Genomic DNA, 71567 nt, shown 5'->3' on the forward strand with positions numbered 1-71567 from the left:
TGCTAAAGCAGACAGGATGTTGTGATTTTCAAAGCAATGATAAGTTCTTATTTTTGTCATTACTCAGAAACACATGCAAAAAGTGGAAGAAAATCTAAGCAGATGACGAGATAGATGTGAAGTGAAGCGTTGGCGACTGGTCATCTGTGGGGGAACCTACTCCCGCCTGCAGTGTAATGGACCCTCACACCACTAGATAGCAGTAGTTTACACCAGTGACAACTTAACCAGTCCACTCAGTTACTGCAGAGTCGTCAGACCCTGTGGTGATCAGCTGATGGAGCCACTGAATATATGAATGAGTGAATAAATGAAATGATGAATGAGTGAAGGGATTTTAGAATGGCTATTCTAAGAGGTGTCTTACTTACTCATCTACATCAGCAGCTACCATTAAATAAATGAAAAATTAATGAGGTAGAATTAGTTTAAGGTAATTTGATGTATTACTACTTTTGTAACTATGAAAAAGCACAAACTTTAATTGTCTCTAATGATATGAGAAGCTTAATGAAGATCATAGAATATAGATTATTCAATTTAAGTTGTTTTGATTAACACATAACTTTCAAGTTTCCTTCTTACTGTTAATGTTAAATAAAATCATAAAAAGTGCACAGGAACCTTCTAATAAGGCACCCATTAAAAAGGGCTAATGAATGATGAACGACAATCAATCATTTTCTAATGTTATATAGATTAGTTAATAGAAACGTATTTTGGGTTGCCATGATGTTGTGAAAAATCTCATTGGGAGGTGTTTATCCTTTTTAATATTATAGGTATTGGTAATTCATTAATACAGATGGATTTCCCACTTTTCAAATAGTCATTAAGTCTGTAGTTAATGTCGTGTTGTGTTAATATAATGAATGGATTTTGCTCCAGATCTTCAGTAGCCTTTTCTAGAATAAAGGTATGCCAAAGCTGGTTTTCACAACCTGGCAACCCAAATGTTGATGCTATTAATGGCTTAAAGTTGATTAACACGCATCAGTAAGTAAGCTAATAATCATAAATAAAGCAATCAGTTACAACAAAAATAACCCTAAACCAAATATTGCAATATGAAAATCATCCTTTGTCATCACAGTCATGTGTGCTAGCAAACAGGCATGAAATCTGTACAGAAGCTAGCTTCTTTTTCACCAACACAACAGTGTAATACAGATCTGTTTACAGGTGTACAGGTTGTTCTCCAGCCTGTGAAGTAATAACAAAGTAAACTGGGGGTTGTAAACAAGTAAATTAATCAACTGAGCCACATTTTGATGTTGTTTTGATGGACTTTTTCTTGTATAATTAAAATTAGTCGGGCAGATGTTAGCAAAACAGGTTCATACGTCTAATTCTGGTATTCCCACAGATTCATTAATGATAGCGCAATTTTTGTTGCCATGTTGTCATGTGTCTGTGTTATCGTGCAGGTTTGGTGAGACGGAGCCCATGATGCAGTCTTTCCATTAGCCATTAGCCCATTAGCCCGTTAGCACTCAGGCTGTTGGAACAGCTTGAATGTGTGATGCTAATGCTTCAGGGATCCAACCCAAACTGGAGCTTTGGCAAAAGGCCAAATAGGAGGAGTGGTGCAACAACTTCCTACTATCTCCCCATCTCTCTCACTCTCATATTATCACCTCACACTCTTCTCTTGTTGTTTTGTCTTGTTTGTCTTCTGTGAATTCCTATAAGATGTGAGTGCTTTAGCATCTTTAAGATACACTTTTCATTGGAGGAGCAGCTCTGTTTCATCCCCATGCCATATGTTAGTAAGCAAGACTAATGAACATGTCTATCCAAATGTGGTGGAGACATTTTTCTCCTTCAATTCACTCGCTGTTGCCCACTGCAGTTTATCCACGGTTTGTTTTCCAAGCATTTCTCATAAAAGTGATTTATCAAAAACACTTAATACCGAACTGCCGATGTTTCATCCTGAATGATTCCAAAGGCTGCTGAAGCTGGTGGTTTTTATGGCGCGGGCTGAAAAGGGTACCTCTTGGGGGCATGTTGTGTTAGCTTCTTGTAAAGTAGTAAGACACACACACACATACACTCTACCCCCATTGGCGTTGACTGGGGATGGGCGGCGGGGAAATGTCAGGAGGGATAGAGGTCATTGCCTTCCAAAGGGATAAACACACATTCCACATGGCTCCCTGCCGTGTTATCATTTACTGCCCTATCGGACACGTTTTGCCGCCTCTGAATGTATTTATATTTATAAACATATTCTTTATTTATTTTCTCCAAGGCCACTGCGCCGAGGAAATGATACTGAAATCTAACATTTGGAGAGCCATCGTGACTGCCAGGATGCAATTTGTGTTCTATCTCCGTGGAAAAAAGGGGGCCGTGATGCCCCGGGGCGGCCATTTCGTTCCCTGCAGTGACATTTTTAACTGGGTGCCTGCAGGACACTGGGACGCAGCCTGAGCCACGCGCTCCTCGTCATGGCAGACAGCCTGCGCACTGCACCGTGGACACACTGACTGTCTTTCTAAGGCTCTTAGTCTGACTCAATATGCTGGACCGAGGTTGGCTTCAAAAGGCTACGAATGCTGCAAAGAATCTTTATGGGTTTAAAGGATTCACAGGTCACTTTCTGTGTGTGTGGGTAGATTCTCCAGGTTTTATAAGTTTAGGGAGCTTGTTAAAAGTATAAAATGAAAGTCAAGTGAGTTCCACGCAGGCTTTAATCACGTAGGTCGCTCAAAAACTCACTGAATCCATGAAAACGAACGCCCCTGATGCCCATTTTGACCATTTTTCTCGGCAGCTCAAGAAGCACCATTCATTTTTTTTGTCACCTCGCCGTGTTTTCTGTCGGTAAACAGACCTCCATCAGCAGCCAGGAGACTGTAATGGCTGCAGTTGCTTCTTTTCATTAACAATGATATATACCACTTTTGTGTGAGTTCCCTGTTCCTGCCTGTATTTATCAAAGCAACATTAGGAGTGTATCAGCATCAATTTGCCATCATGAAGCATGGAGGCTGCATTCCACTCATGTGTGACCATTATACTAATGAGGTTAATGGTTCAGCTGTGCTTACCATAAGATGGATGCCCCCCAGTGGAACCTGCCCCTTTGTGTATGTGTGTGTGTTGTTGTGTGCATCTGTGAGCCGGTTAGTGTGTGTCTTTGCTCTTGCGTCGCACAGAACGAAGACGCTAGTGAAAAAAGTTTTGTTTTTTTTTTTTTTTTTTTTTTTTATCGTTTTCCCGACAAACACGTTTCTGCGTCATGACATTTCATGGCCATCAACATTTCCTCACACACACACACACACACACACACACACACACACACACACACGCACATGCTTAGCTGGAGCCTCATTATCAGTCAAAGCTATGTATGGCTCTCCCCATCGTCCAGAATTATCTTTGAACTTTACAAACTAATGTGATGAACTAATGACTTCTTGTAGGCTATTACGAGAGGGCGAATTACTGGTGTCTATTTTTTGCTAATTACAAATGGTAAAACCAGTGAAGCCTTTTATAAGCAAGGATACTGTTTATGCCCTACCACATGCTATTCAGTCTAAAAGTGAAACAACCCTCAGGATTGAGATTGCACCATTTCTTTAACAGATGGGATGCCCTAGCCATCTGTATTGTCTCCAGCGTTTTAAATGTGTTTGGTTTGAAAAATGCTCGATCTGACTCTACCTGCTAACTCCTCTTCAGCTGCTTTAAAATAACACGAGGGACCTTCAGAGATATGAGTCCCCTAATTCAAACAAAGTGAGTGGAAAGTGATTAAAGTAATAAACACCCCAGTTATTGATTTTAACCTTTTGACATAAACAATAATGAGGGCTCAGATTGGTTTGTTTTAGTTTGTTTCTAATTTCAATTTCTACATCCACAATGGTGTTGTGGGCCAATGCTTGTTTGCACACAACCCCAAAACCACAGTATTGCTTCTTAATTAGATTTACAGGATATTAAAAACACAGTAGGTGCTCCTAAACGATGATCATTGGAGACAGTGCTGAAATAGCGGGCTATCATACATCTTTTTTATATTGCTAGTCGAACCGTAACAATATCTGTTTTTGTTTTTATAAATGTATTCAATTACCACCACCAATCTTCCAAAATACAAAAAACGTCAAATTAAGAGCGCAAATTTGGAAATACATGCAGCTGACTATTATCAATTTTATCATCTTCAGAATGGAGCTTTAATGAACAAAACGAAGTTGGCCTCATTTACTGTTAATGCAGTCAAATGCTTTTTCTCAGTGGGTGCTGCCCAATAAGCTGAGGAGAGGAAGGGCATTGGGTCTCTGGAGGGGTACAACTTTAATTGGATGATCTGAAAGTCCTTTTTCCCAATTCCAAATGTAAACAAGGCGTGTCATGGCACATCTAACACCAAATTAAGAAACCTCCCCAAAATGCCTTTCGGAAGTTTAACAGCTTCTTTCTTTTCTCTCTCTCTCTCTCTCTTTGTGTGGCGCCTAACACACATGCATGTATTTCGTCCTTTATTTTTTTTTGTAAAGTGGTAAAACAGAAGCAGAGGAGCTCAGGGCAGGACCTTCCCAACTCCAAAACACACGTACTTTTGTTAATATTCAGGTCTTAAGCGTTTAACTGGGATCATTTCAGTGAGTTGATGTAGTTTTATCTTTGTGGATCCAGTTGTAGGAAAATAGTGCAAGTACTATTATTGCGTTATTGATTGACCTGTAAATTCTATATTCGTTCATCAATTGGTCTTTTGGTTTATAAGAAAAATGATCATCGCAACTGTCCACAGCCCAAGGCGATGTCTTCAAACTGCTTGTTTTGTCCATCCAGCCGTCCAAAACCCAAAGATATTCAGTTCACAGTGATGTAAAATGAAAAGCTGTAAATCCTCCCAAGAAGCTGAGACCAGAAATTTAATTATTTATTTAAAATTTTTGATTAATAATTTACTTTAAAATAAATGTCAAACATAATAAATAAATAAATAAATAACATTTTTTTGTTGATCATCTACTTTACTGTTGATTTAACTAAAAGATGACTAATCTGGAAATACAGTTTTTGTGTATTTTATATTTACGTTCACTTTGGTGGGAATTCAGCTTATCAACTTAATATGGGCATGCCGGGATAAACTAAGACTATAATTCACCGAGTGTTTGGAAGAACATAATAATAATAAAAATAATAATAATAATAATAATAATATTTATGGGTTTGGGTTAAAGTTAAAAATAACTGTCTAAAGTTTACTTTATATTACATTTCTGCTTCAGGTTGTCATTCCACATTTAAAAATGTTAACTTCAAAATTTTTCTTACTTTCATATTCCTGTCCAGTAAGTGCTCCACATAAATGTAGTTAAGTAAATGAATAAATAAACAGATAAATAAATAGGAAAGAAAAATGGTATATTTTGCAGATTCCACGGACCTTTTTTCTTTTTTAAGAAATCAACGAGAGGCTGAGCTGAAGAAAACCCTTGATGCTGTTTACACAAATTGTACAAGACATTTTATTGTTTGCCTTTATGAATCCCACTGACACAAAAAATTGTCTCAATTGTTGACACAAAATGTTCTTACTGTTCTGATATAACTTGCCCACTTATGGCAGAGGAGGCCATAATGGCATGAAACCACAACAGCAGAAAATACAGCAGTTAACTACCAGCTGGGTAATTTTATCCTGGAGCCATTTAACACCAGTGATGTTGATTTTTTTGTTGTTGTTTGAGACTCAGACGTTCATTTGTACTTTGGGAGTTTTACTTTCTATTTTATGCACGACAGCCAAGAATCAAACTCTGGGCCAAAGACTGATGACTGGATTCAATTATACTGTAAATGTAATGTATATAATGCTGGTCTCAGTGTGGAATTGAAAAGTCAACACCCACCCATTTCTTGTGCTGCGGGAATGATTAAACTGCACAGGCTCATCTCTGTCCTCAAGGTGCATTTTAAGCTAGACACAAAAGAGCAATATAAACTTTTTTTTTTTAAAAAGGCTACATGTTCAAAATATGATAAATAAAAAGTGAAATGTCCATGTATTTATTGTGTAGAAAAAGATGTCTCAGTTTGTAGACTAACACTGGTTATGCTGAGGATAAAAACAAATGTCTCCTGTGCTGTTGTGTTGCTCTCCTTGTCTACATATGGGTGATAATATTGGGCCTTTAAGTTTGTTTCCCAGTGCCTCAGCGAATGTGTTGAGGAGCTGAGCTAAAGAGTGCTGAGGCAGTGAGTTAGCTTAGCCGACCCTTGGGCCTTTAAAGCTGCTGAGCACAGCACAGCACTTTGTGCGCACACACACATACACATACACACACACACATACACACATACACATACACGGCCCTGAAAGCACATAAAAAGTTTTCAACCCCTGAAAACACTCGTGTATGCACAGCTCTATCTCAGCTGAGTAATTTAACAAGACTTATATCAACGTCTCAAGGATGTGAAATATGCAATCGACAGGCAACCAATTGTACAGGAAGAAAAGTGTTCCATAAAGTTCATGCTGGTGCCTGGTTTATTGGCTCTTTTAGGATCAGTGAAACTCGTAGCCAATGGGAGGGCTGGAACACAGACGGCATATTAATTCATCGCTATTCGTTAGGACCTCCGCATGTGCTAAAGATGGTAATCTTAAGTAATTTGTTAGTGCTGCATCGGCGCTTTGACTTTTTGGAGAGCTGCTTGACAGCAGCGTTAGCCCCTGGGCTCCCGTCTTGGAAAAAAAAAAAAAAAACGATACTCCAATTTGCAATTCATACACATTGGGGGAAATGTTTAATTCCATGGCCGTTATTCAACTCAGTTCATTAATTAAAGAAAAAACGCTACCATTCTCTTCTCTGCTTTCCCGCCATCTTTTTGATGAGCTTTCTTCAGGAGTAATTGAGTCCGTTAATTAGACAGAATTAGGCTCTAATTATTCCAAAGGCCCAGTGCCGGGGGAGAGAAGAAACCAAATGTGCCATATTTCATCGCCTTGCCACTCCAACAGCTCTCACTGAATCCCCTTTAACTCTCTTTGATGTCCCCTACACTGCCGGTTTCACAGGAAATGGATTAGATATCAGGCCTCTTAATTCTGCCGCTCTGCTCAACAGGAGAGCTCTTTTGACATTTGTGCTCACTTCTCCCTGATTCCAAGCCTGTGCTGCAGTAAATGCATTTCATTACAATGGGGTGTTTTATTTTCTCTAGCTCAGTCTTTATGTTATATTAAAGGGGACGGGCATTCGTCTTGTTTATGTCCTCCCTCAGCCTCTCAGTCAGTGGCAGTCCTTTGCTATATCACATTTTTACGGCCTTACCTTTAAGCGGCTCTTTGTCACGCTGAGCCTTTGGATTTAAAGATACTGAATTCATCCTTTGCAGAAATATTCAGAAGATTCTCTGTGCGCATGACAAAGCACTGATGTAGGAAGAAAACCTGGTAACTCCGCATAATAAACACTCTCAACACCTGTGCGTGGTTGTCAGGCTAAAAAACAAAAATAAGTCAGTGTTTTTTCTTCCGCTTCTTTTTTGGAAGAGTGACATCCTATGTGCAAATAAAAACACACACAGATAGACAGAGTCTTATTTGCATATAACTTCTTCTAAATGTGCAAACCCACCTTGGGAGCATGATTGTCAAGGTTTTTTTTTCTTAATTTGTGAGAATCGGAAATACAAAATCACAGAGAAATCAAATCCCAGCGGTTTCATGTTTACATAACTTGTTCTAAATGTTCACCATCCATCGCAGGATGTGTCTACACTCCTGGAATTAAGTCCAGAAACCTTGAAAGACGTTCACACAAGCCTTGCAATCAGTCAGCCTTTGCTCTTACTATTAATTTCCTACATCATAAATTGAAAGATACTAGAAAAATAAGACATGTCAATCCCCACTAAGTGTCCTCCCTCCTTCCTCTCTTCCTCTTGTGTTAATCTAAGCAGTGCTTTATTAATGGTGTGACATTGTCTCCAGTCTCTACCCATTCAGAGGCCAGACAGTAACAATGCAGGACTTTAGTACCAAAAACAACCAGGACACACACACACACACACAAACACACACACACACACACACACACACACACACACACACACACACACACACACACACACACATACACTCATCCAGGAGTAGCCCCGTACACAGCTGCACTGCCGGAGTCTCTCATGCAGATGTTGAATTGGACAGACCACCCTGAAGCGCTGGGGCTCACAGAACCACAAGTCTCTCCGCTGCCAAACCTGCTGTGATGGATCAGCCCGCTCTCATGCCAACTACGACGAGTGAGAGACGGCTCGCTCCCATTGGTCCATCTCCAACCGTTAATGGTTGTTCCCAGATTGTAGCATGAAAAGGCCCTTTAGCTGCTCTCATAAATATGGTAAAGAGGCAAAAAAAAAAGAAAAACAAAAAATAGGAAGGATCCATCACAGGAGTTATGAAGGTTTGCACACACATGAGCTCAGATTATAACCACCGGTGATGTTGTGAAAAGGAAGAATACAATAATGATGATAGTTGATCAATAAAACAAAGTACATTATCTTATATTAATAACTTAAGTTTCCAGCGTCAAAAGACTTACAGTGGAGCTTGTATATCAGCTTTCTTATAGCACTTTGGTTCTCTGATCCAAGCTTTCCCTTATGTTCAAGGGTAAAACTGTCGCCTTGTATGAAAACAGCCATAAACCAAGCATTGTTCAGAGGTATTTTCCTCTATTTTCAGATGCCAGATGCTGCATGTTATATGAAATGCCCTCGTCGTATTTTTCACGGTGACAGCACCGCAGCTTACTCTAAGGGGACTGGGGTTAGTTTATCCTCAACTGGTGTATTACTCTTTGAATGTCTCTAAGTTAAACTGCTGGTGACAGCTTATCAGTCAATGTAATGCACAATGCCTCTATGTGCACGGAGCAGGGGAGTAATTCAATATCCCTATATGATTCAAGGCAAAAAAGAGGGAAAAAGAGATTTATGCCTCCAACGGTGGCAAGGGACATTAATGTTGGCGGAGTCTGAACTTCCCGCAAGAAAAATCTATCCCTGGCATCAGTCTTCCATTTGTAATTTATTCTAATATTAAATTGTGTTTACCAGCAAAGACAAATGGAGAGCTCAAACACATGCAAATCTGGGTGAGAACGGGGAAAGAAAATAAGGACAGTAAATAATATTAGCGGTTTTACTTTTTTTCTGCTTTGTGCTGGATGCATTTCTTCTCTTTTTTGTCTGCTGCGATTTCTTGCTTTGTTGTATTTGAGGACTTCGCTTCACTGAAAGACGGAACAAACAGTTTCTCTTCTCTCTGTGATGTTGTCCCTAGTTGTTCCTCTCTGTTTGTCCAGTGTGACCATTTGGGATTCCCTTTGTTTTTGCACCTCTCCGAGGCCACGCTCTCTCACAAGTGGCCCGATCTCTGTGTTAGCCATGAAATCCCACCATCGTGACCTCTGACCTGCAACTAAGCTCTTTCCTCAACACCAGCCATGATAATAAACATGAGTATCAGAGCGCACACCGCTGTGGAGTTCATGTGTGTCCATGTGTGAGTGCATGCCTGCACAACTTCACCTTTCTCTCTATGTATTTACTTCGTTCTGCTGCATGTAATCTGAGTCAGAACTTTGCATGTGCATCCAACAAAAACTGGCAGCAGACTGAAATAGCACACAGAGGCCGATCGTACATACTGACACACAGCACGCCAGACTTCTCCATCACTTCCAAACGTGAATATTTGAAATTTTTGTTTTTTATCCGCGGTACCTCAGTGTTTACGAGCGAGGTCATCATTGTTCGTCTCATTGGAACGACCTCGCCCCCTCTCTGGATTTCAGACTCTGAGGAAGAAGAGATCAGAATGGGCTGCTCTCGTTTGAAAACTTGCACCTGTTCCACCACATGTATGAACATAAATGCCTGATTATCTATTTATACATGCAACTTATGCATTATTGTGGGGCGCTCTGGTGGCCTAATGCTTATGGCGTATGCCACATAACGTCCAACAATTTGAATCCAGCCTTTGTTGCATGTCATACACCTTCTCTCTCTGATTGATTATCAATAGCTTGTTTGTTTAATAGGAACAATGGACTTTACTATGAATATGAGCTTTATTAAGCTTTATTAATATTACCAAATAATAATAATTAATTCATTAATTAGAAACTATAAGGTTACTTTATATATGCTTTATATTTAAAGTAGTAAATATTTGATTTTGTGATTTGATAAATCTTCATTTATTTAATCTCTTGAAAAACATGTACACTGCCACCCATCATTCTTATATATATTATATATTGTCTACTCTTCTTTTTTGTATATTGTCTATATTGTCTATTTTCTTTTTCTGCACTACTTCTTAACTTAATGTTCATTTCTATGTTAACTTACTATGTAAGCATCTCAGAGCAACGCTAACCAGAGTCTAATTCCCTGCGTGTACACACATACTTGGCCAATAAAGCTGATTCTGATTCTGATTCTGATTCTGATTCTGATTCTGATTCTGATTCAGATTCTGATTCTGATTAGAGGCTTGCATTCATTTCCTGGAGACTTAACCTAACCATAACCATAACTACTACTTGCCGAACCCTAACCCAACCCTAACCTTAACCACTGACACAAAAATCAGCTTAGGGATACGGCTTTTGTCTCGAACACACACACACACACACACACACACACACACACACACACACACATACACACACGCCACCCACTCGGGTGAGTATGCAGGTGTTTGTAAGTACAGCAACATAAGTTGTGTGGTTCCTCTGAGCAGCTGATGAAACACAGCCAGCTTCCACCATTTAGAGTCTGTAATGAACTGCACATAATCAGATTAGCTAGTTTCCCTTATCTAAACATCTACAAGTGTTACTAGCCTAACCTAATGCCATCTTATAGCCTGAGAAAAATCAACACCAGGCTCATGCTCTTTAAAGTGGCCATTGTCCATTTATAGGCCATTTAAAATAATCGCGGATAATACATATTGTTTCCAAAGGTCTTTTTGGAGAGCATGCCTGGAAGGAAAGCAGATACTCTCTTAATCCAGCTGCCACAGAAGCATCATTAATTCCCTTAATGAACCTGTAACCTGAGAAAAGTTAACCTGTGAACTTGTCATCCTGAACACACATTTTTGGGTGAATCACAAAAAAAGGCTTATCTCTCATTCGTAAGGAACTGGCAGTGGAGCAGATTGGTTTTCCGGGGGGATCTGAGTGTGGTGTGGTCACGGCCGTTAGTGAAGGCATTAGCAGAGTGGCGCAGCCAGGCCGCTTCCTGCCACGCAGGGTTACGGTGTCACGCCTTGAGCTCTGATTGAGTTACAGTCCAGAGAGAGAAGGTCACGGTGCCTCTCCAGCACGGCTGCCACTCACATTTGCCCAGACTCCAGAGGTACAAACACTCTCATATGTGGAAATTACATACACACCTTACAGTCCCTCAAGGAAACCTGAGGTCATAAAAAATTGGTGTGTGTATAAGTTGTTTGTTTGAGGGTGTTTTATAGTTGTGCCATGCTAGATCAGAGGTTAGGTAGTGTTTGGTAGGGCTGGGTATCACACTTCAGTATTGGGTAGCCCCATGACTACAGTGTATCTGTAGCAGTAGCACCAGCCTAAAGCTGGCATCAAATGTTTTGCAGATTTGTAGTCAATTTGATCAGTTACCTTCTGATTCAAAGGAATACTTCTCCCACTACTACAGAAAACCTACGTTTTAAGTATCAAACAATAACCATCTATAGACGTTCGAAGGTGACTCTATGAAGTTTGTAGCTTGCACCTTCCCGGGGCAGCTGTTGCATTCAAAACAACAAACAATTAAAATGGTGAAAAAAAAAAAATAAATAACTTACAGTTTTCACAGAAACTTCTCAAATTGTCAAAGTTTATATCTATAATCAGTTTGTTCAATGCTCACTTCATAACGAATTGTAATTACAAGCCTGGAAGAAACCGTTCACATCTGCCTTAAAGTCTATCTATCTATCTATCTATCTAAAATCTATGATATTTCTCACTTGACAAAAAATAAATTAATAAATAAAAATAAAAACGACCAAAGTGTCAACAAACTTGTAGCAAAATGGCTGCAAATCCACCATCGGTGGCAGTTACATCGGAATAAAATCCAATATTAACACTACTATACTCAGTTTGGCAAATTTGTAATGAGCAATAAACTATTTGTTTGTATCCAGTTTTCCTTGTTAATGAGCAACTGTAGATACAAGATACTCCAAAAGAAGCTAATTTATCTGGTGAGACTACAACATTATAGCACCTAGAGTAACAGTCGTGGAATAATATGTGAACCCAATTTGTTTTAGTGTGTAATGCTTATTGCAATCAGCAGTGTTTGCTAAGGTTGTTGCTGAAATATTTGTTGGAACGTACTGAGCACACATATGGACAGAGAAAAAGTTGATAACGCTGCAATAGTAGTTTGACTAGTTTTTGTGGACATTTAATACTATTGTCACTGCGAAATTAGGTTGTCAAGCTAAATCCTAGCTAACTATTAGCCTATAGCTAGCAAGTATTTGAAACTCAATGTTAGACTATTTTATTTGGGCAAAGCTCTTGTGCAGCTGCTTCTGTTGAGACAATATTCAACATTTAGGAAGTTTGGCTATTTTTTTTTAAATAAAACAAAATATTTTGGTTTCAAAAATCATGTATTGCATTGGTGCTAGTATAAAAAAAAATTCAAAATACATGGTTAGTAAAGTCACCAGTGGCACAGCTCTGTGAGATTATTACTGATGTGTGTCTGGAGCAAAGGCAGAAGAAGTGTGACACAGTTACTTTGTGGGAGATGAGTCGTGACTGAACTTCCCTTAAACCTAAACGAAGCAGTTCCTCTTTTAACTGTGTTTCCCATATTTCAATAAAAGAAGTTTTTGTGCGGAAACCACTAGTGGTGGTTATGGTCATGTATATTGGATGGCAGTGACAAATAATGTGTTGTCCAGTAGTTTGGAGGACTTGTTTGTTTGCCTATACTGGCTTTAAAATACAGCCATCAGCAAACAATGCATTATTCCAGTGACAAACAAATATGGCATAAATCAGCTGCATGTGATCACACAGAAAAGGAGAGTGCGAATTCTCACGTTGGTGTACAGGCACCTGCATCACATGCACACACACACACACACACACACACACACACACACACACACACACACACACACACAGGCACACACACACACGCACACGCACAATCAGATGATTGAGTTCTCTTCCCTTAATAAACCACTGATTCAGCATAAATATAACCATTGATTGGTGACTTAATTCCCAATTCAAATTATCATCCTGGGTCCCTATCCAAGGTTGACATGAGCCTTGAGCTTCGGTGTGACTAAATTATACACCAGTCCATGTTAGCCACCCCCACCCCACCTCTCTCTCTCTCTCTCTCTCTCTCTCTCTCTCTCTCTCTCTCTCTCACACACACACACACACACACACATACACATACACACGCGCCCACACACACACACACACACACACACAGACTCCCAGTTCCCCCATCTTTCTCCCCTGTACACCTCTCTCTCGGTGCAGCCCAGGTGCTGATACAAGCAGAAATCCTCCACGCCCCATCGCTCCCAGAACACATACGCACTTACAGACACACACAAACACACATACAAAGTAAGCACACACACAAATACACCGACACACACACACAAGTCCATTCACTACACCTCTTCAAGAAAAGCCGAGGGGAGGCAGCATTCGTCTCCTCTCTATTTGCTGTGTTAGCATGGACGCAATATGAAACACAGGAACACTGTAGTTCTTCTGTTAAGGGACGATGCGGCTGCATGCCGGCTGGAGTGTGTGTGTGGTGGAGGTGGAACGGAGAAAATAAGAGATTATCACTGTGATGCATTGCCATTGGCGGCTGTAGTCTTAAGTCACCCAAGGTTGTGGCCCTTCTCTCTCAATGAGGATGTAGTGGCCAATAACAACGCTTTGTCAGTCCAAAGACAGAGAGAGTTGAAGGAGACAGAGGAGAAAAGACAAGCGGAGGGAGAGGGAAAAGTAGTAAACAAGAGAAAGGAGGCAAAAGAGGAAGAGGAGGAGTGGATTGAGTCTGCTATTGTCTCTGCTTCATCAATATCCTCTTATATAAATGTCAGCTGTACCATTTCCCTCATCACTGTTTCACCACCCCACTGGCTTTATCCTCTGGTACAAGGGGAGGGACATCACTCTCTCTCATCTCTCTTTATCGTTTTTCTCCCTCCCCACTCCCTAAATCGCTTTACTCTTTCTCCCCTCTTTTCCCCTCATTTCTCTCCGCCGTGTTTCTTTCCCTCCTTTCTCTCTCTCTCTCTCTCACTCTTTCTCCCTCTCCATGCGCCTTTCTCCCTTTATCATTCTTTATCTCTCCTCTTCCCTCCCTCCCTCCTTCCTGTCTCTTTGCCTCTCATGGCAATGCGTCACTAGCCTGCCCCCATGAAACAAGTCAATTTTCTGCCAGCTCGGCGGATGAATAAATCTCCCTGGCTCTGCTCAGAGCAATGGGGATATTTATCTAAGTGGAGTGTGTCCTCCTCGGCTCAACGCCACCGACTTCTCATCTAAGGCCCTCTTTTTTTTTCTCTTTTTTTTCCTTTTTTTTTCTTTAAACAGGAGGAGGAGAAGGAGATCGAGAAAGCAACTGCTAAGGAGGGATGTGAAAGGTAAAAGAGGTGATGAAATGAAAGCACAAGAGAAGCAGAGGAAGAGGTGGAAGTATCTGATGAGAGGACAGAAATGAACCTGAAGAGAGAGGGGGGGAGGAGGGGAGGGGGGGGCAATTAAGAGGTGAAAAATATGAAAAAGATGGATAGAGGGGGGAAATGAAGGCGCTGCCTCGAACAAAGCCTATAAAGCAGCACCGCGGCGGAGAAGTGAGGCAGGGGCATTAGTCGAGCCTGCTCGGGTTTAAACGGCAGGAACAGGCACAGATCTGGATGAATGGCAGCCCTACTCCTTCAGGCCACACTCATCTGTTAGGGAGAAAGGGAGACGCAGGGTTTTTGGGGCTTGCTGTGACAAACACTGCATGCTACTGAGACAAACAAGAAGACACAAAAACAGAGGAAGATAGGCAGGGGGAGGATGGGTATGAGATTGAAAATGATGATGGATGGATGAGGATGTTGTGGCATTTTTGCTTCATAATAATAATAATTTTAAAAAGAGAGAGAGAGAGAGAGAGAGAGAGAGGCAGCAGCAGACACCAGTGGATTCGTCTGAGCTCGACTCATATCTCTTAAAATTTTAATGCACTGTTGTATTTTGCGGTGTAACAAGTCCAAAGATTTAAAAAGCTTTGGGCAGCAGCGGGGGTATTTGCGAGAAGGAGGGGGGTCTTGCTAGCTACTTGCCACAGCATTAAAGAAAAGTAAATAGCTGTTGTGTCTCATTACCATTCATTTTTAAAGGGGACTGTTAGCATAATGAATGCCCGCGCTATCTTCTCTGGGCCCTCCCCCTCTTTCAATATTAAGAAGAGTAATACTATCTTTCACGCTAGATAAAGTGCTGGCAAATATTTCCTTGGCAATTAAAATGGTCAATTTTGCTTATGCACAACAGGCGCCATATAACACCAACTTTTGGACTTAATTACCTACAATAACAGTGTGATGATCTACTGGGTGTATGCTTCTTTGCTGGGAGAGCATGATATGAAACAAGACGCTTTTAATAAACTCATAAAGACAAGCCCAGGCCCTGTGGAGCATATAATGTGTGAGTGTGTGGGGGAGTGTGCAGTCTTTAATTTGTTTGCACACAAAAAACAAGACTCCGAGACAGAGACGAGCACCTGCATCTACATCACACGCACACACGGGGAAAAAAAGTCACAAAAAGCTCATTTTTTAATTGTGAAATAAGCTCTCACTTCTGAATGTGGCGTCACTCTTAAACAAACCATTTTGAATTGCTGTGTAACCAACCAACACTGACATGCTTTTCAATTATATCAGGGTTAAAGGTTGAGAACCTGCCTCTCCCCTCTCGCCCCAGGTTTTCTGCTGTTAATGTTCTTACCAATGGTTATTACCATGAACACTTTTATAGTGGATGTCGTCGAATCCTTTTTAAACTGGCTGTAAAATGAATGCTGATTCGGTTGAATCTGCCATGGAACTTGCTGAATTAAGCTGCCATTTCCCACAAATCTGATTTTTTTTCCACATTGTAAAGAATCTGGGCATATTTTCTATTTTATCGTTTAAAGGGTCAGTTCACACAAATTGCAAAACGACAAACAGATTTTCTCACTTATTCCATTAATTTCTTTAATTATTTATCCGGGTTTTGCAACATGTGTGAAATATTTCTCTTACATCTCTTAGTCCACGCCAAGAAAATGTGTATGGACTTCAAATTACATTTAAAATTTTCAGCAGCAATGTGTCTTTAAAAATCCACAGACCTCAGTGTGAACAGTCTCTGCTTTCAACCAAAGAAATAGTCCTTATGAAAAATGGTGAGAGTTTAGTTGATTATCCGGCGTAACGTTTCTTGGAATGAACAATGCTGTTGAACTTTTCAAATGTAATTTTCAAGTGATGCGATCGTCACAATTACGGCTCCATTCAACCTCTATTTTAATGGACAGAAGCAGAAACCTGTGACAGAAAAAAACCTGGACACATAAAACCAAAACTACATGGTTAGACACGACCATGTCTTTTTGTGATATGGGTGAATTGCCCCTTTAATTTTTACACATTAAAGTGTAATTGTTTGTTACCACGCAGGCTCAACCTGGCAGCACATATGTTTCATGTACATTTTAAATGGTATACATGTTTAGGAAGGCGCTATAGGTTGCCATGTGTAATATTTATGCTGTCACTGCATTAGCATGATAAATGCAGACACTTTTCATTAGAGACAAATGAAAGTTATTTTGACACAATTATGGCAAAAACAATAACAACGCTGTGTGAGCCACTCCATGATTGATAATACTGCAGGGGGGATTCAGTGGTGTTGGGCTTAACCAGGCTTTCCCTGAGGGGGTTTCCCTCGGCATTAGTCAGACAAATCCCTTTGTCAACCTCTCCCCTTGCCATTTTTATTCATAAGCGTTTGGCCCTAAGAAAGACATCAAACCAAGAATACAACAAGAGGTCAACATCGTCTTTGCGCAATGTTAACCTCTGCATTGATGAAGCTAATTCACATTTCCTCAGTCCAGCCTACGGGGGTTCAGGAGAGGAGGGGGAGGAGGAGCAGAGGGAGGCAGCAGTGTGTGTGTGTGTGTGTGTGTGTGTGTGTGTGTGTGTGTATACATGCATGTGTGTGTGTGTATGTGTGTGTGTGTGTGTGTCTGCTTGTGCCTCTCTGTGTGTCAGCGGCCACTTTGTAGTGAGTCTCCCTCTTGACCCGGGCCCCTCCACATGGGGTTTTTATTGATAGTGTTTGCTGAAAGGAGGGGAAAGTGAATGTTGTCTGAGCTCATTGGAATGACAATGGGGGCATATGGTTGAGTGTGTGTTGGTGTATGGTCATGGCAGCCACCATATTCCTCTGTGCAGGGTTGCCAGGTGCTTCATGAACGGACCCACTGAGAGTCGACAAATCATACACAAATGCAACAGACTGGCTCGTGGCTCTTCTGCCCAACAGGGGGCTGCTCTGTAGCTGTCTGTCTCGGTTTCTCCCCTTCTCTGCCTTCTCCTCTCTAGCTATGATCAAAAATATATGTGATATCATAGCAACAAAAGCATTTAAAAAGAAATCACACTAGAGATGATTGTCAGAGTCACCATTCATTATCTGTTTATCCTCCTAATCAGAGCCCCCTTTCTTCACCACTGTAAAAACCCCACAGAGAACAAGAGAATAAAGATAACCTGATGTAGTAGCATCCCCTCCCACACAAAGGCACTTCTTCTGTCATGAATAGTCAGCTCCACCCTAATGACTGTTCAATACAGTCTGCAGGCTGCAGATGAACGGCCAATCCACAGCAGCATCTGCTGCGGGCCTAACTCGCCAGACGCCAGCCTTGTAAGAGGGCCATTGCAGGCTAATTGAAAGACAGAGGCCATCTCTCAAAGACAGTGTGTGTGTGTGTGTGTGTGTGTGTGAGTTGGCTTGACAAAAAGAAGACTGAGAAAAAGAAAAAAGAGAGAAAAATAATTGACAAAGGATGGAGGGAATGAGGAAGAGGGAGTGAAGAGAAGAAAGAGAGACATTCCTCTCCTCACAGAAAGAACAGCTGACCTGTCAGCATTTGTTCCCATGCGGCCATATTGGAAAAGCCCCTATGGGCATTGAATTAACACAACCCAAAGCCACTTCATGTAATTAGAGTGGCCCTGTGGTCTTATCCTATTTTAAATACATGTTTGAATTATATAAGCTGTGATTTGGTGAAAGACGGTCGACACAAGACATACCTCTGCATCATTGATAATCCTTTTTGAAACAGCTAAAGCCTGAACTGATCAGATATGGTGAATGATGCAGGATCACAGGTCAGAAAGCAGGTAATCACAGCCTGCATTTAACAGTAAGTAACAAGTAATACAAATCCAGTTTGCGCCATAATTTTACACAAGGGTAATCAACAGAAATGCAGCTGGTATTTACACTTCTGAATGTGACAAATTAGATTTTCAGTTGTTTTTCACCTCAAGGTTTCTTTATCCTCCTTTGTAAGACTTTGCATCAAATAAAAAAAAAAAAAACAGCCTCCACAAACGAAAACTAAAGGATTGCTGTCATAATTCTCCCCAGTTCTCCTCTGGCAGTTTTTATTACCAAAGGCGGTGAATAATCTTTTCCACCCTGGCCATCCCAAATAACACAATCCCTCAGCATCACTGCTTACTGTGTTTTATGGTGAAGTGTAGATGAGAAAGAAAGAACATTCAAATGAAGCACTATCTGCTGCTGTGCCATGGCATTCGTGGAGGGATTAATCAGCAGCCAGTGAATATAGCGAATCAAAGGGAGAACTCTTCAACGAAAACATGTGGAAACGACTGTTTAACTGATCGCTTTTAAATGAAGAGGACAGATTGTGAAAAGATGAACAAAAAAAAAAAAAAGAAAACGAGGAGAAACATGTTTTCAGAGATGGGGTAGTGGTCAAAATTGCTCTGGCGCCGACTCATTGCAATGGCCACATATGTGCAGTTTCAAAGTGTGCTTTCTGTAAATTAGGAATGCTTATGTTCAGGCTGCGCCAACTACAAGTGTACAGGCCCCAAACCACACCAGTATGATCAGGGGCGTGAAACCAGTCTGTTACTGGCTGGCAGAGGAGTGTGAGAGGAGCAACTGTTCCACCAGGTAAGACACAGTAAACAGGTCTTTTGAGGTTCAGGTTTTATTGCCATCATGAGTAAAGACAAAAAAAAAAAGAAAAAAAAATGTTGTCACCCTCTTCGCATTAAAACACTGGTGTCAAGCTATTTATTGAGACCATGGTAGTGAGTATATTTTGTATTACTACAGCCAGAGACCCATGAAAATGTTTCTTTAAGCAGAGAGTCACTCTGCATTATAAACTCCCTATGGGGTCACTTCTGCGCTTCTTGTATTTCTTGTGAGACTGTGCACCTGTTTTTGCTTTTCCTTGCATGGGGATAAGGTCATGACTTGTAATTTATTGACTGGTGCGTTCGACTCAATTTTTAAGTTTCCTTTTATACATTTTGCAGTTTGTTTGTGGGGTTGGAAGCGATCGACTACTCAACTCTTTTTTTTAATGATCAGGCCATATGAAAGATTTTAGAGACGCACAGTGCGGATTATTCAGCTCACCCAATTCAAAATGTGAATGTATTTCCCATTGGTTAAAAAAAGGAACTAAGCACATTTACTCATGTACTGTACTGACGTGTAATTTTTACCCACTTAAGCATTTCTATTCTCTCCTACTTTATACTTTTACTTTACTACATTTGAGGGGGAAGTTTGACCACATTACATTTATTTGACAGCTGTAGTTACTTGTTACTTTTCAGATTAAAATTTTATAAAGAAAAATATTTATATAACATCTCATATATCAACATATATAACATCTGAAGCATTTTAAAACTCCACAATGAGGTAGTAAAAATATAATGATAAAGAAATGTTATTAATACAATAGCATTATGTTCTTAAAGGGTCCATTCTTCAAAATGCCAGTATTTTGCTTTTAATTTCAGTGTAATTTGCTGATAGTTCTTCAATACTAAAATTTTGATTTAAGGACTTTTAATATTAATAGAGAATCTTTGCATTATAATATTTATACTTTACATTCAGTAAATAGTATGTGCACCGATGCCATGCAGCTAGTTTTGATTTTATCTTTTCAGATTTTAAACGTTCATCACTGGGATTTCTGTCGCCACCTCCAAAATAGGTCAATGGACTTTTCTTATGTTGCTAAAAAATATTGAAAAATTACATTTAAAATTTCCATCATAAATTTGTCTGTCAAAAAACGATGCATCGGACCCTGATATCACTTTTCGCTTTGACTATTCTTTTGTAGAAAGTTGGTCCAGAATAAGAAGGATATATATTTTCCACAGCACATTAGTCATCATAAGTTAGTGGTCATACCAGACCAAGTACGGCTGTAGCAGCAAAACCCCTCAGTGTATTAAAATGAGTAAGAGTATGTGTTTTTTTCAACTTATGAATTCAAGATTTTATATGTAAGAGGCAGAATGTGTAATTTCCTGTATTTTTCCTATTCATTCCCTATTTAAGTATTTTTGTTGCACATTCATTCATCATATTGTCATGATTGTTGTATATGTTGTTTGCACTCCACACAATGTAATTATGGTCTACACTCAATAAAAATCTGAATCTGAAGGTCTTCAAACTTTGACACATAAAACCAAAACTATAATGGCTTGATACCACTAGAGGTAAATGAGAAAATGTTTATTGCGATTTTGGTGAACTGACCCTTTAAAAAGATACTCATGGAAATCATAGCAAAGACCTCCCAACCCTGGAGGAAACTGTTTGCTGAGCAGCACAGTGCAGTCCACGTGTATCACAGTGATAATGGTGCAGCTTATGAACCACTGTTCCAGCAGCACTGGCACTGCACTGCGAGGCAGGGAAAGCCGGGCCGTCAGGGATTTGTCAGAGGCCTGTTATTACATCTCTAGTCACATAAAATATGGCTGCCTCTCCAGAGATCCAACTGCCAGATAAATCCACTCTCCTCCAACCAGACTGGCCCTGGCGATGAAACCATCCAATGGTGTACCTCAGCCAGTGACCTCTGGTAATGACGTGTGATTTATACAGTACATGTTTTAAACAGAGACACATCCGAGCCAGGCCCTCTCTCCCTCTCCGTATCTATATCTGGTGTCATGTGAGATAACAGGCAGGCCTTTGGGAGACGGGAGACATGACACCCATCTTTTGGGTCTCACAAAATGGCTACTATGTGGATAGTTTCCCCTGCAGCTGTCTAATCGCAGTCTAAGCCTGCAGTGAGCGCTGTCCTGCATGAGGTCACTAACACATATTGCAGGATGGCACTTTAAGCTAACAGACCGCAGTGTGGAAGGCCTAAATCAACACCTGGTTGGGAAGAGAAAGAGCTGTTGTACTCTGTAAATGCATGATGAATGTCCAACGAGTGGCAGATCACAGGATACTGTCAATACATTTAACTAACTCCTCTGGATTACGGTCAACCAGAGATGTTTAGGGTTTATTACACACATAAATTGAATACCAATCTATCAAAACTGCAAAAACATCCACCACATCTTCCAAAGAAACCCAATAAACCCAACTACATCCTCCTTCATATATGCGTTCATTAGACAGATTAGATAGCAGAAATCATAAGTATATGAGTAAACGGTGTATCAGAGAGTCATTTTCCAGACAGTCAGTGATGTGGTGTGTACTGTCCCCTGCCAGGGAACGTCCCCTGCACAGTCTAGTAGCTTAAGAGATTAAGTTCTCTGGCTAAAGGAGAGCAGAGAGGCAGGCCGTGTCGTTGACCTTGGCAAGCCAGACACAGAGATGATGACACACCACTACAAATATCTGTCTTTAATAAACAGGCCGGCGCAGCACTGAACACCATGATCCTCCACAACTCGGCAAACAGACTCATTTGATGTAAAGGGAAGAAACGTTGCCTTGAATTTTATAATGCCCCTGTGCACCATTTCACGTATTTTATAGTTTGGTTATTTAAAACTGATAAAGATTAATATAACAACATTTGCAATAATAATTTTCTTTTTTTTTTTTTATTATTGAAATTTTGCGTGAAAGCACTTTCTCAATTACCAACTGTGTTATAAATGTGATAAGTGGTGAATGATGAAACATAATTAATAATCATATTGTTGATAGGCTACAATACTGAGGTCTATTGAATTCTCATTTACGTGTTTTTAAAATATTATAACAAAAGCATTAATGAAACTCTAGTTTAAAATCACCAGCTGACAATATCAGGAAAAGTTAGGGGCCTGTCAAATGTTATTATATAATAATAATTAATTAATAATTATTATCATTAGTTTTTTAATCAGCATCTCTGCTCATTTCTCCAACAGTGGCTCTGCAACTATAGGGTTTTTATTAAAGTAACAGTAGAGACATTTAGTGGGTGTTGGGAAGGTAAACAAAAAAATGTGAGAGAAACATGTAGCAGGTTGCATTTCAGCAATACATCAAATGAACACCTCTACTTCTGAAATCAGATCTTACCCCCCACCAGCAGGAAACACAGACTGTGATAGCTTGAAACTGGCTTTTTGCTTCCATAACATAACCTGATGAAGTTAAACTGGAGACAGAACCTCCCTCTCTCTCCCTCTCTCTCTCTCTCTCTCTCTCTCTCTCTCTCTCTCTCTCTCTCTCTCTCTCCCTCCCTCTCTCTTTCTCATTTTTTTTTAAAAACGAAAAATATACATTTAGTTAAAATGAAGTCATGCTGACTGTTTTTAATATCAAACATGATGGGGGAGAAGTTAATAGTAGACTGTCAAAATAAAATGTCTTTACATCACTTTTTCGTTAGTTTCTGTTCCCTGTTGTTTTCGGTGCTGCCCTCATCACGATAATAAAATGAATCCTTTTTATAACGTATCGCTATATGACCTGATATCAACGTACAGGAACTGACTGGTAAAATACAGTCATGTGATATTTTTAATAAAACATCGGAAACACTGAAATAACTAATCGGCTAAATACAAATATTAAATTGTGGTCATGCATTTCTCTAATCATCATCATCATCATCATCATCATCATCATCATCATCATCATCATGTTTACACTCGCGCGTCCATTGGTGACGTGAAACTACAAACATTGCGATACTGACTTACAGCATCTTGATCCGACATTCATTATTAAGGTAAACAAATATACTGTGATATGTTTAAATAACAACGGCAGCATTAACAACGAACGACACCAAATAACAAATAATAATAATAATAATAATAATAATAATAATAATAATAATAATAACAATAATAATAATAATAATAATAATAGCAATAATAATAATAATAATTATATACCTTTGTAATAGGCTTATAATCATCAAAAGCTCACAATAAAATTACCGACAACTTTCCTAATAAAAAGATAAAATTGAAATTGAAATGGCATAAAATAAAAAACAATAATTTTCTCTCTTTGCATTAAAAAAAGATAATTTTGTTGGGGAAAAACACACACAGACTATGTTTCGTCTTGCTGCATAAATTCGTTTTCTTATGCAAATACCCTGTCGTCGATTTTTCAGAGCAGCACCAAAATAAACCCATCATGTCAAACCTGCTGGAGGACGCGGGGAAATTTGAGAGGAGATGAACTATTTCTCGGATGATATAAAAGGAGCCTTTTCGCCTGAGTTATGGCCCGGATTTGGCGTTGCTGAGAGGGATGCATGCTGCTCCTTCCCTCCCGCCCCAGAGGAGGTATCATCAGAGCTGATATATGGCCCAGCTCTACATTACCTTTATAAAAACAAAGGATCATCCACGCTTTGGGTCGAGGGAAATATCCTTCTGACTATAGCTGCGACATCTAAACTAATGCCTGAGCCGACTTGTCTTTTTGACAACATCCAGATAATCCAAATAGTTTTAGATAAAAGACAGAAACTCCTGCTGCTGAACTGAAACTCTGAACTTTAACGCGTAAAAACGCTTAAATAGGCTACGCATTGTGATTTCTCTCCCCCTCATCTCCCTCTTTCTCTCTCTCTCTCTCTCCCTCTCTTTCTGCTTCCCCTCATTTACCCCATATAGCCTACCTATTCCGGTATCTCACCACACGACTAAATTAGACCAAAGATGATAAGAGCACAAAGCATTATAATTCCGCCGGGCTCCTCCTCCTTCCAGCCATGCGTCCTAATTAATGGGACACCCCCAGTCGCAAAAAGCCCTGCACTGGACTGCAACATAGTCAAAGAGTGAAAGGGAAGAGGGCGAAAGTGCCACTGGAGATAATTGATTACCTACCAATCAATGATAACTTGTTAGTAATCGTCAGCTCTTTGGACCTCGCCATTTTCAGGGAGGCATCTCACTCCTGCGGACTTGCTGCTCCCGAGGATCGACACTTTGAAGACACCCCATTTTGGAATAAGATTTTCTTTTCTTCTTTCTCCTCTCCGTATCTTTGCTTGGTTTTTTTTTTTTTCTAACCCCCTTACTGTTATGTGACTTTTTCCCCTCGTTTTTAACCGCTGAATATTTCAACGAAGTCCTGTATAAACTCTGCGCACAACCAATGATGACATCCAAAGAGGTGGCCAAATGTGATGCAGTGGAAAACAGGAGGCGAAGTCCGCTGGACCACTTGCCGCCTCCTGCCAACTCCAACAAGCCGCTGACCCCCTTCAGCATCGAGGACATCCTCAACAAACCGTCTGTGAAACGAAGTTACACAATTTGCGGCACGGCTCATCTAATTTCGTCCTCTGAGAAGCACCGTCCGTCCAGCATCCCTCTGTCCAGCCGGGCTCTCCTCACCCAGACCTCCCCGCTCTGCGCGCTGGAGGAGCTGGCCAGCAAGACCTTCAAGGGGCTGGAAGTCAGCGTGTTACAGGCTGCGGAAGGTAAATCTCCATCCCCCCAAAAAACAAATTAGAAATACGCCTTTTTAAAATGTTATCAACCCGTTGTATTTGTTTCCTCCCATCTCTGTAATCTAAGGGCCTGAACCAGACAGAGATTTAGTTTGGTTACTCCTTGTATTTTGCACTCTGTGGGCTAATGGAATATATTCACTAAAGGTGCTTATTTAATGGCCAAAGATATTTTTTTCTTTTGTGTTCAGGAGTGCATATTTTTTTCATTTAGAAAATGTCTTATCGAACAAAGGCGCAATATTCTGGGTTAATCTTCAACGAAATAAATCGCCACCGCTTTTCTTTAATTTCAGGGCCTCATGTGTGTGGTGCTCAATATTTCCCGGTGGTGTCTGTGTAATATTCTTGTAATCACCTGTTCCCATAAGAGATTAAAGCTTCCAGTGTTTCACAGATCACTTAGATGGTTATTTTTGTCTTAGGATCACTTTTACGCGCATTGTGCAGCGGTGCACCTCCATGAATCAGTGATTCTCACTCCTTCTCTCCCTCACAGGCCGGGACGGGATGACTCTGTTCGGCCAGAGAACCACCCCGAAGAAGCGTCGGAAGTCTCGGACGGCGTTCACCAATCACCAAATCTACGAGCTGGAGAAGCGCTTCCTGTACCAGAAGTACCTGTCCCCCGCAGACCGGGACCAGATCGCGCAGCAGCTGGGACTGACGAACGCGCAGGTCATCACGTGGTTTCAGAACCGGAGGGCCAAGCTAAAACGGGACCTGGAGGAGATGAAGGCCGACGTAGAGTCGGCCAAGGCCATAGGCCAGGTCCCCTTGGACAAGCTCGCCAAGCTGGCAGACCTGGAGAAATGTGCCAACGGCACACTGGGCCACCCGCGAGCCGAATCCCCCGCGCGGGGAGGCCAGCAGGAGCACGAGCTCGCTCAGAAACTGCGGACGTCGCCGCTGTCTCCGTTCTCAGACCACACAACTAGTAAAGAGTGCTCAGAGGACGAGGACGTGGAGATTGATGTGGATGACTGATCGCGCAGCGTGGGGCTGAGAAGTCGAGAACACAAAAGGACGATTTAAAAAACCCTCTCGAGGACTTGTAACTTACTGCTTATATTGTATACCATATCTCAGAACATGTACCAAAATGTAATGACTTTTATATCGGCACAGATAGACCTATTCATAGTGAAGCATGAACACAGAACAAGAAATATGCAGTGGTATTTTACAATGTATTCATTAGCAAACTGTTACTTCTTGCAATCAAAGCAATATGGTCTAAAATGACATGAGTAACTTATTATTTTTTTACACTATAGACCAACACGCGCGAGCGCACGCGCGAACACACAAACACACACACACACACACACACACACACACACACACACACACACACACACACACACACACACACACACACACACACACACACCTGTTCCATTGCTTCTCCTAAAAGACCTATCCTCACACACACCACGATGAAAGTGCTCCAGTTTTCCATATTTTTGCATGTAAATGCATGATTTGATTTGTGATCATTATCTATTTATTTTTACTTTATTATTTTTTTTTAATTTAAATGCTTTTGTGTTTTCTGTGAGCCAAGTCGCCATTGAGTCACTCTTGTCACTGCCGGCTCTGCTTCTCCTCCTCCTCCTCCTCTTCCTCCTCCTCATCATCATCATCATCTGACTGTAACCCTTGACTTCAGCTCACACTCTTCGTCCCGATGCTGCAGTGCATGATGATGATGATCGGAAAAGGCAAACTGGGACATTCACAGCTCTGCGTTTTATGGGAATGCTCAAAGCGATGGCGAGAAACAACAATTACTATTGCGGTGATTTTGACAAGCTATAGGCTACTTTTTAGATTTATTGTTTGGATACAATAGATTTACAGTTATAAATTTGTTATGTTTTGTACACCTGTAAGTGCCTTTCTAAAATCAGGACATTATTTGAAAACCAATGCACAGACTGTAATGTATATAGGCTACTATGGGAATAAAATGGCTTTTCTGAATATTTCTTTTATGTTGCAATTTTTCAATTAATATGGAGGTTTTTATTGTGGATATAATAGCCTGGAGTTTTCTTTATTATTGCGGACAAAAAATTATTTTGGAAACACGCTCTCCTTGCCAAATGTGGGCGGGTTAGCCCATCAAAAGCGGCCTGTTTAGAGTTATTATACTGAACTATTTTGTCCCTTTGTGTCCTTTTCTACTAGGATGCTCTAAACATTTTGTGGCCGGGAATCTCACGTCCCCTTTCACACCCTAAATGCGTATCATGGCTTCTTGACCCTTAGACGTGTTTCTCCATTCGTGGCAAAAATTTATGTGAGAAACACAAATCTGGTGCCGGGGGAAAAAAGACGAGGATGCCACAAAAACACAAAGTTTTGGGCCAGTTTCTCCGGGCCTTTATAGACCTTTTTTGTTCTGCGGGACTGGGCCGTAATTTTGAGCGTAAAGCATGAAAAGTGGGGACAAATGAGCAGCGTTCCCTGATGGGACGAGCCACAAAGGAGCAGGGCCGGTCCCCCGCAGGCAGCAATACTGAGACAAGTGTGTCCCACCGCACAGAAAGGACGCAAACGTTTGGAGGCCATATGGTTTTTGAAATTTCCTCACAATTTCAGACAATTTGATGGATTGAGTTAACCCTCCATTTAAACAGTTTAACTGGGTGCGAACAAAGGCCATAATGCCTACATAGACTCTCCCTTCATGAGGGCATCTGCGGCTATTAATGTCTAGCCCTTTTCTTTGCCTGGCGTTTTGAACAAGTCAATGAATTACAATGAAACTGGCCCTTTTTGTGAGCCGCTTGTCTTTCTCCGCTTTTTAGCTGTGGAATAATATGTTTGACTTCTGTCCAAGAACGTTTCTAAACAAGAAATGGATTTTGTTGAAAGTGTTTTTAATGTTAAGTAGGGAGCCATAAAGAGTTTAGACTGTGACATTTATGCCAAAGTCTGGTTAGGGAGTCTTTTGTTTGTTTTCTTCTCATCTTTTTCTTCTTCTGCTGCCTCTTTATTTCTTTTGTCTTTAAAGAGTTTAATGAAGCTGAAAACATGGTGATGTGAGAGAGAGAGTGAACTCAAAAGGCTAGCTCCCGTTTAACCCTCTTTGTTAACAGAAATGATAAGTAGAGCTGTCTTCTTGTGTTTGCTTTTTTTGTTTTTGTTTTTTTTTCTTACTGTTTTTTTTTTTAAATTCAGGATGACCTGAAAAAGTTTATAGTTATATAGTATATATAGACTAGGCCTATAGGAATATAGCTATTGAAAACTAGGCAAGAGGCAAAAGTAGGCCATCTTTCTCTCTCTCTCTCTCTCTCTCTCTCTCTATATATATATATATATATATATATATATGCCTACAATACATAGAATTTAAAGTATATATCCTTATTTAATAAATAACATACTACATTGTAGTAAACCAATTATTCAATTCAATTCAACAACTATAACTCCTCCTGTGGGCTCTTTAACAATAAATCAGTTGTAATAGTATAAATAATTTCATAGGAGAAGTTGATAATACAGATATATACTGTACACATTAGACACTTTAGTCCCTGTATCTGTTTACAATTACATTACATTAGGCTATAGTGTGTTTTAAACCACCTACTAAATGTTTTTATACTGCCTATAAATGCCAAATATTATACTTATTATGTTTAGAAAATCAAAGGTAAATCTGATGCTAAAGCTACCTGCAAAGAAAACAAAATATGATTCTGTGTATATTACATATACTACACTGTGTGTGTGTGTGTGTGTGTGTGTGTGTGTGTGTGTGTGTGTGTGTGTGTGTGTGTGTGTGTGTGTGTGTGTGTGTGTGTGTGTGTGTGTGTTTGTGTGCGTGCTTCTGCAGCCTATTCTGAATCAAGCATATTTATGAAGGGAGAGAGTGTTAAGGCAGCCTAAGTTTATGGATTTCACTTGCTTATTTTATGAGGGCTTGTCAGGCGGGCCCGCTGATAAGTAATACTACAGTCTGAGGGACCACTTCGTGGTAATTAATCTGGAGGTCTTAAGTGTATTTCAGTATTTCACTTCAAGATGGAAAAAATCACTACTTCAATCGTCCGGAAAATTGAAGTTTGATGCATGAGTCCCTACTGAAACAATAGTACAGCCCTCGCTCTTTTCATCTCTCCCCTCCCCTTTTTTATACTCTCTCTCTCTCTCCCTCTCTCCATCTCTCTCTCGCTTCCCCTCTCTCTTTTATTATTTGCACCTTGTGGAAAACAGTCTCAGGTGCAAAGTGTAGATTAATATTTGAGACACTGGTCGAGTGACAGCATTTAAGCACAACAATGAATTAATTAGTTTAATGTTTGCAGAAAATTTGAAAATAACGTATATCCATAGGCCTCAAACAGTCCCTCAATTTATTATCATCATTATTATTATCATTATTATTATTACTATTGAATAAGTATAAAGAGGACATCTGTAAATGACTTTATATTTGCCTGCATGGAGTTAAATCACTCTATATATCTAAATAGAGCTGAATTGTAGAGTTTTAATCATAGCCTTCCTGTGGAGCCAGTTAATACTTCAAACTTCAATTTTACGGGCGATTGAACTAAGCATGTTCCTGACAGAATTGATGTATGTATTAATTTCCTTTAACTGTTGATTAATTAGGCTGCGCTGAAGGCTCAAATGGAACGGTTTGTTCACAAATTTGCATATTAATCAAATTCTAGTTGATCATTCAAATAATCCAGGCTGTGTGATTTTTTGGCTGAAGCTTGAAAACATATACCAGGAAAATCAGTAAATACACACATGCATATTCTCAACTTCTGCTGCTGCGTGTCTTCCAGATTATCATCAAACACTGAGAAAGAGTCAGTATGGCTGTTTGGACTAGAGTGCTTCCCTAGTCTTGTTCCATCAAATCCACTGATAGATTCACTGGATTACAACCAAACAACAGCAAATCTATATGTGCCTGTGTGTCATGAATAAACAGAGAGAGAGAAAGAGAGGAGAAACAGATGCAGATTTGCTTTGAACATTTCTGTTCTGTTTAGTAGGAAAAAAAGGCTAAACATTTTCACAGACTGCCACCTAGTTGATGTGGAAGTTAATCTGCCGCAGTGATACAGTCTCTGTGGCAGCAGCAGGCTTCAGATCACAGGTGGCTGGAGTTTGTGGGATGTTAAATATTACTGAGAGGCAGCAGAACGATAAAAAGAGCGGTTTTATAAATGCTGAAACAGCTTCCAACTGATACTGTGAGATGTCAGAAAGGCTACAGAAAACAATCTGCAGGTAGATTTATTAAATATCAACCTTGCAGCTCATTCTGTCTAAAATTAAATGTTTAATGAGTTACTATATGATTCTTGTAATATTTGTTGAATAGCTGGTTCATGATAAGCAGGCTTCCTTTGCTGGCCTGACACTGGTTTAAGTCTAAAATGAACATGGTCAAAACTGCACCAGCATTTTGAGCTTCATATTCTTCAGCAGGGATGTGAATCAAGATTGTAAAGAAAGTCTCTGCGTCAAAAACTAATTCTGCAAGTCATTAGCAGTAAATACATAGGATTTCAAATAAGAATTATCATCGATAAATGTGGGGGTCAAGCGTAGACAAGAAATAAAGAGGGCAAAATTTTATAATTATGACATCAGGTGGTAAAGTTCCTATATAAATAAAGGAGAACTTGATTTCATAGAGCAAAACAATTATAATTAGCAGATAAATGAATAAATAAAGTGAAATGAACATAAGGTGTCCCTGATGTTAGTGGAAGCCATCAGAAAGCACATCCATATCTGACTTATTCATCCTTTAAATCAGGTGTCAGACCAAAACATGTTGGTTGTGAAAAACTGTCAATGTTCAGGCTGTGAAATGAAATGAAAAACAGGAGGGAGGTGGGGAGAAAAACAAGGAAGTGCAGATGTTGACAATAGCTGCAAACTCCAGTCAGCTGCTTGGCCACTGAGGAGAGAGGCAAACAGAGACACCTGCTGGTGTTTACTTGACAGTGAACTCCACTGCACTGAACAGTTAATCAGCCATGCTATATGTGTGCGTGTGTCAATGAAATATTTTACTTAATATTTAGTTTTGTAAAACACATTTTGCATTGCATTATCATAATTGGTCTGATTAGACAAGTTGTGCAAGATTTACTGTGTCTTAATGTAAGGAAATGTTTGTATGAAGACCCCTTCCTCTCTCTCTCATTAAAAATGTCTTATCAGACCTATTTGAGAGCCAGTAATAGCAGACCATATTCAGAGTGATCACAGTCCTCTGGTGCTGCATTACTGTCCAGCACATTTTGACCTAAAATGACACCTCCTGCACTCTCGCTACCAGACCCTCACTACATGCTCCTCTACTGAAGAACACTCACACTGTTTTACAGGCTGGTGGGATTAATGAAAGAGAGACTGAAAATATAATATTAACAGCATATTTCACATATATTCAGATTGCTTTATGTGTAGTAGCCTATCTCATAGAGTTGGATAACATACCAACAGTGCAGGCTATTGATCTTTTACTTAGCCAGAAAAAGAAAGATTTCTCTATTAAAACCTTACTAACCTGCAAAATGGCCACTTTCAAAGTCTATTGGATTATTATTGCCAATACAAAAGCATTTCCTTGTTATAGCTGGGTGGGAATGAGCTCACTTTAACTTTGGTTCTTTATATGTTGGCTAGGTAACTCTATAACAATGTATTGTGTTTCATAAGATGATCATTAGTTTGTGCTTAAATCTTATAAGTCTTGATCTTAAAATAACTAGAGAGCTTTCAAATAAATGTAGTGGGGATGAACACACGGTTTCTGCATCTCTGTAAGGATGATGTGTGTGTATTTACAGGCAACTGAGGGACAGATTGACAGTCTGGACAGTTTTGTATTGACTTACTCATTTCCCCCGGAAATAATAGTATTGGTGACAACCTAATGTACAGAGCATCGGGGTGTCTGCCCTAAAATGTGTAAAGCACACGTATAAACACCATTTTCCGTACTTGCACAGTCCTGCGCAGCTTCACCGCAGCATTAGCGCGCCTCAGCACTCCACGCTGTCGCAGGCACCACGTCATCAAAGTTGGCGGTATTTTGAAAAGGAGGCGTCTGTTGTTGTGGTCCGCTTAGTGAAGAAAAAAATACAAATTATGGTAAGACTACACGTCTGTGACTAATTCTTGTGGTTCAGATACATACATAATAACGTAGAGTGCGATATTTCTATATGTATTACAGAGAATATCTACTAACGTAAACTTAGACATTTTCATTTCTCCACGGTGAGCCATAAGTAGGCAACGAACAACTAACTAGACCTAATCTACACGCTGTGCCAAGTTTGCCGGTGCTTTACTCATTTAGTAATGACAAAAAACACTTTCCCAAATCCAAATCAAGAGTTTTTGACTTTTTGTGTTTCCGTGTCGAGGCCGAGGTGAAGCCCGGCGGCCAGCCAGCAGCAGAGCTGTCGGAGGCTGCGCAGTCTGAGCTGCTGGACCTGTGTGAGGATCAGTTTGCTCAGCTGGAAAAGGTAACCTCACTTTTTAACCTTAAGATCCAGACTGTGCAGGCTGTCCTTTAATCAATCATTGGATGCGCATGAAAGATATTAACTGCAGACTGTGCGTCTCTGTGTTGCAGCTGCAGAATGAGATCATACTGTGTGAACCAGATTTATGTGAGAATCCACAGGAGCAGGTGAGATGATTGTGCATGTTCATTTATGAAATTTTCAGTGTCTCTGCAGTATCCTCCCGATGTCACAGATAAAACATGGAAAACCTTTCAGTTTACACTTGCCAATAATTTTCTTGATTAATCATATGGTCTATATATACTGTACTGTCATATACAATGAAGTTGGAAGCTAGAATGTTTGACAAATGATTAATCAGTTATCGTATAGTTACCAATTAATTTCCTATCAGTTGATTAATCACTTCAACATTTCAGCTTTATTCATGAGATATAATTTTAAAACATGACATTTGAATAAATGGCCAAGACAACACTTGTTGGTTCCAAAGATGTTAATATAGGGGCCGTCAGGAGGTGGAGCAGATCGTCCACTAACTAATCACATGTCATGGTAAATGTGTTGTGTGTTTTTTACAATGTAAATATTCATCTCCAACAGTCAGTAAATCGACTGATGGCAACAGACGCTGAACTGAAGCAGTGGCTGACAGTGGAGCCGAAATGTAAGTCCTCCATAAACACTGTGATGGAAACTGTGACCATAATCTAATATAAGTGTTTGCAACTGAATTATGAATATCACAAATCAGCACCACAGTTTTATTCCAGTTAAACTGGTCCATCAAACATTAATGTTTAATCACAATTTCATTTCAGATTTTGTGTCTTTATCAGATTGTGATTCTCTGCTTTCAAATCAGTTTGAAATTGTAATTGTTATATCTGCTGTATCCAATGTTATCTATGACAAAATTTGCATTCTTAAAATGTATTAACTTATTTTGCATCATTCAGTGCTGGCAGCAAATTCTGAAGTTTTACTTCAAGCTGGAAAAGAGGAGGTATGTTTATATGTAAATTGCAACACTGAGTATAATATGTCTCACTAAAATGCCAAATAAAAATGCATTGCTCGAGTTATGCAATGCATTTCTCTAACTTTGTTTTCCACAGATGCTCAAGCTGTGCTCTGAACTTGAGATGGTTCTTTCTTGCTATGAAGCAAAGAGAGACAAACTGAGAGAAACTAAAGAACTGTATGTAACCTTTAAGTTATACTGCAGCCTTTTCCATAACTTACTGTCCTGCCTCAGAGCACAAATGCTTTTGAGAGGTGAATGAAGAGACCTTTCAGAGGCTTTTCCTTTATTTTGCTCTGTGTATTGCTCTGTTTCATGTTTGTGTTTTTAGTGAACAGAAGTGGCTGGAGGAGAAGAAACAGGTGCTGATAGCTGCCACTGATCACGCTGAAAGACTTCAAATGGAAAAGGAGAAATTATCAGAACACAGGTGAGTGTGACGGCAAAGTTGCAGTAAACCAGACGAGTCCAAGTTATGAGATATTTCTCCTCCGGAGAAGCATGTGAAGAGCAACATAAGTGTGGAAAGAGGAAAAATAATGCAAATTAATAATGCAAAAAAATGAAACTCTGAAGGTGTGTGTGTGTGTGTGTGTGTGTGTGTGTGTGTGTGTGTGTGTGTGTGTGTGTGTGTGTGTGTGTGTGTGTGTGTGTGTGTGTTTGTTAACATGCATTCCACAGTGTACTGCAGGACACTAAGGCCAAAATCCGGAAAATGAAGGTCTACCAGGAGAGTTTGATGGAGTCTCTGGGGGACGTCCTGGAGAAGCACGTTCCTCTCCCTCAGAATGAATCCAGTACAAACAGGAAGAAGAAGGTTCAGTGACCTGTGTTATGTTTGTTGGTTGTGCCTTTGCAGCCTCTTTACATGTGAAACCTGGGCTGTCACTGCTTCAGTGTTGTTTACCCACATTCGTTTTCATTTTCAGAACATTGAACTAGGGTTAAATGAAGACTTGATTTCTCTCAATGAAATTCTGGAGGTGAGTTTTCATGCACTACATAAACAGAATTGATGTTAAATGCATTCTCTTTGTTTAACTGACACCATCCAATATTTAATTTTGTTAATCCTAATAGGGGTTAGCTGTCTGTGAGTAAGGTTGTATTTTGATAAGGGATTCTAACAAGACATTTTAGATATTTTTAACAGTAAAACAAAACTTTTGCACAAGTGCAAATTTAATGCTCACCCTAAAACCTCAAAGATTTTTGTTATTCTGTCAAGGTAAAAGTGGGTGGTCAAAAGTCCACTTCACCCAAATCAAGTAAGACCTGGTGGATTCCCAGTTGTGCAGCTAGTTTCAATTTCATTCTTTTTTTCTTTTTTTTTTTAATTAGTGCCACGGGTGCTCAGCTCCGAGGCACTCCTCTACAGCTAGAATAGCTGAGAGGAGTGCCTTAATATTCTGTTTCGGGTTTATTATTCTTCCGCCAAATTTCGGCGCGTAACTCGTCCCGCAGCTTTGAGAAAACCCCGGTAATATATACATCAAAACGTGCGTCTTGATCCCGCAAGGGGTGCTATGACTTTTGGTGTTAAAATTCCAATTTTTCCCAAAGTTATTCCCAAAAAACTGGGAATAAATAATGCATTAGGAATGCATTGGAACTTTCTTTAGAAACCCACCTTTTTTCGACAAAATTGCACCTTTTTTCTGAGTCACCCAGCTCTCTCATACCTGCACGTAGAAATGTGATTCAAACTATAAAACGGAGGAAAACTTCTGCTCTCTCAAAAAGATAGGAACTGTTTTTACATAACATGTAAACTTTTCAAACTGTGAGCACTCAAAGGAGGAGTGCAAATCACTTTTTTTCAAAGTTAGAGTGAAAGCGTCAGTTGGCTAGAGTGCGTGAAGCAGTAAAAAATAACCTTTATTTTTATTTTTAACTCGAGCTCGCGGCCAAACCGTAAAAAGGAGACAAATAATTCTTTCTGAAAATGTAGACATAGTTGTTGGGATTCATAAAATGTAACTTTGACAGGCAGGGTCTGCACAAAATTTAAACGGGGGTGCCGAGTCCGGCAGCAATACCTGTCTCACTCTCATTGACACCTAATGTAATCGTCTTTTTTTTTCAAAAGAATCTCACTCTGTCTTCGCACTGAGCTTCCTCACTCATTTTAAGGAATATCTGAATAAAATAGAGACTGTAGAAACTTCTGGCTTCAGTGTCTGGCACGGTCTTTTCGGTTTGTGAAAAGAAGTAACGGTTTTCTCATAATTTGCAGTTGTTTGAAGCCATGTCGAAGCCAAATTCTGGGCAGATTTTCACATTGCCATGGCAACGGCAGCTCCTGACCTGTGTGCGTGCGTGCGTGCCTCTAGCAACCAGATAACCAACTCTCCAAGCTCTGCTAGCTTTACATTAGCCGCATGTTAGGTCTTAAATTACATTTAGTTAGGTCTTAAATATGTAAGTCCATTTACTGCTTCCTTCGTTGCTTTTTTTTTTTGTTTTGTTAAAAGAGTGAATGAAGTTGTGACGGTCTCCGCTGAGACAGAGGAGAGGAGAAGCTACTAGCCCTCTCTCGCTGTCACTTCTAGTCGCGTTGCTCTCCTCCCCAGTAATGTTAAATTTAGCACAGAAAAAAAAACATAATAGTGGTAATTTAAATTGCGGTTCATGGGATTTATTAACCCTCAGGGGCCCCTCTGTCCTTTTTTGGACATTTTCTTCACTTTTCTTTTTTGATTTGCTGATCATTTTGGCTGTGTTACAGCTGAAGGTATGGATTTCTGCAAGAAAGTGTCTTTTTTGACATATTTTTAAAATCTAATGTCAGTTACTGTTACAGGTCTATTATACACTGGTAACACGTTTTGTACCCTCTGGGGTTCCTCGCGTCCAAAAAAGGACACACAAAGAAAATGATATAAAATCATCATATATCAATATTTTTTTCTGCTTTTTTTGCATAAATCTCTTAAACCACTTCAGTTCTGCTCAAACCTATCAAATGTTTATTAGTTTTCGGGATTTTAACCCTTTAAATGCCAGTTTGAAGACATGTTGCCTCTTGTTTTATTAAAAAAAACAACACAGAATATGATATATTTCCCACATAATACATGGTGGAGGGATGTGACATTGTTTTATATCAGAGTCTTTTATATCAAGACATTTCTCAAAACCAGAATATGATCAGGGTGACTTTTGAACACTGGAAATAAATCATGTACTCATCCCGGCAGTAGCCCCCGTGGCACTCAAAATTTCCCTGGAATTTTCTAGTTATTATTATTATTCTTACTTCTCACAGCAGTATAATTGAGACAAATAAGATGGGTTTTGTTTGTTGTGTTCAAAAAATTAAACAGTGAAGTTTGAAAAAATCAATAGCAAAGTGTGTTTCCATAAGTTCACTGCAGACAGTTTTGTGTTTTGTTTTTTTTTAAGCTTCATTAGTTGGATTTCCAACAACATCTACATTTACAGAGCTTATATCAACAGATTTGAAAGTGTCATGGTAAAGGTATCTTGGCCAAATTATCCCGGAATATAACATAAACTCAGTAATTATAACTTCAATAAGATAAAACTCTTTACTTAGTTTTAAAACATCCTTTTAAGGCTGAACTTCATATTGACATATTATAGCAGAAAAGCATGGGTGTAATTAATAACATGAATAACAGTTGCATACCTTTTTCATGTCGGCCAGTTCCATTGCAATGTGATTCGTGGTCACTGGTAACAGAACCATCATTAATGTTATGAATTACACTTGTGATTTTCCTGTTATAACAAGTCAAAATGCAGATTGTGAAAAACTGCAGTCCAGTCCACAAGTATGTTGTGACGGAGAAGCTCCCGTGTTGCTGTTGGCTGGTATGGAAATGACTAATAAAAACCAAGACTATACTATAACTGTTTATGTTTACTATAAAGATATATATTTATCATCCCAGCTCCCCCTGTCTCACTGAGCTGCAGGACTACAGACAGTCACTTTTTACTTGAGAATGATAATGGGTTAGCCGTGTCAGCACCAGCAAAACCAACTCTCTGCACTGCCGAGTCTAGTCATGTATGTATGTCCTAGTTTATTCTCAGCCACAAATGTTGTAGTGTCCTGCTGACAACAGCATATACCATGTAAACATAAATATCATGGGAGGCAGCACCTTGTACTGTTACTGCAAATGTGTTTGACTCCAGTCTACCTCTGTCTTCTGCACCCCTTCAGGTGCTCATGAACAAGGTCCTAAACACACCACACGACCCCTATGTGACGATTGATGACACATTCTGGCCACCGTACATAGAGATGCTTCTCCGCTATGGGATTGCAGTGAGGCACCAAGAGAATAACTTCAAGATCCGCCTGGAAACCTTTTTTTAAGGCACTAGTGCGTTTGCCATCTCAAGCACCACTTATCTACCAGTGTTTCTAATTCGAGTCTCCTTGTACAGTGCTATCATTATGTATATTTGTGTGAGCTGATATGAAGACTGTGCTGGGAAATCAACGAGGCTAGTGATTTACCGAATGTACAGTATATGTCTATGGTGGAGTCCATTACAAAATGAGTTTTTTATATGTTGTCCATTTAGGCTTCACACTAGTATTTTTTAGGATAAATACAGAGTAAACCATGAGTCATTATAAAAGCTCTGACAACACCTGAATTTAAGTTATGAAAATATTCAAATGCATTAGAAATACATTTTGACACTTGATCCTTTTATCATTTAAGATTATTTTGTACTTCATGTAAACTCAAGATTAATACTCAGTCCGACTGAAAGTCATCTCTTGACTACATATTTCTTTGATCTTATTTTCATAGCTGTTTTCATTTGCCAAGTATAATCAGCAATGAGTAATGCACACTCAGTTGTCCATTTTAGGAACTTTTAGCTAAAACTAATGCAGGGTAATGCATCAGTCCTGCAAAAAGTCCTTCATAAAGGTTATAATATTCAGTTTTTATTGAAACTGTTGAAGTGGTGTTGATTCACTTGTATGATCATTGTGGAGGCTGCAGTTTGTGGTGCTGTCGAACTGTATTGCATCATACAGAGAGGTGTCTTTGTTGTTTAGCCTGCCCTCATTGATATAAATGGGATGGACAAAATAATAGAAATACCCGTCAACATAACACAATATAATTCAACCACACCACAGATTACGTCCACCGAAATAATCACACAGTTGAATCAATGCCTCTTTAACACTGAATCAATAAAAACTGAACATTATAACCTTCATTAAAGGAGGATTAATCGCTGGACTGTTGTATTAGAATGCATTAGTTTCAGCTAGGTGTTCCTAAACTTGACAACTGAGTGTATGTTAGAATTTATTGGGGTTCTTTAAATTGTTCTTAGATTCAGTTTTATTTAAGGTTTGTTAAGAGTTGATTTTCTGAGGCCTTCAGATACCTGCGTACATGTATATATGTACATTTCATTAATTTGTTTGTATATATTTTCTTGTTCATGTTCAATAAACTTAGGAACTGTAGCTGTGGTGATGTTGTTTTGTTCAGGTTAGAAAAAAAACAATGATCATCTTCTCATTATTGATATAGGCAAACAATAAGCATCTTTCCAAAGGGAAGTGGGGATAAACTTTGAGTGCAGATGATGAATTTCTGATGAAAATGTAAAAATTAATTTATAGGAAAGTTTGTGCGTCACACGACGTCAGGACTGTCGTCCAATCTGCTGTGGCCGCCGCGTCAGCTCTAGAATTCCTGTGGGCGGAGAAGGGATTCCGGTTCCGGGTGTTTTCATATCCCACTCGGAGGTGTTCATCCCTCTGATTATGGTCTTTTACCAGAAACATATTTCGATTGACGACTGATTAAAGTAGAGTTCTTTCAATTAAGAAAGTCCAACTAAAGCCGCGAATATGACGACTCGCTCGGAGAGAGAGAAGGCCCAGAAACTCAACGAGCAGCACCAGGCCATCCTGTCCAAAATGCTGAGAGAGGAAGACAACAAGTACTGCGCTGACTGCGAGGCGAAAGGTGCGACGTTCACTCTGTCGAACATTTTCCTTTTTACCACACGAAGTTCACATTTTCACTCAGAATCCGCCGCTAACGCCTAGCAACAAGATAGCATTTGCGTTAGTTAGCTTAGCTAAGCTAACTCTCTAGTGTGTATCTGGCTTAGGCTAGTCAGCTGACATCTCTACCCCTGAAGCTAAACTAAATGGCTAACTAGCAAGCTAACTTCTCTAAATCAACATAAGCTCTTCTCAGTGCCTCTCCCTCACCGCCGCCTTCAGCTCAGTCCTCGGGCGTTACAAGCGTTTATCAAACCGTGGCAGCTTCTGTAGATAAATCGTACTCTTATTTTTGTTAGGTCATTGATAAAGAATGCAGAGCCTGTTCTTGGCACTTTAAGTCACTACAAGATCATAAATGTTTACGTTTTTCTCAAGGCATCTCTCAATTGTCTTTAGTTGTTTGGTTTCTTTGGATTGGTTCTTTTGGCTCATTTGGTTTTCTTGCTTTATCAGGTCCAAGATGGGCATCCTGGAATCTGGGAGTATTTATCTGCATCCGATGTGCAGGCATCCACAGGAACCTGGGAGTACACATATCCAGAGTGAAATCAGTCAACCTGGACCAATGGACCTCAGACCAAATCCAGGTACTGTTTATACACTTAGGTTCACTTATACAAGATGCCTGTTTATCTTTTGATGCCCAGCTTTCCACAATCAGAATTAATAGAAGTAATTTTGGTGAGAGATTATTGTGAAATATATGTTATAAAAGACGCACAGCAAAACTGATTTCAGCATCCTTTCACTTTTGTATATCTGTCCTCTGTTAACAGCCAGTCTTTCCTTTTCAATGCCAAAAAGCTGTGACAATACCACAAGTGTTATTGCCAGTAATTCAGCACTGCCCCTCAATAAAGGTGGTGGACTTGCACATTTATAACAATATGGTCAAATTCTGTGCAGCAGTGGCTGACACAATCTACCTTTTACTCCTTATTGTGGATCATTCTGTAAAAATATTGTACTGTACATTTTCCATAGTGCAACTTGGTATATCCTGTCAGGCTGCTGCATCATGTCATTTTGAAGTTAACATTATTACCACCCACCTCTCACAAACACCATGCCCCAGTTTGCAACACAGACTTTCTATTAAAGGCCCTTAACCCAAGATATGAAAACCCTGATAACATCATCAGACTTTTTTTCCTCATACGTCAGAAACCTCCAGTAGAGCCACAGAAGACACTATACCACTGTTTTCACTGGCTTAGTAGTAGTGTTGATGATGAGCAAACTAACCACCATTAGCTCATTAATACAATTGAATGCCCCTTTAGATATTTCAGTTTCTGTCTTCTAACGAACCCTCTGTCTTCCCTGTTTTCAGAGTATACAGGAAATGGGTAACACCAAGGCCAGGCAGCTTTATGAGGCCAACCTTCCAGATAGCTTCAGAAGACCTCAAACAGACCAGTATCCTTCACTCTAAGCAGATTAAACGTGACTTGCTGTGGAAAGTTATTCATTTCGGTTTATAAAGTTGCTTCTTTTTCCCTTAACCCTGACCTCAGAGCAGTGGAATTCTTCATCAGGGATAAATATGAGAAGAAGAAATACTACAGCAAGAATGTGACCAATGGGAGCAGTGTATGTATTAACCAGAACATTACCATTTTAATATAAAGTGGATCCAACTATCCATCACTGTTTTTTCAACTTACGCCTGTGGTTCAGTTGTGAGTTTCCTTTGTGTTTTCAGCCAAAAGATATTAAGAAAGAGAGGGAGCCAGACAGAGGGAGCAAGGTGTCACCCTACACCAAGGTATCACACGTATATTCCTTCTTGAATAGAGCTGTATAAACAGGCTTCTCGCCATTATTTTTGACCTATACTTAGTTTGTTGTGCTCGTTTTGATTTGTTTCTTCCAACTACTTTTTTTTTTTTTTTTTAAAGAGTGAAGAGTCCAGGCCAGTTCCCAAAATCAGTCCCTCTAAGACTTCAGAACCCTCTGTGAACCTACTAGGCCTTGGTGAGTGTCTTTTACCTGAAAATAAAAATAGTCTGAAATGGGCCGTGCAAACTGAGATATTGTTTATGGAATTAGGCCGAACATGGTTTCACCTTGCAATTGTTTTCTGTTTATTGCCAGTTCTGTAGCTCTAATAAATGGTTGGATGACTATAAACTTGATGAGCTGGTAGTTTTACTTTTATGGACTCAGAGCGTCATGTAATTCTTGAATACTGATATTCACAAGGATGTTTGTGTGTGTGTGTATGTGTGCGTGGCATTCAGGAACCACAGTGTGTTGTAATTTTATCGTATATATGATTGGTGCAGGTTGCCTTTACCGCTGGCTTGGTGTAGCATGATGGTGTGTTGTGCCTCAGATACTGTGCCTTCCCAGCAGAGGAGAACTGCACTGAGCGGTGATATTGTGGTTCAAGATGCAATCAGGGCTAAATCATGACTGTCTCCATCTTCAGCTTGTGTTGTCACTGTTGGCTTCATGTGTACTAATCAGGCAGTGGGCGTTACAGAAAGTAACACCTTTTAATGGCTGGCTGCTGTTCCTCTTTCAGTTCAGTTCCTGGCAGCTCTGTAACACAGGAGTCACTGTGACTGTACTTTCCCTTTCGGCTAAAAGGCAGTACCCTCACTGATCTTGGATCTGCTTTGCTGTCTGTTGAGCTGTAATGGAGTCTGTTGTTCTCTTAAGTTGTTGTTAATGCAAACTATAAAACTCCTCCTGCTGCTTTATGTTAAAAACTTTGCACCAGTAAATTACTGCAAGGCCTTTTTTGTGAGTTAGCCAGAGGAAGTGCTACAGCTGCTGACTCACCCACCATTAGCAATCGCATAGTAACTTCTTTTTTTATTTCAAAAGTTCATGTACATATAGATTTGACCATGTTTTTTGTGCCTTTTTTGGGAGGATCAGTGTTAAATATTACATGAAAAAAGAGCAGAATTTTAAAATAATATCCAGTGATGGCACAGCACAGGCATCTCAACCATCAGGAAAAGTGGCAAGTGAGTCTTGTTGTAGACATTGGGGTTATTTTGGTTTTCAAGTATAGGTTTGCTCATGGATCCATTGCTGGATCACTTACAGTAAGTCTCGCAGTGTACAAGTGGCAGTTACGTGGATATTTCCGTCTTGACGCAGAGGCAGTTGTACTACACTAAATTTGTTGTTTTGCATAATCAGATGTGCGGGTAGAAAAACAGGTTATTGTTTATCTGTTCAATTGTGTACTTGTGCGTCTGTCTTTTCAGTGCAACAGCTCAGGCATTAGTAATTGAATGATGATACTTCATTATAGCAATTTCATTTACAGTTTAAAGAAGATGACATACTCATGTTACTGAGTGGCTTGGAGGGGTATTGCGTTATTTGGATGGAATGTTTACTGTTATGTTTGTTTTGTGGCCAATGAGCTACTAAGGGGTAAGCTGATTAATTTTTTTTATTGTAGTAACCATTATCCTCAATGTGTGGGCAGTTGTGCAGCTGTGGGAGGGCAATGCAGTTAAATAAATACAAAGACAACACATATTCCACATTAGCAAACAAAAGGTTTGTTGGTTTCAACCCATATTTCACAGCAGTTAGAGGTTGTATCATGATTTTATTTATGACTTTTCATAAGCTCTTAGTAGATGCTGGTTGAATATTGTTGGGAAATCATCGGTGAGTTATGCTGAAGTCTGTTAAAGTGGTCTCAGGGTGTTGTTTTTCGTAGTGGTGTACACTTATTTTCCACCTGTAAAACCAGTTTTTTCACCTTCCTGTCACAGATACACCAGCAGCTGCATCAGCTAACAATGGTAGCACGAGCACAAGCCAGAACAACAACGACCTGGATATATTCGGCCCCATGGTATCCAACCCCCTCCCTGCGTCAACGTCCGCAGCTCAGTTTTCTCAGGTAAAACCAAGCAAGAATTCCCCAGTCCTGATTTAGTACTAATTTCTCAATATTGCTCAACAGGGCTAAACAGTAATGGTTGTCTAGTTGTAAAACAGAAATTAAGTGTGCTGTAAAAAATAAAAAGTCAAATGATTACCATCGGCATCAATGGGCCACCAGACAGCAGTACCAATACTCAGAGTCAGTGAACTCAAATGAAAGAGAGGCAGAAACACGCTTCCGAAGATGAATGCAGCAAATCAGGCAATCCTGGCTCAACATTCAGAAATGGCTGCAAAACATAATTCATTTGTTGATTATAAATTTTTTAAAAACGGTAATAAATACCCAGGTCTTCAGAGCACATGGTGATGTCTTCTGAGTATTTGGTTTTCCAACCAACATAAACCCAGAGATATAATATAAATACAATGCTGGAAGCAGGGAAAAGCAGCAATTCCTCACATTGGAGAAGATGGAACAAGGGCACATTTTGCATTTATACTTATTTAACGTATTAAACAATTACTCTGATTCAGATTGTTCTGCTTATTCAATTATGATGGAATCATTTGATCTGATGATTGACAATGCAATCGCTTTTTAATACTGTTTACTGTGCTCTCAAAGACTTTGTTTGACCTTCCCTTATTTACACAGAACAAGAAAAACTCTACAGGAAGTGTCGTTTTGCTTCTGTTATTACCCCACTGCTATACTACCAGACAAATGCACAGTCTGAATTCATTTGATATGGAAACATTTATCTATCGCCGGTTATTTTATTTTGCCTAATCATTAAAGCTTAGCCTCTTGACTAGTACTAACTAGTATTAAATGTGATATATTAAATAATCATCAACACCAGCGACAACGTCCCCACGATCTATGTCCTCCCTCCAGGTGAGCTCCAGTAACGCGGCCAGCACTCCGACACAAGCTCCAGTAGCAGGAGTCGGAGCCAGCTCAGGGTCAGGACAGGGAGACCTCGACCTGTTCAGTGACAGCAGTAGCACCACTAAAACCGACGACATGGCCAAGAAGCCCCTGTCCAAGGACTCCATCCTGTCCCTCTATGGAACCAACAGCATGTCCCACCAGGCGCCTGCTGGTGAGGACCGTTTTTCGACATTCATAAACACAGAAGCTGATCTGAAATGCCACCTGGGTTCATCCTGTTGTTGCAGTGTCTCTTATTTCTAAATTCCTGGCTTTTGTTACTGACAACCAAAACAACACTTTTTTTTTTAAAGCTTGAGAAATATGAACGTGTACCAACAAAACCTTTTTCTCATGAAGCAAAAGAAACTAATGTAAAATGTCTCAACTCCAGCAGCTATACCAGAATCTTTGACTGACCTAAACTGGCAAAATTTTCATTTAAATAAAGAACTTTCTGGTCACATTTCAGTTGGTACCAAAAAGAATTGGGATTTAATACCCAGCCCGAGGCGTGATGTTGAAACCATCTTTCTCTATGGTTGCTGAACATATTCAAAGCCCAAAATTGTAACCATTTATCTATTTATCAGTTGTTTAGTAAGTAGTGCCACTTTTTTTTATATACTGTGGGTCATGGTTTTTTTCTCCCATCATTCCTATCAGCTGTAGCAACATTTTACTCACCAATGAAACAGTGACATCACTAGAACAGAATCCAAAAGGAGCAAGTAGATACTTGTGCTCAGAGGTTCCCTGTCATCTCTGTCTGAAATGCAAACAGGTGTCTCAAACATGCAGCCAAATATTTGTACAAGATCTGGAACTCACCCCACACATTAGAATACTGGAATGAAAGTTATTAAAGTGTGCATAACGTTCTTCTTTCCTTTTTGCATATCTTCTTCCCCCCTCAGCTGGCATGTTCATGGGCCCCTCCCAGATGCAGTTTCCTGTCCAGGCCCCCGCTGGTTATCAGGCCTTCCCTGGAATGGGCACGGCCATGCCACCTACAACTGTGATGGGTGCCATGATGGCTCAGAGCGGGGCGGCCATGATGGGGCCCAATCCAGGCATGATGGTCGGGATGACGATGCCCAACGGCTTCATGGGAAATGCGCCCGCCACTGGTGTGATGGGCATGGCCCCAAGAATGATGGGACCGCAGGGTGGTGCGATGCCTGCAGGCATGGTGCCTGCTCAGGGCATGTACGCCATCCAGCCTGGGCAGCAGGCTCAGTGGAACATGGGTCAGGTATGGAGCCAGTTTCAGTTGTGGTAGTTACTGTCAGCTTTACATTACTCAACAATTTCAACACTAAGTCTTGTATTGTTGGATTGTGTCAGGTGTGTGGCACTTCTGACAGGTGTGATTCATTTCACATGGGGCCACACCCGGCTGTGATGATGCATTGCACAAATCTCAGAGGTTGTACTGTAAAGGTGTGGGCAGAGCATTTATCAACCACTAGATGGCAGTACAAGCATCATATTAAAGTTAGATTTGTGTCAAAGATCCTTCCTGCATAATATTTCTCAGCAGGTTTTTAACAGCAGGAATATCTTAGAAAACAAAAAAGAACAATTTTTGGAGAAACATTTTTATGTCTCTGTGTCAAGTTTACTAAGCAGTGGCTTTCTAAAGCTGCAGTTTGACTCATGTTCAGTGGCACACGTATCATTTCCCATTAGTGTAAAACAGCAAAGTATATAGCTTTTTGTATATTACCTCTAAATACTGTATATTAAGAATATTGCATAGTAGGGTTGCACAATAAATCATTTCAGCACTGTCATCGTGATGTGTGCGTGCACAATAATCACATTGCAGTGCAACAATGTGCAAGGTCAAGTAAAGAAAATTAATTCAAACATGTCATGCCACAACTTTTTCTGCTGTTTGACACAAAAGGGAAACTCACACAGTTCTCATTTTCTATGATTAGTCTGTAAGAGTAGTCCATCTGATATAACATGATTTACTCCGACTCAACGGTTCTTGGATACAGAGTTTGCTGCTAGTAGTGACATGCACATGCATAGCGGACGACCAATTGCAATGAAGATTCCGGTATTTTTTCATGTTGCAACGTATATATCGCAGATAAAAAGTTTTCTCCAGTGTCATGCAGCCCTTCTGCATAGTACATTTATATCACAGCGAGGACTGAAAGATATTCTAGCAGCGTTTATAACCAACGCGTGAACACGAGAGGGGAAAAAGGAGACACGGACAAAGGCGCTTCCACTGCAGGCACACAGCTGGCAACCAACGACATCAGACCTTGATATTTGGTTGAATGTAGTTTGTGATGTTGTGTGACCAAAACTCAATGTCAGGACAACATCTAATGCCAACATCGATTTGATATATATATTTGATAGAATACTGACGACGGTTCACGGTTATATTCTCTTTGGTTTTAAGTTGTGTTGTTAAGTAACCAAAATCTAATGTCTTCCAACTGTTTCATGCCACCGCCATCTTGACATGTAAAATACAAACAATGTCGTTGGTAAAACGTCTCCTAAATGTCACATTGTCAATTAGCCAATATTGGATTTTGACATCAGTCCGATTTTTTTATTTTGAGACAAAATTTTACGTCTTTCTGCCGTTACATTGACGTCCGATGCCTGCTGGGTTTGTTTGCACCTAACTTTGACAGCATATTTTTTATAAATAAGCATTGGCATCCTTTAGAAAAGAAGTGAATGTTGCAACATCTCACATGTGGATATTGACTTGTACAATTATGTCTCAATAAATCTTGAGACAGCAACTGCTACTCAGGACAAGCTGGGGGTCATAAGTCAATTATTGCAGGTTTCCTTGATGTTGATGCTCCACTGTTACTCACACTTGTCTCTCTAACATCCTCAGATGAACCAGCAGATGTCAGGGTTGACTCTGAATGGTGCGGGTGGCCAGATGGCCTTCGGTCAGCCTCCATCAGCTATGGGTGGTTGGGCCGCAACTGGATCTGGCCAGACTCTGAGCACACAGCTATGGAAGTGAGCCTTCGAGCGGGACGATGGTTGGGCAGAGTAAGAGTCGAGGTTGCAGAAAGTGCACAAATATATCTTGTGCTTCTCTGTTCTTCACTATGAACTGATGCCCATTCCCATCGCAGACCAGCCTTCGGAACATGAAAATTGTATCTCTTTTTTTCTCCTTCTCCCTTTCTCTGTCTCTCTTTCTCTCTATTGTGTGAGTGAATTGGGAGTCATGCAGGATTACAGCCTGGCAGTTTCTGCCTGTCGTATGGTTTTTGATCATAACTTTTATTTTCCTTTTTTGGGAAAAAATTACAAGGAAATAACAGTCCCAACAAAAATGATATCGACATATCAGAAAAGCTGCAGGACCAGTTACACAAGCTTTTATTGTATCACTGTATCATTATAAGATTATAGAACATTTAAATGAATCGTATTTAAAGGGAGAAGATATGACTATTAAGTCTGTCAGTACTGCTCCCAAATGTACAGCGCTGTATAACCTTCTTTTAAAGTACTTGTGGTTCCCCTATAAAATTAAAGTGATAATAAATAATTTGCTTGGATGTGTTTTCTATCACTCATCTTTTTTAAAGGCTCAAAACCTGGAAAAATGTTACGTTTGTGGTTTGATGTTAAAACTGTCCAAAGGCCAGTAGAGGGTCTTATGTTACGTCTTACACTTGACAGTGTCAACAGACTGAACAGAGGGAGTGAATAGTATGGTGTTTACATTTTGTATACGTATATTTGGTCTGGATAACGGATCCACTGTATAAAATTGATTGCGCCGTTGCAAACCACTAGAAGAACCTCAAACAAAATATTCCCACTTGAATGTTTTAATGCTGGAGACCAAAGAACTTGTGCAGCTCCTGAAGGTTTGTTTCAACGCAGCCATGTCCTACTGTAAGTCATCACTGCTCCCACCCTTTAGATGGCAGTATTGTCAGGTTGGAAAATGCTTTACAGCGATTTAAAAAGGTTTAGTGGGCCCAGACTGTATCATGGTGAGTGCAGATGTTCTCTGTGGGCAGTGAGTACTCAGGCCTGTAAACCTGAAGAGTTTCTCTGCAGTGCGTCACACTTGTCTGCATGAAGAGAACAGAGTGAGTGATTGGATTTTTAGGGTCAGCTGACTTCAAAGTGGTTTAATTGTTCTTCTTTGTGCACTCCTATTGAGATGACTAGTCTTCCATCATCGTTGCTGCTGCTAGTGCCAGAGCAACGAGCCCCCCCACGTCACGCTGAGATTTCTTGTCTCATACAGTATCTTATGTTCAATCTGTGTACTGATATGGACATATGAATCCAGAGTTCATGCTTTTAGGGCTCTGAACAAGACATCCACGAATATGATGCATTTGCCAAATAAATAGGTCTTTTAATTATCAACTTTGCAAGATGTTTTCTTCAAATTGACACTTTAGCCATCTTTGTGTTTATCACCAAAATGGTCAGAAACTATGACGTATGGGTTTCATTTGGCGGTTGCCTGCATATTGAAGCAGTTTCCCACATGAATCACTGTGTGGTTTGGGCTGTCACAAGGTGCAACATCTGTCTACAGGTGTGAAACAGGTTTTAGGAGTCTGATCTTGGGGAATAACTGTAACAACCTGATTGTTTGAACATACAGGAAACCAGCAGCTGGTGGCAGTGTTGTATTAAGTTTTGTAAGAGAAGGGAGGTGCCCTGTTAAGTCTGTGGCCAAAATAACCTGCATCTCAATATGCTGGCTGCACTGTGTGCTTACCGTTCAGTGCAAATATGCACGTACTATGTTTTTCATTTTTACTTTATACTTTATTTATTACCAGCCATGACAGCTTGACTGGTATTGTTTTCACATTGTGTGTGTGTGTGTGTGTGTGTGTGTCATCATGGCAAAATGTCCTGGAGACACCTACTGTAGCGGGAACTACCACAGAGGAGGTTTTGAGGACTTTGGCCAGTGATTATATGTCTGTCTGTTTGTGTGTGTGTGTGTGTGTGTGTGTGTGTGTGGGGGTGTGTGGACAGATTTGTGACCTTGATAGTGTCACACCTGTGCAAGATACAGTCATGTACCTTTACAGGTGTGTAGGTGAGATCAAAGTGATGGCCGAGTTTGAAGATAGGTGTGGTCCGACCAGTGATTGCTGAGTAGTCATGTAATAATGTAGTTCTAACTACTGAGTGATAATGGGTCAGGGCGTCAACATGTTGACAGGCCCCGATTTGATTTATCCACTTCATTCACTTGCACATTTAATTTTCTTGTTGCTGGGCTTTTTCCCCTTCCTAACATTTGTTGCATAGAGCTACACACAGATCATCAGGTTCATTACGACTGCTTTTTTTTTCTTTTTTTTTTTTTTTACAACTAGTGCAATGAATGCACTTTTGTTGAAGTTTATTGTGAGCCTTCAAGGCACATTCACACAGACTCAGAATTTGGAAAATCAGAGTCATGCTACAGTAGCAGCAGTAGCAGTTTTGTAGGGAAAATGTGCCTCACTCTGCCTCTGAGTGGGTTCGATCAGTAGTTCTTTCTCTGGGTAGTTACTCTCTGAGCTCTGTGAATCTTAGAAGAGATTTCAACACAATGTATTTTTCTAATCACATACTATTTCTAGGTTTGGCTTTCTCCACCCAGTGCATGCTGGGATATGCTCCAGTACACATACACCCAGCCCATGGGATGCTTTAAAATTGAATGTTGTATGAAAAACAATTTTACAGTCACTACAGAAAAATGTCACAGCAACAGACCTATTCTTTGCATAAGCTCACTCTTTTATGATAGCATGCATTGTATATAGAATACTGCTAAGCTTGTTGTAAGCACCGTGGGCCCCGCCTAAGGAGGTCCATCCTGGTCTACATGCTCTTGGAATTGTATGTAGGGTGTGGTTCCTCGAACCAGCCCTACCTGTTAAACTCCCACCTTTGAGCCGTCCTGCACACCCCAATCAGAGCCCCACGCTTTCTTATTCAAACATTGTTTAAACAATAGGAGATGATACTGAATGTTGGTAACTGTATTTTAATGGTGGGGCTGGACAGACAGCAACTGTTCTTGCTTGCACTGGACGGTGAAACTCACAGCCATGCAAATGGATGAAAAATCACATCTGTCTCATGCTTGGCAGGGCCTGAAAGCCCCTGAAACGTATTTGGTCTTGTTCCACTCTCTACCTCTCGACTGTTCCTACGCCTCGCTGCAGCTCGGGCACAGTTTGAAAACTTTCACAGTAACATCTGATGCCATACAGTGTCTGAGACCTTTAGCGAAGAGGTTAGGCATTCCTGTTAGCTTGTGTGTCAAACCTAACACTGCTCCAGAATAGAGTCCGCCAGCCGAGTGAAGAATGTTCCCTCTCTCTCTCTCTCTCTCTCTCTCTCTCTCTCTCTCTCTCTATCTCTCTCTATCTCCAGCCCCTTAATGGACTTTCTGACCCTGAGACAGCAACATTCCTGTTGATACGGACGTCAGCCTCCAGTTTAACTGTTGCAGACATGACTAATACTTAACTAAACATTTCACTGATATGAAAGCTTTATGTTAGTTTGTAAAATACCACACTGAAAATACAGAAGGCCTGCATTCAATTGAGTTATCTGATAAGACTTTTTACATTGTTTAATTTAAAAAATCAACTCTTTACATTGAGTTAAGAGTATTTATCTCTGTTCTGTGTAAATCTGAGCTTGGGACCACTGATGACAGTAAGTTGTTAACAACACATTGTGCAGTTCAGCTAACAGGGATTTAGTTGCAGGACAAGAAAGGATTGGACACATTGTGGGAAAGTTACGGTTATTCCCACAGTTTCACAGTATCAAGGCAGAGAGCATCAAAGTACCCAACAATGCTGGCTTTCATGTTCTCAAATTAACTCGTCATTAATTGGACTGAATTGATCTCTTGTACATGCAAAGTATTTCATGACATCAAGTGAGTAACATCTTCTTTTCCTCTCTCCCATGATCTCACTCTTCTAGCCTCAGGCTAGCTTGAATGGCAGACAGCCACACCAGGGAGAAATGGCTGTTGGCAGCTTGGCACTGCTTCCTTACATGTTCCTCTGTGCAGCCACGTGCAGACAGTCCGCCTATTCATGTCACCGCTATCTGTCTAGCCCTTATTTACTAAATCCTTCATTAAGCCGAATTTCATAACAGTTTATTTTTTTATGATGACAGCTCGTTATTCTGCCAAGGTGAGGCTCCACTACAAATTGAAGCAAGTACTCCAACACTCGCATTTCCAGTTAAGGTAGCCTGGCTGGATGGCTCAGTTATCATTCATAAAACTAACTGATAAAAGTCAGGTGACAGTGTAGTTGTGGCGTTTTTTTTGTCCACGTTTAGCTGCAGTTTCATATGTCTTCTGATCATTATCTCCAGAGAACTGGCTGCAATGGGTTTTCAGTTTCTGATTGATCTGTGCAGAACTGAGTCTTAGTATAAGTCCAGGGGCTGTCTCTACTGTGGCTCTCACTCCAGCCTGGACAGTAATGAAACCAACAGTTCTACATTTTGGGAAAATGCTCTCATTACTTTTAGGCCTACGCGACGGTGACAGCCAAAGCCCAAGGCGTATTGTTCTGGGGTTGTCTGTCCATATGTACGTCCCATTTTCGTGAACGTAATATCAATATCTCTGTTGTTGCGAATAAGATGTGATGATAGAGACCAATGACATTTGTAGGCTAAATATGAAGGTAGAGCCAGGAGACCGTAGCTTTACTGCTAGGCTAGCTCTATCCGCAGGTAAAAAAAAAACCAGCCTATTAGTATCCTCTGAACTTGACAAGTTACAGTTCTATCTCATATGCTTTATCTGTACAAAAAACAAAGTGCAGTTTGGTTTTACACGGGGTCATGAGTATTTCTTGCCCACAAATTTATATACTTTAAACAACAACAAACAATATATAAACAAGATACCATGTGAGTTTTAGAAATACTGGATGGCATAACTTGTTCTTACCTATGGCTCGGGCCATTGCTAACCGTTTCCTCCTGCTGTTTTTATGCTAAGCTAAGCTAATTGGCTGCTGGCTCCAACATATTTAGCATCCGAGATGAGAGGATCTCATCATCTAACTCTCTACAAGTAAGCAAATGAATGTTTCTCAAAATGTCAAACTATTTCTTTAACACTTACAGTCTATCTCTCTATTGTTTATTATCAAACCCTAAATCCAAATTAAACAACAGGGTCTTTGCAAATGCTACAATGCATTAATTTTAACCTGTTCATGAGCAACATTAGATTCTCAGGTCTATATTTTCAAATGCATTTAATATAACCTGTAATCACATACTGCCATTATGTATTATGAACATTGCTATGCATATTTTAGAGACTTTTAGCGTTTTTACTGTATCTTCTACAGAAAAACATTGAAACCACCTACAGTAAAGTTATTTTTTTAAAAAGGGAGAGAGAGACACCGTGGTACATTTTAGACATGATAAAAGACTTTCAAGACAAAGTAATGTATGACAAACAAATATATCTAAAAAGTCAGAAAGTGATGCCTTTGAAGAACTCATCAGGTTTGGTTTTAGCTCGCTTATAATTGGATGTTGGATGCAGTTGGAATTGCAGTGATGTCTTTGCACAGTTTGCCCTTGACAGGCCCACTGGGTTTAACACTGATGTGGGTAAAATGGTCTGATGTTGGTGCAACATCTTTTTATGACCTCTGCTGTGGATTTTCATATCAATTTACAAGCATTACTGGAAGGGCTTTGTCATCAGCTATCATTATAACAGAGTGGAAGAGACGCTGATGTGCAACAAAATGGGTCCAAATATGGGTGAGTGAAGCTCCTCCGAGGGGGCTGGATTCTCTCTCTCGTCTCCAAAACCAACATTACACCATCATTTGAGAATTATGAAGCCTTCACAGGATTTCGCTGTAATTTTAGAGGCTGTAACTGCTGACCTGTACAGAGGCTCAAAGGCTATACTTTCACTCCCTCTCTGCTTCTCTCTCTAACACACACAAACACACACCACATGGACATAACAATTCCCTGCTCTTCTTTCACACAAAACATACATTTGGTCACCGACAGCTGAGAAACCCCACCCTTCACAATACTTTATCATAACTGCTCTGTGGTCACTCACTATCAGCGTTCATAAAAAGGGCCAAAGTGCAGTACCAATAGCACCTGTTTCCACAATGACTCTCTTTGTTCAGTTAGTCATTATTTGCATTCCCACTCAGTGTTTCAGTCCTGAGCCACATGTGTACTTGTTACTAGGTGACAGACTCTATGCAACACTGTGTTGAAAAGCCTCCAGGGCAAAGATTAGTCAACCATTTGGGTGTGTCTTGTTTAAAAAACCCCTTTGGGCAAACTCTAGGGTCACTCTCTTTATTTGGTCACGTAACTTGCACTTTTCTGAATGTTTTCTTGTGCTGTTTGAGTTTTCAGAGCGCCGAGCTCAACACAGCCCTCTGAGCGCTCTCCTCTCCGACTCCTAATGCTTTCCACACTGGAGCTGTTAACCATTGTTCACCCTTTCCTGACAACAGCCCCTGTTACGTAACCTAAATTTCCGCAACCCCATATCCCACCTCCCAGAATGTCATGCAGTTGCCATGACAACAGCATAAACAGAGTGATGTTATGGAAAAAGATGTGTAGACTTGTTTTTTTTGTTGTTGTTTTTTTAAATTAATAAAAGACCAGCAAAGTTATGATCACCAGCAGTTTTATTTTTCAGACAGGACACACATACACACACACACAAACACGGTGTGTCCGACATTTCCTCTTCTGAGTTACTTGTTGTTTCATACATAAACTTTAACACGGGCTTCACTTTTAACATATCTCAGGTTTTTTTTCAGTACAGTTTCACTCATCTCGTGTAACAGCTTTTATTAGTCAGTGTCTGTGTGTGTGTGTTTGTGTGTCTGTGTGTCCGAAAACAGCATGTCCTGCCAGTTGGACCTTCTAGCTGGAAGTGCGCACATGGGTGGTTGTGACTGTGGTCTTTGAGCCCCCTGTTAAAAAGAAGGGAAAAAAATTCATGATGGCAGTGCTATGAGATTTTATTACAGTGGCTACACTGTGCTTATGTAATGTCTTATTTAAACAAACGTCATTTACCTGTACTGATGGGTCTAAAATGAGGGAGAGGGGAGAAAAGAAAAGCGGTAAGAGGAGTGGTCATGTGCATTATCTTCTAAATAATTTGTATTAAGCAGAAGTCTCAGCTCCTGTATCACTGTGTCTACCTGGACTCCTCTGTTTCCAGCAAGCTTCTGTAGGTTGCGATCTCCTGCTCCAGCCTGGTCTTGATGTCGAGCAGCATCTTGTAGTCCTGGCCCTGCTGTTCGATGCTGGCGCGCACGTTGGCTAGTTCTGCTTCAAGCATGTTGATTGTGTTCTGGAAGCCGGCGAGCATGGCGCTGTACCGGTTCTCTGTCTCGGCTAACGTGTTCTCCAGAGCCCCTTTCTGTTCGAGAGAGGAAAAAGTCGCTGAATCCATGCACACGAATTGCAACACATATGTTCTTGCTCATATTTGCAAGACGGGTTTATTGTAATTAATCTTTTGTGACAGTTCAGACAGTTTAAAGCTATAATGTGTAACCACCTGCCACACCCTGGATTATATACATCAGGCAGACACAAAGGGATGTCTACGTTCCTTTATAGAGGAATGATAAGTAGAGGCGTATGTATATGTCTTTTAGCTGCTCCTCCACTGTAGGACAGGAGCAGTGTGCTGCTCTCGCAGGGAGTGTTGAGTGATTAACTCCAGCTCGCCACAGATAATCCATGGGAGTAAGACTTTTGGGCTATCCAGTTCAGCATTCCTGCAGTTTTCTTCAAGCTTTGAGCAGATGTCTGTGAAATGTTTTCCTCAGCGGGAGCACCTCCCTCCCCTTCTCCACAGCTCCCATCATTCTTATCTCTCTCTCTAACTCCCTTCTTTCTTTCAACAAAGCCTCCTTCTTTTACCCTCCCTTCTGCTCTTTACCCTCTATCAGTGTGTGTTTCTCCATTTCCCCCTGACAAGACAGGGATCTGGGAATTTTGCTCATATAAGGCAAGATCAGTGAGATGCGAACAGATGGTTTGGGTTTAAGGGTTTTTTTTCCTCACCATGCTGAGCTGAGACTGCAGCTCAATCTCCAGGCCCTGCAGTGTGCGCCGCAGGTCATTGATCTCTGTCTTGGACGTCTGGATTGTCTCTGTGCTGATAGCCACCTCCTTGGTCAGGGTTGCCGACTGTTGAGAAATAAAGTCAGTTAGAAGTCCTTGTAATTGCTTGTCTCACTTTCACAGAAGATTATGTTTAATTACAGGTTAGACTGCTGAGGGAGTGAACCCAGCTGTTTACAAAGTGTGGGATACAGAGCCTCTGTTTATAGCGAAGTCTTCTCACCTTCTCATTAAACCAGGACTCCTGGTCGCGACGGTGTTTGTCAGTGATGGTTTCGTACTGGGCACGGATCTCCTCCAGGACTTTGTTGAGGTCCTGCTGGGGTGCGGCATCAACCTCCACGTTGACTGTGCCGGTAAGCTGAGAGCGCAGTGCTGCCAACTCCTAAACAACCAAGGGGAGAAAGAAGTCAGCATCAAGATCTACTGGCAGGGTTTCAGAATTCTGCAGGTGTCAAAGCGAGGAGTAATCATTATAGATGGAGGAAATGCATCACTCACCTCTGCGTGATTCTTCTTGAGGTAGGCCAGCTCATCCTGCAGGCCTTCGATCTGCATCTCCAGGTCGGCCTTTGTGAGGGTGGTCTGGTCAAGCAGGCGGCGCAGGTTGGCGATGTCAGCCTCGACTGACTGGCGCATCATCAGCTCATGCTCGAATCTTTGGAGAGTAGAGAGCAATGATTAGCGACAACTATAACTTCTTCTCCCTCTTGTTTGATACAAGATAAAGACAGGTCGACAGAAGTATGAGGGTTCATGCTTACTTGGTCTTGAAGTCATCAGCAGCCAGTTTGGAGTTGTCAATCTGGAGGAGGATGTTGGCATTGCCGATGGTGGCGGCAGTGATCTTAGGGAAGCAATGACAATAGGATTTGGTTAAAAAGGCAAAAGTTTCTATTGAATAGTTAATTGCACATTGGTGCGGGAGCGTAAACTGGTTTTAATTTTGACTAGTTAACTTCACATGCCTCTAAGTCCCACAGCTAAATCCGGTTTGGTCATATATATATATATAATATTTCCCAAAGAAATCTTGTTGAGAAATCATTCGTCAGTCTTTATGTCCCTCAAGAAAAAACAAGGATTCAGTAGCACAACAGATCATAAAGTCTCTAAGGAAGGTGTCATGTCATGGTTATGGCATGGCAATTTATAGTTATTTTTGTACCTTTTTAAAATCCTCCCTTGATAATCATTAACAGAACTACAAACATTTGACGCGTCTGGTGTTGAAGCTGCTGAGGTTGGCACACACAATACCTTGTCCTTCAGGTCATTGATGACTGCCCAGTAGTTGCTGTAGTCCCTCTCTGCTGCAGGTCCCTTCTTCTCGTAGTACTCTCTGATCTGCAACTCCAGCTTGGTGTTGGCCGCCTCCAGAGATCGGACCTTCTCCAGGTAGGATGCCAGACGGTCGTTCAGGTTCTGCATGGTGGCCTTCTCGTTCAGGTGCACGGAGCTCTGGTCCAGGGCACTGGACAGATCAAAGCCGCCACCGCCGCCCATCGCCATGCCCATCCCCATCCCCAGGCCACCTCCATACCCGGAGGAGACGGTGCGCACAGAGGAGGAGGAGATGCGAGGGGCTCCCCTGAAGCTGAGACCGGATACGCTGTGCGCCTTGTGGATAGGGGCACTTGATGTGTAGCTGCGGCTCTGTCTGGTGATCATGGGACCACTGGTGATGCTCTGGCTGTAAAACATGATGGTAGACTGCCTGGTCAAGAGAGAACTCGAGGAGAGAGGACTGTTGTACAGCTGTACACTGTAGCAGGACTGTGGAGTTTGATAAAGGGAGGCAGGCTCTTGATATAGTGCTGGACCTGGGGCGGGTCTGACTGGGAGGAGGGAGGTGGAGGGAGTTTTCTTTTGCACTTCAGCCACAGGCTTGGCAGAACCTCCATTTGTTTTCCTTTAAGGACCAGGATTCGGTTTCTTTCCACTCCTGTGAGGAAACTGTGATGGAATGTGTGTGTGTGTGTGTGTGTGTGTGTGTGTGGTGTGTGTGTGTGTGTGTGTGTGTGTGTGTGTGTGTGTGTGTGTGTGTGTGCATGTGAGAGAGAGAGAGAGAGAGACTCTGGGGACCTCTCTGTGGGAGTGTGTATGTACTGTATGTATGTGTGTGATGATTTCTGTATGCTTTCATTAACACCTGCAGGTCTCGTCTCGATCACGCCAGTCATTTTGTGTCCTAATACAAACAGATGAAGTGTAGCATTACCGTTTGTCCCGCCATAAGTCAACATTCGCATCAAGCACTTAGCAAATAATATCTTTTCATCGGTGTAAGAAATTACCCACGATGATAAAACCAAGTTACAGTCAAGTTAATCGAAATGAAACATTTCACTGGTTTCATGAATCACTTGCAAAATAATTACTTGTACCATCATAAATTCATATTAGCATTGTGTAAGTGTAATTGTAAGTAATTACATATTTTAGGCCGTTTTCAGAGGCAAGAGAATAGATAGCAATAGTAGCCAATTTAAATTACAACCTTTTGTATTTGTACATGGACATTTAATCTGACATCTGAGTTGGTTATTAATAAAGTGATTGACAGCAGCATGAAAACTTTTCTAGCCTTGAACCACAAACAGCTTTGTTAACTGTATTTTCAGTCAAACTCATTGAAGGGGGTGTTCGTCAGCACCCCATTGTTCACCATATCACACACAACATCCCCCCTCAGTCCTGTATCCTGTGTGTGTGTGTGTGTGTGTGTGTGTTGTGTGTGTGTGTGTGTGTGTGTGTGTGTGTGTGTGTGTGTGTGTGTGTGCACACTTCGTTTTGTTGGTTTTGGCCTGTGTTACAAGCTGTGCGAGGGAGGCTTATGCGGGGGTGGTTGGGTGCGCACACATGTGTGTGTGTGCATGCACAAGTGTGCATACTCCTTATCTCAGAGTTGGGCTATGGCCAATTTCGGTGCTCTTGTAGTTTAACATCTGATGTCAGCTGGGGGAGGGGGAGAGGGAGGCACAGTGGGGTCACCTCTCAGTCAGAGGGAGAACTGAATCATGCCTCTTGTGTACTGTGTGTAAGAGCAGGGTTTGGTCGCTATGTACTTAACTGTATTACATAATCAACCTAAAAAAAAGGGATGATAACAGACACTTATTAGACACAAATTAGAGGATCATTTCTAGATTACATCAATACAGTGAAAACTAATAGAAAATTTGTCTTTATAACATTTTATGCAAACCAGAAACACATTTTCCTAACCTTCATTCAGCTTTACTTTTAGTTATTCTATGACAATAAGAAATGACTCTGAATACAATGCTGAGTTCAGTTTATCTCTGAGACTGGCACAAGTAACTTTTAGGTTTACATTTTAATGGGAAAGTTGGACATTCTGGGAGATATGCTTGTTTAGTTCTTTTTGAGAGTTTATAAGAGGATCAACACAGTCCATCTATAGTCTCCTGGATACGGTAACGACCCTGTGTTTATGGTATGACAACCAATTTCAATTCTTTTCAACTTTTCTGAGATATAATGTTATCCATTATTTTTGCATGGCGGACAGATAGAAATAATACAGTACTTCAAAACTGACTCAGAATTAAAATGGATTTGACATTTATGAGAGTGGCATTAATCTTCTTATCTAACTCTCGGAAAGCAAGGAAACACACATATTTCCCAAAATGTTGAGCTATTTATGTAAAGTGACCTACATGGCAAAAGTATGCAGACTTAATTCCTTTCCCTTTTATTCCAGAGTCTTTGTATGTCTAAACATAGTTTGCTTCAACAAATTCAAAAAAGGAAATAACCTTTATAACAGGGAATAAATACAGAAATGTTGTGTGGTTTGAGAGTTGAAAGACATTAAAGATATTTAGAGTTAAAGACCAAAACGTTCAATGTGTGGGTCCCAGGTTGCTCTTCAAGTCAAGTTTATTTGTGTAGCCCTTAATCACTGTTATGCATAGTCTCGTTGGGCCTGTCAGAACCCACATGATGAAAACACTAAGACCCTCGCTGAGAACAAGAAGAACTCCCACTCGGAGCTAAGAGGGGAAAAACACACAAAACCTTGGGAGGTGCTGAGAGTGGGCAAAGACGCCAGAGACTGAACTTTTATCTAAATGTTTACATCCAGGTGAGTTTGCTGTTGTTGTCCGCAATGAAATATGTACTCTGATCCTGGATCCACAGCATGCCATGTACATGAAATCATCACATCTTGGCACAGGTGCCGAGAAACGGGTAGGGGCGTCCAAATACCTTGCTGTTTGGGTTGTCTGCTGAAACGTAGCTTAGTGTGAGGAGACAAATGACTGCTTCACATCACGTCAAGGCAAAGGGGATGACTTCATGGCCACTTGGGCTGGAGACCATAGATGGGTGTTTTCACTAAAACCAACCTTATGACTCATGCACATGGTTCACTAAAAAACTCCTCTACAATTTTAGACGAAGCTCTACCACTTTTTTCTTTTTCATCTATTTTATGTGAAGTATCAATGCAAGCTATTTTCGGCTATATTGTAATTACTTTGGTGAATGAGTAACGACTATGTTTACAGCTTCTTATGAGAATTTAAGATCCAGATTAACTTACTTTCTGGTGTCTGGCTAAACAGGATTGAGAACAAAACAAACTCAAAACAAACATTGCCTCCGAGACTTCCACAAACTTAAATTAAACCCACGTGATCTGATATCTAAGTCTTTAATTCTGCAGTTAAATCCTGTAATTCTTCAAAAGCTTTCCAGCCAACTTTATCTCAAATCTTAAGGTGTCCCCACTTGTCCTGGTTGGGGGGTTTTTATGCATTATGAGTAATAGACTGCATGATTCAGTAGAAACGCTACTCCACCTCGTCTCCTCTTCAATTCTGACTGCTTATTGAGTAAAAATAAAGATAAGGTCCCTTGATGAAAGGACTTCCACCTTTAGTAAAGGAGGATTCTTTTTTCAGGCTAAGAGATTGAGCAATCTGTGTAGATAATTGATTCGCAGGAAGTGCTCGACACCTTTTGCACCGATATTTTTCCTTCGCAGTGCAGCTTCTTAATTCTTGTGCGATGCTCTGTTGTTATGCTAATTACAGTGTGCTGTGCTGCAGTAAACAATGTGTATCAAATATAATAATAATAATAATAATAATAAATAATAATAATAATATAGGAAAAACATTAATTAAATATTTCGAGGTCATAAATCTGTCTCAAACCACCTGTGATTAATGATTGATTCACACTGTAAAGTATCCACACAATGAACTCTGACAGGGAAATTACCTTCGCCAATAACACTTCAATACTTCATCCGTTCTGTTTTCTCCTTTCAGCTGTAAAGAATGGAGGGATGGTTTCTATTCAGTGCAAAAACAAAGACTCAAGGCTCATGGAGCCATGACAGGAAGTCCATTGTCCCTTTTCTTCACTCAGACATATCACCTTAAAGTTACCATAGACTCAAAACAGCATCAAAATAATCCACTGTTTGTGTGCGACATAGCAACTACGAGGATGTGTCACTGCTCCTGCTTGAATATCGTCTATTGTTTTCAGTTCTGGACAGTCTGGATTCCTGCACCTGAGCACAAATAAATACAGTGTCTTTGCCATCATTTCATAGTGCGGTGGGAATGAGAGTTGGCCAGCGTTCACATGTCTGTCACAAACTGGTAACTTCCTTTAAGAACAGTTGGCACATCATGATTGTCATATTTCCATGGGACGTCAGTGCACTTTCAATCTTTGTTATAGCACTGTGAAGTTTGTCACTGCTGCAGGCTCATGTGGAGCTCATACTCCCACCAACGCTATGCAGCTGTCATTTCCACATATTAGAGGGTCACCCTGAAGGTTACAGTTTAATCCTGGCCTCATTACCATTTTTACATCAAGAGTGCAGATGTAGTACAATATAAGAAATACCTGAACAAAGTTTTATTCATCCTTGGTGATTATTGAAACACAGTGTGGACAAACAGCATCGTTAGAAAAAGAAACAGGCTCACCTCCTGCACTGAATTTGAGTTGGGTGCTCCGCCTCAAAAAAGAACTGCAATGTGTTTGCCCCCCCCCCCCCATAACGCTGGTAACCCCTGGACTGTTCATCTTGATCTATCATAAGGAGATCATAAAGAAACTTTTTGTCCAGTATTTTTGTTTTATGACTGCAAGCAAAGCTAATGACATTCCCATCAGTCTCAGCTTTACTTTGTGCTTAGTGCTAATCATCAAATGCTAGCATGCTGACATTCTCAATTAAGATGGTGAACATGGAAAACATTACCTAAACATCAGCATGTTAGCACTGGCATTGTGAGCATGGTAGCATGCTGACATTAGCATTAAGTTTTCAGTGCAACTGTGCCTAGAATATAATAATACAATCAAAAAAGTAAAGAAATGAATTAATAGCTATTATTTTTTACCTCTCCTGCTATCTTTGTTTTTAATCTGTTATCACTGAACAGGCCATTGCACCACATTCTGGGGAAATTAGCACAGCAATTAACCAGGAATGACCTCTGTGACCTTGTGTATTTGAGCCAATAATGTAGTGTTTGCAGCTAGGAGTGTTTGATAGTGCTCTGTGAATGAGTTCCAAAGTTATATGACTAAATGAAAAGCCATATACCCTCTGTGAAAAGTTTATCAGCTCTTTCTTTCTCAATCTTCAACCACTCCACAAAGTTTCAAGAACAGTTCTTCAGAATCTTTTGTAATACCTCACACACAGACAGACAGACAGCTGAGATGGTTTACAAACAGCAGTGACAGCAGCTCTGTGCAGGGTTGATAACTATGAGTCACAGATGTGAGGCTATGTGGAGTAACAACCGTCCTTGGAGCCTCCTCGAAAATGTACCACACCCCTCAACAGGCATTATCACATCCTGCTCAACTATTCGAGCCCGCACTGTGCAGTAACATCCCAGCATGCAACATCTCCCAACAAAGGTCCAGGAATGAACCTGTTGACATAACATACTCAGTGCTCAGAGGTGGGATTACACCTGTGACCGTGTGTGTGTGTGTGTGTGTGTGTGTGTGTGTGTGTGTGTGTGTGTGTGTGTGTGTGTGTGTGTGTGTGTGTGTGTGTGTGTGTGTGTGTGTGTGTGTGTGTGTGTGTGTGAGACATGTTGGAGTTTGTGTGCTCACTACATGTGGAACCAGATTCTGCAGACAGACAATGAAACATTCACCTGCACATTGTGTAGTGAATCCTCAGCTGTGCATATAGACTCTATCATGCCCATTCATGTTGTGTAAACAGACCCACTTTCACTCATTCCAGCAGCACAGTTAATGAAGGTCTGTCAGACGGTGCTTTATTCCCTATGGGACTCAATACTGATATATGGTGATAAAACCTGTATGTGCTGAAGCAAGATGTCATGATAAATGCTTAATTTCCTCTGTGTTTGCCTTGTGTGTGTTGCTGACTTATTATGCCTGCCATAACAAACATTTTGTGTCTTGTAACCTTACCGACGCTACAGAGAACTGCTGTTTAATGTAGATAAAAAAGCTCCTATAGATGATAAAAATGTCATGTTGTAAAGCCACACAAGGTTCATAAGTCAGACTGGAGAACGAGAGAATGTAATAAGGTCTTGAGGGACAGATGTGTCTCTCCGGTGCGACTGATTATCACACAGCCACACCCGTCCTGTAAAACAGATTTCTGAAGCGTGGAGGTGAGATTTACAGCTGAAGTGCACCATCTAGTGATATTCAGTGCAAAAACCGCTCACCGTGTAAACGGAGCAGCATCACTTCTGTGTAGGAGTCTGAGTGAATCACCGTGCCACACCCAAGGGAGCTGTGAAAGTTGTGAGTGAGTTAGTGAGAGTTAGAACTGCTGGTGTATGAGACTTTCTTTGAGAGTTGGACATCAGCGTTCTCTTCTATTGATATATAATCTATCAGACCACCACAGCTTTGGACAAAAGGAAGTAAGGGGTAAAGAGAAATATGACACTCAAACAATGACACTATCCGTCTAATGAATACTGTAAAATGTATTAATGCAACAATAATAAACAGACGTGTGTGTTTAATTTCCAGAAGGATTCAAATAGTTTGAAAAAACAGCTGAATAGTCCCACAGAAACACAGGCACACATTGTTCCTCTCCCTGTGACACACACAGACAGACACAAAATACGTGGTGGTTTACTACGTCCCATGTACGCACACTGTAGCTTACATCTGCTGACAGCAAACAGCTGCAGAATGTGTCCGTGTGAATGACTGAAGGGATCTGCAGCAGAAAAAGGAGGCAATGCAGTTGTTCATGTGAGCATGAACAACTTTTTGTTTCCACTTTGATCTCTCTGTCCACTGCTCTGTTTTCAATAGTGAAATAAAGTGGGTGTGGGCAGCTGATGGGTGTGAGCCCATGCTTGGTGTGGATTGGTCCGAGTGTCGTAACTTTTTTTTAAATTACATATCTTGGGGCATTTCTCCTTTAGCTCACCTGCATCTATAAACTCACTGACAACATACCCTGCACCGTTTTATTTCATTATACACCTCAGACACTGTGCGTCATGGTGGGACTGCTGTTCATTTAAGACACGTGTTGCTCCCTGGGGGGGGGGGGCTGTGCTCTTGGACTGCTTTCTTTGTGACCTGCAGGCAAATCTATTTCCTGGGGATTTATCTGTGATTATTTTAAATTAGAACTTATTGCATTGTGAATACCCCTGGGGGTTTACTATTAATTTATTCATCAAATTATTTTCACTATACAAAAAACTCATTGTACAAGGGACCAGTGCAGGACTGGACAGTCAGTTAACAGCTGCGATCAGACAGAGGGCCCATGCTCCCCATACAAAGCTGAATATTCAGTGTCTGTATATTTTATACTAGTACTGTATTATGTAAAGTCATTTGTATTGCATGGATAGTGACTTTGTTAACTTTGTGATCAGTGACTTTATAAAAATGTATTTTTCATTAATTGAGGTGAATTTGTAAAAGCTGCTTTTCATATTGACACTGAAGTGTAATTCATCAGTGTAAAACACAAGCAAAAAATAGAAAAACATTACAAGCAAAGTGAATATGTTTCATAGTCACTGAATGAGTGTCCCTTCACCATCATGTATAACACACAGTATAACACCATCATGTGTTTGTACTGTTCTGTGACAGTTTGTGTTTATGCCCCAGAACAGTAATAGATTGAATTAGTGAATTAATTACATTTATTACAAATGTCATAGGAATCGCTGCGATTTGATCCGATTCAATTTACCACTTTGCCAAACTACAAGGTCCGCTCAGCTCTGTGAGCAATAAAATGCACAAAATACAGCTATTTTTCATGAACTGTCTCACAAAAATCTCTGAATTAACATGTCCACTGTTCAGGCGTGAGTACATAAAGGTGTGTTACTTCACTTGAAATGCCTGCTGCCCCATGCGATCAACATTGCTTATCTTTTGAATTTGTAGAAACACACAAAGGGTGTCGATGTGGCAGAGATAAGAGCAGGCAGAGCAGCATTTTTCTCTCAGTGGCTGAGAGAACAAAAAAAGCTTTTCTACACTGAGTTGAGGAAAATGTTTAACAGGATAACAGTAAAATTAAGAAAGTTGTTTTACAAGCTAATCATGCTTTACTGGCGGGCTGTCAGACCCTAGAGGCTTGGGGCAAAGGAGGTTTAAGTTGTAAAAACTATTGTAAGTGAAATGAATGAGCACAGTGTATAGAAATTCCTTTAGTAAGAAAATATTGCTCAGATGAGATTTATTCAATGTTACAAATATAAAACCAGATTCAGCCGTTGGGTGATCTAAACCTTCTGAAAGAGGGAAAGAACTTAAATTGACTCTACTCACACGGTGGATAGCATTACAAGATATTTGCTAAAGGCTTTTTTCATAGCAGACAGTTTGACATGTCATAGCAGGAAAACCACGTGTGTAACTATCCCTGCTGCTGTGAGCACCGGCTCTTGTCTAACTGGGACACTTGGACAATGGAATGACTCGTTAACATCTTCTATGATAGGTCAAAATGTTTTTTTTTTATCATTAATTTAAAGCTACAACACAGTTTATACCTTGAGGAAACAGTGATGTCATTACTGTCTTTACACAGAAATCATCCTGCATAAATCATTTTGCTTCCTCATATCTGTCACTGGAAGAAAAACTGTGTTGTGTGTCTTTAATATGATTTTCCATACAGTGCTATGTTTAAAAAATAAAAAACAACTGATTGACATTCTTCAGATGCAATCAAACCGTCAGTCGTCCCTTTCTCAAACCTCACCCTGCTTATCGGTGGGACTGCTGATTGAAGTGGTTGTGAAATGATGAGAGAGAAAGGCAGTGTCGGGCAGCCCAGCTCCTCTTGTTCAAAGAGATTACCTGAAAAACTCAAAACAGCAACTACTGTAGGTGATCATTTTCTACTGGCATGGGGATGTGCTTCTGTTATGAGGAGGCTGCAATGATAATTATAAACCCATAAAACTAGCTGGTACATTTTGAATGAGTTCACGTCAGACTTTTAGTTTGCTATAGTTTGTTACAGGCTGTTTCACAATATTTCTCATTGTCACAGTGGCTTCCACTGTGATAATGGGGAGGGCTGTTTCACCTGTGACACAAGATTAGATTCTCAGTAACTTTTCAGCCGTGTCTTAGGAGGGAGTCCCTCAGGGTTTATAAGGGAAATAATCAAAATGATGAAATGTGAAATAAATTAATAAATGAAAAATAAATGAAATGAAAAATATTGATTACTCTACTACAATTGAAAGTTGTTCAGCAAATTTTTACTTGAGTTTAAGTACTGGAGTATTCAAAAGTAATTTTTTTTTGTGTCAACACATTGTTGTTTTGTTCCACATTTACAGAACCTAACGTCTCTGAAACAACCTACTGACTGACTGTAGAACCTGTAAAATAAAAAGCTTAGAGAATGTGATTCAAAGCAAAAAGAAACGGCCATAAAAACACAATTGAATCGACTGTCATTTTCATACTTTTTTTTATTAGGCAGCAACAAAGGTTGGTCGTGGTAAACACAGCAGACATTTAAAACAAAAGGAATCTTTCTTTATTTCTAAAACTTCAAACATGGACTTCAGATAAGGCCGTGGTCTCTGGTGAAGAATCTTCTGCCTCATCTCTCTCTAACATAGCCATCATTAGGCCACTGTCAAGTTCAAATTGAGCTGTTCAAAAATGCAGTAAACACAACATGACTGACAGGCTGTGATTAGTCTTTCTCCTGTGACGAACACAGTGTGTGGTCTATCACATTTTACCATATAAAATTCATGCCACTGATTAAAAGCTCTGCTTCAAGATAATGAGTATTTTAGTACTTCATTACTTCAGTAAATAATACTCAAGTAATGTACAGATACTCGAAAAATATACTTAAGTACACTACTCAGGTAAATGTTCTTTGTTACTGTCCACCCCTGTTCTGACACTAGGATTGTAACATAGATGGTGAAACACTGGCATTTAAAATATTTGTTTCACCATCTGTGTTGCAATCCTAATGTCTCATAACTGGTTTGTGTGTTTGTGAAGAAGAAAAATAAATAAATAAATAAAAGCTGCATGTACTGTAAGAGGAAAATATGTCCATGGACAAAAACACCTTAAAATCACCCCTGCTCATAGACACCAGCCCACATTCGAAAAAGCAGGTATATGTAATGCCCTGAACTTCAGTTATGTATTCTTGTCATATTAAATGTAAGTAAAGAAATAATGATGTACCTAAGTTCATATAAACAACCTGTATTTTGACAGATTTTCCAGGTTGCTTATGTGAGGTGCATGTGTTGCAGATATTATCATACAATGTCATGTTTCTCATATAACTTACAGTGTGTGGTGATGTGGGATGGAAGTCACAAAAGAGTGACATGTTTGGTTTGTAGTGTTAGTTATTTTAACACAAATAAGTTATTTAAGACGAAGAGAAGTCTACAGCCATGCTAGTGGTTCTGTAAGGCTGTAGCTTTCAGCTACATGCCAACATCAGCACATTACAAATATCTGTATGATAGTGGCACTAGGTGAAAAGTCAGAAGATTACCAAAGTAATTATAATTCATCCCGAGGGGAGTATGAATGTGTGTACAACATTTCATGGCAATCCATCCTGTAGCTGATGAGTTTTTTAATAAAAACTGGCATGGTTACAAATTATCAGGAGAAGAAGTCTCACCATCACAGCATCAAAGCACTGTATGCTGAATGAAAGTTTATATCTGATATGTTGTGACACACATGGATACAGTGCTGTGTGTTGGTAATGTAAGTAACTTCTTGTAAGTCCAGGTCGACTTTCCACCCTTGGGTGTATCACAGTTGAATACAAGTTTGAATTAATTCATACATTCATATAATTATATTATATTATATAAATATTAATTAACATGCTTTTGAACGTCATACCCACAAGCTTGTGTGACAAAAATAACCATGGCTAACATAGAAATGTCTTGCCTTCAACCTTTGGCCCCAAGTTTCACTCAGGTGAAATTGTCGCTGGTATGTGCCATTTCTGTCACTACTGTGAGCAGTTCAGGTCAGTAAAATAGCTACTCATAGCAGTTTCTTTTATAGGAATACATTGTTTCTAATTATACACTATCACACTCTAATCACCTGCTATGAAACAGCCAAACAAGGAAGGCTCCAATTACAAACTGTTACAGGTGCAGGACTATGGGGAAATTAACTGTGCGGTATTCAAGGAATGCCGGTTTCATCTAGAAACCATAAAATGTGGAATCACGAGTTTGACCTGAAAAGGGGCGGATGAACCCCTCCCCACCAGTGTCCGCACCCGTGTTGATGGAGAGATTGTATAGAGAAGTAGGGGGGAAGCCTTTCAGCCGCATTCTTCCCTTTCAACTGTCCCTCCTAGCCCATCCCACTTTGCTGTGTGTGGCAGCTATATAACCAAGGAGACCAAAGTGATGCTTTCAACTGCAGATCAACTCCAGTAATCCTACCTGGTCCAGACCCAAACTCTCCAACATGTCGTTCAGCACCAGATCCTACGGCCAGAAGACCTTGAGCGTGTACGGCGGAGCAGGAGGCCGTGGCACCCGCATCTCCTCATCCCAGATGAGCTATGCACCATCACCTGCAAGCTTCAACCTGGCTGACGGCATGGACCTCCACGTCAGTGCCAACGAGAAGGCCACCATGCAGAACCTGAACGACCGTCTGGCCTCCTACCTGGAGAAGGTCCGCACCCTGGAGAAGGAGAACGACCACCTGGACAAGCAGATCAGAGAGTGGTACCAGAACAAAACCGTCATCTGCCATGACTACACCAGCTACTTTGCCATCATCGATGACCTGAAGGACAAGGTAAGAGGAAGGAGCCATGGGTGTATTTCAGTGTTTTCTGTTACCTTCCTCTTCTCATCTTCCTAATGTTAACGTTCACTGTGAGTGGGTGGGTAGGGGGGAGGGGGGAGGTATCTGTTGGTATGTACTGTATGACACTTGACATTCCAGCTAGAGAGACATTATTGCCATAGTTTAGACGTACGCCATCTTATCAGTCATTACATGACACAAACAGAGAGCAGATATTTTTCATGACTGTCGCAACTGTGACCAGATTCATTCCAGCTGTGCATCACATCCTGAAGACAGCGATAATTACACAAGTCTGACTGATATATCGGCAAGTTGGTATTAGGGGCCAACTTTTTACAATACATCACGTTTATACAGGTTGCATATGTATTTTTTCTCTATTTAAGCTGTAATGATGTGTATACATAAGTGTATTTATGTATATGTCCTTCCTGAGTACAATCATTTGAACTCATGAAGAACCAGTTTTTTAAAGGATCTCTTCCAAAACAGAGTATAGTAGTATAAATCAACCAACCATTTAAACTTTCAAATGTCAGTATTGGTCTCAAAATCCTGTATCAGTTGGGATGTTGTTTACAGTAAAATTGTATGAAACATGAGCTCGACAGTGCTTCCTCTTACATGTTTCCTTGTTTTGTGTTTTTTCCTTCTCAGATTCGTATTGCTTCCAGGCTCAATGCCAAGACAGTCCTGGACATTGACAACGCAAAACTGGCTGCTGATGATTTCAAGATGAAGTGAGTGTGTTCCCCCTGTGTGTTCATGCCCCTGCCCCTCTCTACCCTGCCACATAAGTGAAGATTCGCATGCGCATCAAAGCGCGAACTCATGTCTAACTGATGACTTCTAATCTTGGCGACCCACTGTAACCTCTCTGACCTGCCCGTCTGTCCGTCCTCCTGTGTGTCACCCCCTCAGGTATGAGAACGAGCTGGCCATGAGGATGGCTGTGGAGGCGGACATCTCTGGACTGAAGAGGGTGCTGGATGACATGAACCTGGCCAGGATGGATCTGGAGAGTCAGTATGAGGCCCTGAAGGATGAGCTCATCATGCTCAAGAGGAACCACGAAGAGGTGAGATGAGGGGCAACTAGCAGTGGTGCACCCACTTTAACCTGTTCAAGGTTATTGACAGTGGTTTTACAAGCAGCAAAACTAGTGAGTACATCTGTCATCACATAACACATTCCTACACACAGGCCAACACCCACACTGTGTGTGCACATGACCTGAAGGTATATTACTTCACTGATGATTAATTAAAAGATCATCAACATCATCCATCTTTTCAGCAGCAGGGAGGTAAATACACAAGCTATTTACTGTAAGATGAAGTTGTCACCATTTGTCATAGCCATCTGTTGTGCTGCTCTCAATTCACACACATGACCTCTGCCTTGCCTCTGGTAACACTGAGGAAATACCAGGTTAGGGTTAATGCTTTTGTAAACATATCTGCTGCCTTCTCCCCTTTCCCAGCGCTGCCCATCTTCCCTCTGCACACTTCCTGGTATTCTTCTCTCCCTCCATTAGCTCATTGCCACTGTTTTTCCAACACACACATGCTCAAACACACTGAACACACACACACAGTTAACAGAGATCAAAGAACTCAGAAAATGCATACAGTATTAAAACAATAAAATAAAATATTTGAGTTACCACACCGGCTGATCAAGGTGTTTCCCCTTGACCCCTGCAGGAGATGGTTCTGCTGAGGAGTCAAATGGGCGGACAGGTTAATGTGGCCGTGGACGCTACTCCCTCTACAGACCTGAACCAGGTCATGACAGAGATCAGAGATCACTACGAGGGAGTCATCGCCAAGAACCGCAAAGAACTGGAGTCGTGGTATCAGAACAAGGTGAGACGTTACAGCTGTTGCCACTTGCAGTTATATGTGCAGTAATCTGCTGTTATTGTTTTGTAACACATGTAATGTTGTGTCACTGCCCAGATTTCAGCGGTGGAGCAGGACGTGATCACACACACAGAGATTCTGGTTACATCCCGCACAGAGATTAAAGACCTGAAGAGCACCCTCCAGAGGCTTCAGATTGAACTGCAGTCCCATTTGAGCATGGTATTCAACATATATTAATAAATATTGATTGTCTACTGGATTAGACACATATTTCAGGAAGTACACTTATTCGCTTTCTTGCCAAGAGACAAGAAGATTGATGCAACTCCCATGTATGCATTATAAATGATGCTACTGCCGGCAGCCAGTTAGCTTAGCTTAGCATAAACACCACTGTTGGTTCCCTGATGTGCCTCATGGTGACAGCAAGACTCCAGGAAGTTAGCAGGCCTGGTCAAGAAAGCTGTTTCCAGTCTTTATGCTAATATAAGCTAACCCGCTGCTAGCTTGTGAGTGCACAGAAATACACGATGCTAGCTAAACAATGTTTAGCAGATTTTCACATGCACACTGTTTTACCAGCATCATGAATCATCCC

The 71567-nt window shown here is 40.5% G+C and overlaps 5 protein-coding genes across 5 annotated transcripts in view; 4 read left to right on the forward strand and 1 right to left on the reverse strand.

The window, feature by feature from the left end:
• The first annotated feature begins 24130 nt into the window (after positions 1-24130).
• On the forward strand, positions 24131-27336 carry lbx1b (ladybird homeobox 1b). Its single transcript, XM_056372275.1, has 2 exons — positions 24131-25143; positions 25673-27336. The coding sequence occupies exons 1-2, from the start codon at positions 24816-24818 to the stop codon at positions 26158-26160; spliced, it is 816 nt and encodes a 271-aa protein (XP_056228250.1). The 5' UTR covers positions 24131-24815; the 3' UTR covers positions 26161-27336.
• A 4921-nt stretch (positions 27337-32257) lies between these two features.
• cenpk (centromere protein K) lies at positions 32258-39205 on the forward strand. The gene is made up of 10 exons (XM_056369048.1): positions 32258-32322; positions 32601-32702; positions 32813-32869; positions 33309-33372; positions 33665-33711; positions 33824-33906; positions 34061-34159; positions 34411-34546; positions 34659-34712; positions 37925-39205. Exons 1-10 carry the CDS (start codon positions 32320-32322, stop codon positions 38078-38080), a joined length of 801 nt encoding a protein of 266 aa, XP_056225023.1. The 5' UTR covers positions 32258-32319; the 3' UTR covers positions 38081-39205.
• A 239-nt stretch (positions 39206-39444) lies between these two features.
• On the forward strand, positions 39445-48124 carry LOC130166229 (stromal membrane-associated protein 1-like). Its single transcript, XM_056371677.1, has 10 exons — positions 39445-39713; positions 40211-40344; positions 41091-41176; positions 41275-41350; positions 41463-41525; positions 41659-41734; positions 43507-43637; positions 44523-44730; positions 45476-45813; positions 47443-48124. Exons 1-10 carry the CDS (start codon positions 39596-39598, stop codon positions 47575-47577), a joined length of 1365 nt encoding a protein of 454 aa, XP_056227652.1. The 5' UTR covers positions 39445-39595; the 3' UTR covers positions 47578-48124.
• Positions 48125-54262: 6138 nt separating this feature from the next.
• krt94 (keratin 94) lies at positions 54263-57527 on the reverse strand. The gene is made up of 8 exons (XM_056371678.1): positions 57003-57527; positions 56507-56589; positions 56244-56400; positions 55966-56127; positions 55683-55808; positions 54809-55029; positions 54681-54694; positions 54263-54574 (listed from the first exon to the last, which is right to left on the reverse strand). The coding sequence occupies exons 1-8, from the start codon at positions 57444-57446 to the stop codon at positions 54525-54527; spliced, it is 1257 nt and encodes a 418-aa protein (XP_056227653.1). The 5' UTR covers positions 57447-57527; the 3' UTR covers positions 54263-54524.
• Positions 57528-68682: 11155 nt separating this feature from the next.
• krt98 (keratin 98) overlaps positions 68683-71567 on the forward strand; it is a 3576-nt gene continuing 691 nt past the window's right edge. Inside the window, exons 1-5 of the mRNA XM_056371654.1 lie at positions 68683-69086; positions 69759-69841; positions 70023-70179; positions 70808-70969; positions 71063-71188. Coding sequence (XP_056227629.1) covers positions 68748-69086; positions 69759-69841; positions 70023-70179; positions 70808-70969; positions 71063-71188 — 867 coding nt within the window. The 5' untranslated portion in view covers positions 68683-68747. The remainder of the gene's footprint in view (positions 69087-69758; positions 69842-70022; positions 70180-70807; positions 70970-71062; positions 71189-71567) is intronic.

The sequence above is a fragment of the Seriola aureovittata genome, chromosome 3, assembly GCF_021018895.1.
Source record: "Seriola aureovittata isolate HTS-2021-v1 ecotype China chromosome 3, ASM2101889v1, whole genome shotgun sequence".
Classification (NCBI taxonomy): domain Eukaryota; kingdom Metazoa; phylum Chordata; class Actinopteri; order Carangiformes; family Carangidae; genus Seriola; species Seriola aureovittata.

Coding starts and splice junctions, on each gene's coding strand:
- krt94 (XM_056371678.1), bottom strand. CDS start 57,446: ATGTTTTACAGCCAGAGCATCACCAGTGGTCCCATGATCACCAGACAG. Junction 56,590..57,002: donor TCAATGACCTGAAGGACAAG/GTATTGTGTGTG, acceptor TGCTTCCCTAAG/ATCACTGCCGCCACCATCGG. Junction 56,401..56,506: donor GCTGATGACTTCAAGACCAA/GTAAGCATGAAC, acceptor TACTCTCCAAAG/ATTCGAGCATGAGCTGATGA.
- LOC130166229 (XM_056371677.1), top strand. CDS start 39,596: ATGACGACTCGCTCGGAGAGAGAGAAGGCCCAGAAACTCAACGAGCAG. Junction 41,735..43,506: donor TGTGAACCTACTAGGCCTTG/GTGAGTGTCTTT, acceptor TTCCTGTCACAG/ATACACCAGCAGCTGCATCA. Junction 44,731..45,475: donor GTCCCACCAGGCGCCTGCTG/GTGAGGACCGTT, acceptor TTCCCCCCTCAG/CTGGCATGTTCATGGGCCCC.
- lbx1b (XM_056372275.1), top strand. CDS start 24,816: ATGATGACATCCAAAGAGGTGGCCAAATGTGATGCAGTGGAAAACAGG. Junction 25,144..25,672: donor CGTGTTACAGGCTGCGGAAG/GTAAATCTCCAT, acceptor TCTCCCTCACAG/GCCGGGACGGGATGACTCTG.
- cenpk (XM_056369048.1), top strand. Junction 33,907..34,060: donor CTGAGAGAAACTAAAGAACT/GTATGTAACCTT, acceptor TTGTGTTTTTAG/TGAACAGAAGTGGCTGGAGG. Junction 34,160..34,410: donor GAGAAATTATCAGAACACAG/GTGAGTGTGACG, acceptor TGCATTCCACAG/TGTACTGCAGGACACTAAGG.